General features: G+C 41.5%; 1 protein-coding gene across 2 annotated transcripts; it reads left to right on the forward strand.

Annotated features, from left to right (window-relative positions):
• The first annotated feature begins 7,856 nt into the window (after positions 1-7,856).
• Positions 7,857-59,484, forward strand: ZNF462 (zinc finger protein 462). Of its 2 annotated transcripts, none has more exons than XM_074166365.1 (12): positions 7,857-8,108; positions 8,695-14,189; positions 15,118-15,282; positions 17,042-17,145; positions 20,351-20,469; positions 24,623-24,814; positions 42,276-42,540; positions 44,715-44,851; positions 49,829-50,052; positions 52,426-52,558; positions 57,341-57,455; positions 58,556-59,484. In XM_074166365.1, exons 1-12 carry the CDS (start codon positions 7,889-7,891, stop codon positions 58,755-58,757), a joined length of 7,371 nt encoding a protein of 2,456 aa, XP_074022466.1. In that variant the 5' UTR covers positions 7,857-7,888; the 3' UTR covers positions 58,758-59,484. The 2 variants fall into 2 exon arrangements, with proteins under 2 accessions (XP_074022466.1, XP_074022467.1); XM_074166366.1 differs by having other exon boundaries at positions 8,695-11,612; positions 58,556-59,362.
• Positions 59,485-71,859: the final 12,375 nt, after the last annotated feature.

Consider the following 71,859-nt stretch of genomic DNA (forward strand, 5'->3'; position numbering starts at 1 on the left):
GTGCTCTTCCATATTCCTCTTAAACCCTGGAAGGATTTAAACAGATTTTCTTTATAGGTTTTAACCGGGAAAATGTGTGGGTTTTGGTGTGTTTTCATTTTCTTCCTCTTCTTCCCCTTCTGATAGGAAACTAAGTTTATTCTGTAAAAAAAAAAAAAAAGGAGCCTATCTAATAAAAATTCTCCCTTTCATAGTAAAATTGGTGTTGCATCTTCTTGTAACACATGGCCAAAGCACTATTCTGTTTATCGACTCCGGTGAAACACAGGAAAACTTGACAAAACTGTCTGTGTGTCTGTATTAGTATCTCCACAACTACTTTTGTGCAGTAAATGAAGTACCTGCATTACTTCATGAGGGAAAAAGTCCTACTCTGACCATTTAGTTGTTCAGATTCTCACACATATTTAGTGTCTTTTTTGATTTCTGTAGGGATTAATGTGCCATGAAAGTAACTCAGAAGATCAGAAAAACCCATCCTAGTCTTGCTTGAAGCAAAAGCATTTAATATTTGCCTTCTCATAGGCAAAGTTTTTCATCCTACGACTCAGTTGCCCATGTTCTGTACCATGCAGTGCCTCACAGCTAGCCTTCAGGAAGGGAAGACAAAAAAATGTCATAATCATACTTTGTATGACTCTCAATTTGTCTTTAAATTAAGCTGAGGCATTTTATTTGCAATCTGCTTTTATTTTAAAAGTTTGAAGGTTTAAAGTATCCTTCAAGCATTTATATGGCCTCTTCGTGTATTTTTTTAAAAAGAACATATATATATGTACACTCCAGGAGCCCAAAGAAAGAAGAAGAGACATAATTTGTTAGAAATGGAAAAGGAGTGGCCAGCTTGAATCAGTAAAGCCCCAGCCTGAAGTTCTTTGTAGTTCAGTTACTTGTATCTGAATTGTTTTTGTTGATTTGATTTCCTTGCAAATAACGTGTGAGTGTAAGATCAAGTATTCCATCTTGAACTTTTGTCTTCCTTGCTAGGGAAGTTTGTGTCTTCTGCAGTGAGATATCTATCAGTTTGCTGACTCTGCTTGAGGCTGAGGCCTGCAGTCTTTTCCTCAAGATACCTTGCAGAAGCTGACAGCATGCTCCTATCTGTGATTCTCCTTTCTTATACCTCCTTGTAAAATCTATGGTGTGCCTTTATTCTGCTAGGATCTTACAGTGAGATGGTTATTATGCATTAATGTTCAGTAGCTAAGCATCATGTTTTCTCTGGTTTGTTTTCTTGTGTGTGTTTGGTTTTTGGTTTTTTCCCCCCCATTTTTTGAAAAGTCATAATCTTGGAGAACAGGTTGAGCTGATAGCAATATATCCATCATTTGGACCTGTTTCATGTCACGTATGCGTTTATGTACTAAGTTCACCAGAAGAAAAATAACCAGAGGTTCTGTGAATCCTTGTTCTTTTCTTGAACTGAAAAACCCATCTACGCTTCTGGCAGCTTCTAGCACTTCAGCTACTAGCCTCTCTTCCACAAGTTTTAAGAAAAATGTGGTTTATATTTCTTTTGAAATGTAGAAGATTTTGCAAGCTATGCAGTAGCTTTATAGTAATCCATAATATGGTACCAGGTATGTTAAATGAATGCGTGTATTCAGGAACATAAGTAAATAGTAACTGTATAGGGATCAACAAAGTTGGTCATCCTGTTTTCTGTGACTGGGAGATTTCTGAATAATTTGAAATATAATGTACAAAGAATGTGTAGTAGGAAGACGTCTTTTGTGGAACCTTACCTGGAGCCCACTTGAGGTTCAAGTCGTCTTCCAGGTGGCTGGATAAGTACATTTTCAGGAAAAAAAAAAAAGAGTGTATCTGTTTAATTTAGGTCATTGTTTTTACTGTTGATTTGTAATGCATCTCTAATTGCAGTTATTTCCTGAAAATATCTTCTGTTGTAATATCTATTTTGGTATAGGTCAGCATAATTATTTACTGGAAGAAATGGGTGACAGGATCACATGTATCAGCTAATGTAATTCTCTCATGGGTATAGTTGTTGAGTTTCAAAATGTAAGAATTGGCCCCAAACTGGATATCAGTATGGAGATCTTGACAATAGAAGGTGTAATGGGTAATAAAACTTTACCATGTCCTTTACAGGAAAATACAAACAACAAAGCATATATATTGGAGTGGACAGTTGCAACTCAGCCCATGGAGTTCCATGAAAATCCAACTCTATCAAATTAAAAAATAAAGAGAAAAAAGAAATGGTATTTCAATTTAGTTTACTTTGATACCAGCTTGGAGGAGTAATTCCAAAGACAACTCTCAGAGGACTGAGGATCCCAGTAGCTTGACTGGAATTTGATCATTGAAAGAGACCCATGAGTTGAGTAGGTTTGCCTGACTGTAGCTGAGAGTTGAATTTATTCTTTGAATTCCTCAATAATTAATTTTTTTTTTCCATAAATGAACAATGAGGCTGGCTTCCTCCAGTTAAGTGTGTAAATTTTTGCACTGCTCCTATGATTTTACTTGTTTAGTCCCCGTTTACCTTGTTGTGACCTTGTGCTATAAAAACTGTGGTTTTTTCTTTTAAAAAAAAGGGCAAACCAGCCCAAAACCCAAGGACATCAGAGCAGCAGCTCCATTGTACATGAGCTGAACCTGGCCAGGAGCCCAGGTGGCATGGCTGGAAGGTCCTCAGGACCACAGGTGTAGGCACTAGTGCCTCGTAAAACCCAGGCTTCTCTGTCAGGGAAAAAATGCCTGCAGTGTTACTCATGGGAATTCTGAAAACTTGTCATGTCAGTAATTAGTTACTTGTGAATCGCATCGCTGTAGTGTTTGGTAGTTTATTTCTGGTAGGCTGATCTCCAACAGCAAGAAAAAGGCGGTGGGGAGATTAGACCACACTGAAGCTTCCTGCGTGTTTTGAAGGAAAAAGGTGACTCCAGTGTGTGACACCAGCCCCTGCTGAGACGTTTTGTTCATGCTGATCTGCTTTGACCCAGTGCAACAGGTGGGAGCTGCAGGGGCTCCCCATGAAGAGGTAGGTCAGGGTCTGGCAGCCAAGGCCCATCCCACCGCCACAGCCAGGAGCAGGGCAGGCCCAGGGGCAGCCTCAGCCCCTGCCATTGGGAACCTCCCTGGGGCCGGACACAGCTGTGGGCATGCAGGTGGGCCTGGCTTGGTGGGTCCCGTGGCAGGGCTGTGGAGAGCCGGAGACCTGGCCCTGCTGTGGCATTGCTGGGGCGGGGGCTGATAGATCCAGGGGGTGAAATGGTGTCCTGGGCTGTGGAGGAGCCCCAGGAGGGCTCGTCAGGAAGAGCGAGGCCTTGTGGGTGCCCTGAGGGCCCAAACACACACTGCATCTCCAGGGGGACTTTGTCCAGATGAAAGGGGTTTGGCAGTGTTTCCGCTGGCATGACGGGGTATGTAACATCATAAAATCATAGAATCATTTAGGTTGGAAAAGACCTGTAAGATCGTGGAGTCCATTAAACTAGCACTGCCAGGGCCACCACTAAACCAGGTCCATAAGCACCACATCTACATCTTTTAAATACCTCCAGGGATGGTGACTCAACCACTTCCCTAGGCAGCCTGTTCCAGTGCTTGATAACACGTCCAGTGAAAAAATTTCTTTCAGCTCTGCCTTGGCACAGAGTAAAATGTGTTGTGTGCGCAACCTGTGTGTATGAGGTAGGGATGAAGATGCCTCTGATCATCTGACTGGAGGAAGGCTTGGAGAACTGGAGATTTCTTTGTTTTACATGTGAAGTTATAATACAGAGTTGAAAGTTCACATAATGTGTGTGGTCTGACTGACCTTTTCAGTTGTGGTTGTGCATGTGCGTATTCTTAACTTCTAGAAGCTCTGCTGACTCCATCTCAAAATATAACGGATGGGTAGTCAAACCACAGAAGCTCAATTTTGAGGTCAGTGCCTTGGGCTTCACAATTAATTTTGTATTTTGAAGCTTTAAAACCAAACTTAAACATAATGATTTGTACTTCTTTGGTTGCTGCCAAATTCTGTTAATGACTGTTGTTCAACAAGCACAATTATCTTTTGTTTTCGATTTTTAAAAACCTAGAAATCTATTGCAAGAGTGTCTCTGGTGTTCTCACACATCAGTGTAGAAAACAATGTCGAAGACAATTTGAGACTTCACCTTTGGTCTTTAAAACTGTGGCTTTGAGAATCTCTTTTGCCCAATGTTTTGGAAGCTTCCCACTCATAAGGAAAATGAGAATACCTCTTCTCCATATTAAGCATTAAAGCCATATATTTTAAGAAGAGGTTATAAATGCAAATTAGTCAGACAATGGCATTTTAATAACCTGTTTGGTGAGGTTACCATCGCATTAGTAAGGTTATTTTAGAAGTCACATTATCTGTGGGCAATGTGGTCTCAAGAGATTGGCTGTGAATATGTTCAAGGGCTTGTGGGATTTATGGATTCACTTCATGGTGGTTGTGTTTGGTTGTTTTGGGTTTTTTTCCCCCCAGACTTCCTGTTCTGAGTTAGTCCTCTCTCATTCCACCTCCATTCCCCTCTAAATTTTCTTATTGTGGTGTTTCAAAGTTTAAAGCATTATGGAATGTGCTGCCTTAGCTGGTCATGATGGAAATGTGCACATCTTGCTTTGCGCCACGCATGTGGGGTGTGTGTCTTACCAATGTATTAACATCTGGACTTGAAAATGCTCTTTACTGGTGGGTAGGTGGGTCTCTCTCTGTTCCATATCCCATGCAGACAAAATGAAGAGAGAAAGACACACATTGTGTTTCAGTTTCTTTTGATATATGAGATCAAACTAGCAGTTTGTGTTTTTCTTCACCTTTGTGCAACACTTGAATTTTCAAGAAAAACGGAAACGTTAGAGTAGAATTCCTTACAAAATGCTCCATCCTGCTTTCAGTGTGATGCCTGGTGAAAACATCAAATTCAAGTCCATTCAGCTGTACCTGATGTTTGTCCCTCACAGCTGCAGTAACATTAATCTCTTCTCTAACTTTGCATGGCTTTGTGATACAAACCCTGCTTTGATTCAAGCTGGAACCCATTAAAAAGTCTCCATCAGTTTTTATAATCAGCAGCTATTAACCATCTCTCAACTCTTCCTTCTGATTTGTAGCAGAAAGGTACTATTGGTTTAAGAGTGTCTAGACAGCAACTAGCATCCTTGAGGATACCTTCTCCAAGCATTGGTGTGACTGCTAGAGACGGTGGTGGTTTTTACCTCTTGAAGCTGCCAGGATTACCTTTTTTCAGAACCTCAGGTTTGCTCTCCTTTCTGCTTTGCTATTTTGTAAGCTGGCCTGAAGTCTCCAAAAAAGACAAAGCGTTTTGTGGTGGTGTTTCTAAAGTGTCTGAAGTTTTCCGGGGGGGTGGGAGGGAAGGGGGCGTGAGGGGGGAAGAGCGAGGTTTGTGTGTGTGTGTGTGTGTTGTTTTTCCTCTGCTCCACACAATGGAGCTTTCAGAGAACCTCTCTTAAAAGGCATAGCTACAGCCTTTGTGTGAAGGGTGTGTCTGCTGGCAGGGTTTGCTGATGCAGACAGGCTGGCTGGTGATTAACAAAGGTCATTAGACTTTGGAATCTGGCAGGGGAGTGGGGTTGTGTGTCTTCTGCGCCAAGCAGGAGGGCTCCCGAGGGACAGGGCAGGCTGGAGGCCCCCCGCCTGCCCGCTCCCCCTCGCACCCCCGCCCGGCCCTGCTCCTGGGAGGCTCAGCTGTGTGTTGCCTTTGCCTGTAGGACAGCTTTGGACCAGTGTCTTGATGCTGTAATGCTCTGTTTCTGTAACGGACCGTCACATTTGTCATCCATGGGACAGGGGAACCAACCCTAGGAGATGCTTGCAAGCGACATGCTCAGGGAGGGAAGGTGCTGCTTGGGCAGTGCAGGGGGACAGAAGCGACAAGATTCGGGGGGCAAGTCATGCAGGAGAAGGTGAGAGATGTTCTGGGGATGCTGATTTTTCAAACGTCACCCAAGGAGGAGGAGGAAAAAAAGGGGGGAAAAAAAAAGAAAAAGAAAAAGCCTGGTGTGCTTGAGATGAAGCTGAGATAAGTGAGGCCATGTTGTGCACAGACGAGAAGCTCTGAGGCTCTGAGTGCAGGAGTTGTCTGAGCTAAAATGGCTGCTCCCAAAGCTCAGAGGACTAGGGCAGCTTAGTGAGTCTTAGAGCTTCAGTGACGCAGGGGCTCATATCTCTTGAAAGTGTGATAAACACATTCAGCAGAGCTGTGGCTTGTTTGGCTGAGATGAAAGGACTAAGCTTGGGGGATGGGTAGTGAAAACTGGATGATCTGCTTTTCTGTGAAGTGCTCTAAATGCAGGAGTCGTCTGCTCCATGGAAAAATTTGTTTTCAGGTCTAATGGACTGTGCTAAAGGAGACGTGGGGTGGGGCTTCACTCACTGCTGTAATTTGATCCAGAGCAGATAGCAACCTCTTCCACACAATTTGGTCTGGTGCTTGCACATAAAAGCTTGAGTATCTCGATTATTGTAACTTTGTTAGCTGAAAAGAAGCTGGTGCAGCATTCATTTTCTTTATTGGTGGTGGGAGGGAGTAGGGGGAGAGAAAGGACACGGTGCAGCCTGCAAAGTAATGTAGGTAAATATGTGGAGAGCCTTTGTGCTCAGACTGTCCAGGATTTGACTTGCTAGAGGTTTATTTTAGCAGGCTATCAGAAGCAGCATTCTTTCATATAAAATCCTGATGCAGTACCTTCTCTTGTTTCTATGCTATGTTTCTCTGTTTTGGAGCTTTCTCCTCAATGTGGAAGTAGCTTCATACTCTACATGCAATAAACATGGAATTTTTGGTGGTCTTGTGTCTTGGAGCTCTGAAACATCCAGTTTATCATCCTTTCCCAGCGCAGCACATGGAAGCTTAAAGAAGTAATTCCTGTAGTAACATAGGAAGGCTGCTCTTGCGCCTAAGTACTGCACAGGGTAGGAGGGTCTAAGGCTTTTGTCTTACTTGCGCTTTGTGTCTCCTCTCTTTCATGGTGGTGCAGAAACATACAACTCTCCGTTGCAGCATTAATTGGTCACAAGCTGAACCACCATACTTCATGTTACCATATCTTAATGTTGTTGTGTTCTTCAAGGTATACACGGCTTTTGGATAAATCAAAGAAATCATGATGTCTTCGAGTCTTTGTAAATCCTGTTTCCATTGTACTTTTGCAATATTCCTATTCCCAGTTGCTGTCTCTCTCTTCTTTCAGCCTTCTCCATCCCCTAAAATGAAACTGCAAACATTTTAACAAAGAATGGAGATGCCCTTACAAAGATTGGTGGAGTTGAGGCAGAGTGAAGCATTCTACCTTTGGTTCCTGTAACTGCATCTCATCTTGCAGTTATGTTTAGGTTTTCCATGAACGTCAAGAGTGATGGGATGTTGAGAAGAAAGGCTGGGTTCTTCTTGTGAGGGCTGTTGATCTATGGTAGTGAAACAGGCAGGACTTGGCAACTTCCAGGAAGGTTGGAGTGGGTCTTACAAAGGCAGAAGCCGCTGTCTTCTGATTGTGAATTTCAGTGCATGACTGGGAGTAACGAACAAGACAAACTTCTGAACAACAACTCTGTCCTGTGTAATGGAAAAGCCAAGAGGACAAAGTCCATTGAATCAATAGTCACTTGTCAGAAATTTGACTGTTTGTAGTGTTGAGTTAGCAACTTGTGAGCTACCTAGACTTAGTGTGAATCTGAATTGATGCCTCTGAATGTAGTAAGCAAAGGTTGAGTTTCACGCCATAGTAATTGCAGAATCCTTGGAAACAATAGAGTCATCATAAGCTTGGTATTACTTATTTTTAGGATTCATTACAGTGGCATTGCTGTAAAACGTATCTCTTTCTTCTCTCCTTTGTTTTTCTTGCAGAATTTTCTAATGTAAAAGATCATCCTTGAACCATGGAGGTGCTGCAGTGTGATGGTTGTGATTTTCGAGCTCCATCTTATGAAGACCTAAAAGCTCACATTCAGGATGTTCACACTGCTTTTCTGCAGCCGACGGATGTCTCTGAGGAAAGTCCTAGTCAGCCAAGGTCTGGTTCCATGAATGCTAGCAACCAGACTGAGGTTGAATTTTCTTCTGTAAAGGACGAATTTGCAATTGCAGACGAAATAGCAGGTAAATCTCAACTCTTAGGTTGGTCTCAACTCTAACCCCCTATTTTACATGTGGCTTATTTCAGTGTGGTTTAGTTTCTGCTTTTAAAAGTGATTTTAAAAACTCACATTATCTTTACTGCTATGTCAGCAAAGCAGATGTCTGGCTTCAGCCCTATTAGTTCTGCCCATGGCTTTTTCTGTCAATGCAAATATGGAGGTTGATTTTATTTCGCAGCTGCTTTTCATGTATTTCTTCATATTGCTTTTTGGTTTTCAGATTTTCACGGTTGTTCTTTGCTACTATGAACCACCTCAAAATTTTCAGCTTTGTTAGTGTGCTAGCTTTCTTTTTTCCACAAGAAGATTATTTTGTAAATTATCTATCCCAAACTGTACACCTCAGTCATATATAGATAGACACTATGCATAATGGTCATTTTTCTGACCATTGCCAGATATGTAGATCTCACCATAAGGAAGTTAGGGAATCCTGGTGTGATTCTTATCTATTCAGGATGTGATTGCATTCTTCTGCATACAGGGTGGGTGGAGAAAAAACCTCTTAATTTGATTTATTTACATATACACCTTAATTCTCATTTTAGGGCAAAATGCAACAAGTCAGATGGGGACTGGAAGTTACTATAGCCAGAGCCAGACTTTCTATGGTCAGCACATGGCTCCAAATCCTAAACCAACCAACAAGTTTTTCCAGTGCAAATTCTGTGTGCGTTACTTCCGTTCCAAAAACCTCCTCATAGAGCACACACGCAAGGTTCATGGAGCACAGGCTGGGGGGAGCTCAGTGGGGCCACCAACTGCTAGTTCCCTAAATTACAGCATCATGATGCATGAAGGGTTTGGCAAAGTTTTCAGTTGCCAATTCTGCACCTACAAGTCGCCCAGGCGTGCAAGGATTGTTAAGCACCAAAAAATGTATCACAAAAGCAACCTGAAAGAGAGCTCAACTCCTCCTACTGCTGCCACTGCTATGCCTGAATCAACATCTGCTTCTGTGCCAGTGCAGGAAACATGCAAGGAGCTGCCTGCAGAGGTGGTGGAGCGGAGCATTTTGGAATCCATGGTCAAGCCCCTGACGAAATCTAGGGGCAACTTTTGCTGTGAATGGTGCAGCTACCAGACACCTCGAAGGGAGCGCTGGTGTGACCACATGATGAAGAAGCACCGCAGCATGGTGAAAATCCTGTCAAGCCTGAGGCAGCAACAAGATGGAACTGGTGCACCTGATGTACAGAGTAAAAGTGCCCAGAATGCCTCTCCAAACTCTAATTATATCTCCATGAGTACAACAGGACGTGAAATGTCAAATGCTAATGTCTCGAACTTCAGGAGCTCTATAGGCAATTCCCTTATCAGGCCCAACTCTTCTACATCTTCCAAGTTTTCTTCTGTGTCTTACCCTCAAATGAAGCCTAAGTCACCTCACAACTCGGGCATGGTTAATTTGTCTGACAGATCCCGCTATGGAATTGCTGATATGACAAATTCTTCTGCTGACCTGGAAACAAGCAGTATGCTAAATGACTCCAGCTCAGATGAAGAGCTAAATGAAATGGACAGCGAGAATGGCTTGAACTCCATGGATCACCAAACCTCAGGAATGTCTGCAGAGCAGCTGATGGGATCTGATGGCAACAAACTATTGGAAACAAAGGGGATTCCCTTTAGAAGGTATATGAACAGGTTCCAGTGTCCTTTTTGCCCTTTCCTGACGATGCACCGCCGAAGCATTTCCCGTCACATTGAGAACATCCACCTGTCTGGGAAGACAGCAGTGTACAAGTGTGATGAATGCCCTTTCACCTGCAAGAGTTCGTTAAAGCTTGGTGCTCACAAGCAGTGTCACACAGGAACAACATCAGACTGGGACGCTATGAACTCTCAGGCAGAAAGCCTTGCCTCTTCTTTGAACGACAGCGCAGTGTCTTATGAGAGTGGAAATATAAATGGCAGGAAGTCAGCTGGGATGATGGAACCAGTGCAGCCGCAGCAGCAACAGCAGCAACAACAGCAGTCACCCCAGCCCCATTCACAGCATCCATACAAGTGCACAATGTGCAACTATTCTACCACAACTTTGAAAGGCCTCAGAGTTCATCAGCAGCACAAGCATTCATTCTGTGACAACTTGCCAAAATATGATGGCCCGCCATCAAACACACCACAAGAGAGTGAGGCAGATGCTCACCCCTCTGCTGGCACAGTGAAGAAGAGCCAGACCTCCATCCTTGGGCTCTCATCTAAAAATAACTTTGTTGCGAAGGCCCCTCGGAAGGTCTCAAATGACTTCCCTTTAGATCTCTCTCCAGTGAAAAAGAGAACTAGAATTGATGAAATAGCGAGCAACCTGCAGAGCAAAATCAACCAAAACAAACAGCAAGAAGATGCTGTGATTAACGTAGAGGATGATGAAGAGGAGGAGGAGGACAACGAGGTGGAGATAGAAGTGGAGTTAGACAGAGAAGAAGAGCCAACAGAACCAATGATAGAGGTTTCCAGTTCTTATGCACCCCAGCAAATGTGGGGCAGAGAGGCTAATGATTCCCAGAAGGAGGCAAACTTTAGAAGCATGCAGCATGACTACAGTTCCACCAATGGAGCAGAGATTGAGCTCACTTTATCTGAAGATGAGGAAGACTATTATTCTTCTGTCAGCATGAAGGACCATCAGAGCCCTAATGCCTCTGTTCTGGGGAGCCAGTCAAACATGTATGGTACCGATCAGAACAACGAGAATTCAGAGTTTAATGACTCTGGCAGGCTTTACTATTGTAAACACTGTGATTTCAGCAACAAATCCGCCAGGAGTGTTAGCACCCACTACCAGCGAATGCATCCCTATATTAAATTCAGCTTTAGGTATATCCTGGATCCCAATGATCACAGTGCAGTATACCGATGTCTTGAGTGCTACATCGACTACACAAACTTCGAAGACCTGCAGCAGCACTATGGAGAGCATCACCCTGAAGCTATGAATGTACTGAACTTTGATCATTCTGATCTGATCTACCGCTGCCGCTTCTGCTCTTATACAAGCCCGAATGTTAGAAGCCTGATGCCACATTACCAAAGAATGCATCCCACAGTGAAAATTAACAATGCAATGATATTTTCAAGCTACGTTGTTGAGCAGCAAGAGGGGCTGAACACAGAGTCTCAGACACTGAGAGAGATCTTGAATTCGGCTCCAAAAACTATGGCAACCTCCACCCCCGTGGCTCGCGGGGCTGGTGTGCCAGCTGGTTTTAACAAAAGTGCCACCAAGAGTTTTAGTCCTGAATGTGAAAATCAGAAGGAACCTTCAGTCAATAGTGTGGTTGTTTATGACTGTGACGTGTGTTCATTTGCAAGCCCTAACATGCATTCAGTTCTGGTGCATTACCAGAAAAAGCATCCTGAGGAAAAAGCATCGTATTTCAGAATTCAGAAGACTATGCGTGTAGTCTCTGTTGAAAGGGGCTCTGCCCTGGCTCAGATGTCTTTTGAGTTGGGGACACCCGTCTCCCCAAAATTGTCCAACTTGGCTTCTCAGCCTCCACCTCCTCCACCACCACCCCCAGACCTCACTACTGAACTCTACTATTGCAAACACTGTTCATACAGCAACCGCTCAGTTGTGGGAGTGCTTGTCCACTACCAGAAAAGGCATCCAGAGATAAAGGTCACTGCCAAATATATCAGACAGGCACCCCCCACTGCAGCTATGATGAGGGCTGGTGAGTTGCCACCTGGTATTCAGAGGCCACCAGTGTCAATGCAGCAGTTGAGCCGGGGTGGATCTGAGACTTCTGTGAATCCTCCCGAGAATGAAATGTTCTTCTGCCAACACTGTGATTATGGAAATCGGACCGTGAAAGGCGTGCTCATTCATTATCAAAAGAAGCATCGTGACTTCAAAGCTAACGCAGATGTGATTAGGCAGCATACAGCCACCATTAGAAGCCTTTGCGATCGCAGCCAGAAGAAATCGACTGGCAGTGTGCCTGCTCACACCTCCAGCACCGAACGGGACAAGTCAAAGCTGAGAGCCCTCAAATGCAGGCAGTGTACCTACACATCACCTTACTTCTATGCATTGAGGAAGCATATTAAGAAAGACCACCCGAATCTGAAGGCCACGGTCACATCCATTCTGAGATGGGCATTTTTGGATGGCTTGATAGAAGCTGGTTATCACTGTGAATGGTGCATTTATTCACACACAGAGCCAAGTGGTTTGCTTGTGCATTACCAAAGGAGACATCCCGAGCATTATGTTGACTATACATATATGGCAACCAAACTCTGGGCAGGTCCCGATCCTTCCCCTCCTGCCCTAGTCATGCCAACAGAGATAAAGACCTATAAATGCAGAGACTGCATTTTTGAAGCATCTTCCATTTGGGATATTACTAATCACTACCAAGCATTTCACCCTTGGGCCATGAATGGAGATGAATCTGTGTTGTTAGATATCATTAAGGAGAAAGATGCTGCTGAGAAATCCATCCCACAGCCTGATGAAGCTGGGGCCAGGATGGATTCTGAAGACCAGATAACAACGTCGCAGGTGGATCAGGATGCAGAGTGTGCAGAGGATCCTAGCCTTTCCCAGGAAAAAACTGTCCAGCTGGCTTCTGCAAACCCTGCCATCTCCTCCACTCCATATCAGTGCACAGTTTGCCAATCTGAGTACAACAACTTGCATGGCCTCCTTACACATTATGGCAAAAAGCATCCTGGCATGAAAGTGAAAGCTGCAGACTTTGCTCAGGATATAGACATTAACCCAGGGGCTGTATATAAGTGCAGACATTGCCCATACATTAATACACGTATTCATGGCGTTCTCACACACTACCAGAAACGGCACCCATCAGTAAAGGTCACTGCTGAAGACTTTGTGCATGATGTGGAGCAGTCAAATGATATTGCTCAGAATGATGTGGAAGAGACAAGTAGAATTTTCAAGCAAGGTTATGGTGCTTATCGGTGCAAACTCTGCCCTTATACCCATGGAACACTTGAGAAGCTGAAAATTCACTATGAGAAATACCACAATCAACCTGAATTTGATGTTTTTGCCCAGTCACCACCAAAGATATCTGCCTCAGTGGAGCCAGACATGGTGGCTGAAATCAAGACCTCCCCAGAAATTACTGCTGAGGATATTGGAGAACTCTCTGTGCCAGCATCTCATTTCTCCAGTTCTCATTTAGTGTCTCACACAGTTTTCCGGTGTCAGCTCTGCAAATATTTCTGTTCTACCCGGAAGGGGATAGCCAGGCACTACCGCATCAAACATAACAATGTGCGGGCACAGCCAGAGGGCAAGAACAACCTCTTCAAATGTGCGTTGTGTTCATACACCAACCCTATCCGCAAAGGGCTTGCGGCACACTACCAGAAAAGACATGACATTGATGCTTACTACACTCACTGCTTAGCAGCCTCCAGGACGGTAAGCGACAAACCCAATAAAGTGATCATTCCATCTCCTCCCAAGGATGACACTCCTCAGTTAAGTGAGGAGCTGAGGAGGGCTGTAGAGAAGAAGAAATGCTCGCTTTGTTCCTTCCAGTCCTTCAGCAAAAAGGGTATTGTGTCCCACTACATGAAGCGTCACCCTGGTGTTTTCCCTAAGAAGCAGCATGCGAGCAAGCTGGGGGGTTACTTCACTGCCGTGTATGCCGATGAGCATGAAAAGCCAACTCCAGCTGAGGAGAGGAATGACTTTGAAAAGCCTGAGGTGGAGACTGAGGCCCAGGAAATTGAGTGGCTTCCCTTCAGGTGCATAAAATGTTTTAAGCTGTCCTTCAGCACAGCAGAGCTGCTGTGTATGCATTACACCGACCACCACAGCAAGGATTTGAAGAGGGACTTTGCCATACTGGGAAGTGGCACCCGCTCTCAGAACCCTGTCTACCAGTGCAAGCACTGTGATATGAAATTGCATAGCACGGCAGAGCTGACCGCACACTTGAATGGTCACAACGAGGAATTCCAGAAGCGTGCCAAACGTCAGGAGAGGAGGAAGCAGCTTTTGAGCAAGCAGAAATATGCAGATGGTGCTTTTGCAGATTTCAAACAAGAGAGGGTAAGGATTTGTGTGTCTGGTCTGTTTCCCTGCTCCCTGCCAGGGGAGGGAATCAAAAACACTACCCTTCTTTTTGCACCCCAAGAGGCTGCCTATTACTAATGCCCACTTGCATGTTCTCTTTGACAGCCAAATGACCACAGGCTTAATGAATGACTCAGTGTGCCAGTGAGCTCCATAAGTCAATTACACATTCTGCTTTAATTTTCTCATCCATCCTCCACCCCTCCTTAGGTTCTGTAGGAAGCCCTGCTCCTTCCTACTGCTTCCTTCAGTATTTTCTGTATCTTTTTTCATTCCTCCTACCCTTCTGGAAGGCCATCTGTATCTGACAGTTACTTGTTCTTTTGTGGCAAGGCTACCATGTACTTTGTTGCAGATTCTTTACAAAATGTCCCATCCCCCTCTTCAGTCTACTTCTGAATAACGAATCAGTTTCCTTCTCAACCTTCTCTCTCTCTCAGTACTTTCTCTGATAAGCACTCAATATTATTAACATGATGTGAATCTGTTTGGTGACTGAAGCTTTGGGCAAGTGCCTCATAAGGAGAAAACCAAATTGTGCTCTTTTTCTTGCTCGCTTACCCCCTTCCTTCTATTTAATTTTGAAATATACTTGCTGTGGAAAAGCTCCCCACAGCTGTTGGGGAAGTTGTGGTGTCATGAAAGAGCACAGTTTCAGGCCAAACTGAATGGTCTTCTAGAGGACCACTGTTCTGCAGAAACTGAAGGTTCCCCCTGCACAGATGTCTTGTCCACTTATTCTGGAGGCATTAATAGATTTCAACAAAAATTGACCTTGCAGTTCTGCAAAACAGGACGTGTACATCAAGAATAATTTCCCTTCAGGTGTTAAACCTGGTCTGTGTTCCTAAAAATGAGATAAGAAAGCATACTTCAGTGATTTATGCTTGTGTACTCAAAACAGGCTTTTGGACACTTGGAAGACGTTTCAAAACTTAAGGAGAGGAAGGTGGTTGGCTACAAATGCAAATTTTGCGTGGAAGTTCATCCAACACTTCGAGCCATCTGTAATCACCTCCGCAAGCATGTCCAGTATGGGAATGTCTCTTCCGTGTCAGCTACAGTAAAGGTAAGAATTTTATAATGGTGACTGAAGGTGACTGCTACTTCCCTTGTTTAAAATGAAGGACTTGTTGAAAACCTTTGGAGGGCTTTTGTGAAGTTGAATGGGTTTTGAACTGGGTATTCCGGTTCAGCATGATGTTTTAGTCTAACACTATGTTTCTGAAGTGCGTTTAGTTTATTTTAAGATGTTTTAACTTTTTTCCGCTCTTGATCCAGGGACACGAAGACTATTTAATTCTCATTTCTTCTCAGCCACAAAGGAGTCGATGTCGTTGATGACGGAAAGACTTGGTTTATGAGCGGAAGGCTTTCTCTCAGCTATTCTGGGCTACTTTTCTGCTTAGTGAAACACTGAAAGAGCTGCTCGTTCACTTTTTTTTCTTTCATTTTTTTCTTTTCTTTTATTCTACTTTTTAAGAAGAGGAAGTATGGATGTGCAAATGTGTGAAGTTGCTTGTGGTACACCTTTCCACATGAAATGTGCAAACAAAACGTACAATGGCCAGCTGAGCCAGTGGTCTCATTCAGGTGATTAGGTGTAAATGTGTTGTTCCTTTCTCCTGGTGAAAGGGGATGCCTTGTAGGACATCTCCAAGGATAGGCTATGCTCCACTGCCCGATTTCCTGCATATTGACAGGGGCAGTGAAAGTGCAACAAGGCTGTAGGAACTAGCTGTGTATTCCTCCTGCTGCAGGTCTCAGTGCCTAAGAGTGCTTCTTTCATGACATCGTCTGCTTGTGAGGAAGCCGAGTCCTTCACAACCGAACTCATGCTACCTGAGAGAGCTTTCATTGCCCTACCAGTGACCTTCTTTTATCTTACCTGGTACTTCTGACAGATTCAGGTGCTTCCTTCCTAAGAAACGATTTCCTCTTCTCCCTGCTTCTCAAACGAAGTTTCTGTAGGGTCAATGCTTTCTTTTGAGTAAATAGAAATTTTGCAGCAGGGAGCAAAAGCTGAAATCCATGGCTGAAAGAATGGGATGGAAATAGGTTATTAAAGTTGCTGCAAAAATGCATGCTCTGGTTAGAAAAAGGAAAGGAAAGTTAGAAAAGAGAATAAAAAAGGATAGTTTTTTGGTTTGGTTTTTATTTTTAAACAGGATTCTGCAGTCTTAAAGTACTGGCTTCTTTCTTGTGAATTTGACACTTATGGAGAAGTCTACCGTAGACTAGACTAGTTATTTAGCCTGCAGAGTAGGTACAATGTAACCTAGAGCAAAATAAACTAAAATTAGCATGCTCTATACTTTACTAGTGTTTATCTGATCAGGTTTAGAAGATTCGTATCAAGACTATTGGAAGATAGTTGTTTTGGGTTCTTGTCTTTTTGTGTTATCTGACACAAATTTGATCAAGGAGTGAGATTCTATTTTTACACATGTATGTATGTATATACTAGATATAATTATGTTTTTCCCTCCCAAGAGTAGACCCTTTTTTCAGAAAGCCATTGATGTGGAGTTTGTGCAGGGATATATTTAGAAAAGTAATGCAGTAGGAAAGCTAGGCATTATAATGAACACATGGGAAAGACTGAGGGGCAGAAGGGAGAGAGAATTGATGGCTTTGGCGGGGTATGTGTTTTTTAGCAGGAAGCTGAAGATTCTTCAAACACAACTTTGATGGAGGGTTGTGAGGGAGCCAAAGACCCTGGCATTGTGGAATTTACAGAAGCTGAATCTGGAGCATCCTTGGAAGATGAAACCAGGCCTGGGGGCTACCACTGCAGCCAGTGTGACCGGGTTTTGATGTCTATGCAGGGTCTGCGATCTCACGAGAGGAGTCACTTGGCTCTGGCCATGTTTACCCGGGAAGACAAGTACAGCTGCCAGTATTGCTCCTTTGTCTCTGCTTTCAGGCACAAGTAAGTTGTGGCTTTTATTTTTGTTTTTAAAAGAAGCACAAACTAGCACTGTTGTTTTGTAGGTTGACATTGAAGAAGAGTGCTCTCAACTTCATCTTGAGCAACACTTCTCAGCATTTAGGTATTTTCCACGCTGTAAAAAAAAACCCCAAACATTATGAGTGGCTATTTATAAAAGGTTGCATCTTTATATCTCCTTGAATTTATTTAAGCCCTTTTTTTTTACATGTAGGGGAAAAGCAGTAGGCAAACTGAAAGCCCACAGCTTATGCAACCTTGTCAAATACATGAGACTTAATAAGCCACGAAGGGGAGAAACTACCTTGTTCATAATTCTTTGATCATTGACTTTGCATTTCTAATGTTAAATAACTGTCATAAACTTACCTTAAAATTAATTTTTTTCTTAATTATGGCATGCAATTTCAATCTACAAATATTTCAAGCTCATACCAGTGTGATATACTAGTGACTCCCTCGCCCTGTTTCCGTGTCTAATGCAGCCTCTGAAAAAGAGGTAGTCATCATTAATAGTCATGTTTCTTATGTTTTGTATCCCTAAGGTTGACTTTGCCTTAAGATGGGTAGATTTAAAAAATACTTTAATCATAATCATATATACATAGCATGCCCTCCAAAAATGGGGTTTGTGGGATATCTTCCACTGGCATCTTGAACTGACTCATGTTTCCTCTAATTCCTGGGGAGAGCGCCGCTTATTTACCATTTTAACAAAGTAAGAGAGATCCAGATGCTCATTTGATGTAGGCATTCATAGCACTGTCAGTAGCACTCTTAAATTTGGTGATTTACAGAATGGTAGGGGTTGGAAGGGACCTTGGGAGATCATCTAGTCCAACCCCCCCTGCCAAACCTGGTCCACCTAGAGCAGGTTGCAGAGGAGCACATCCAGGTGGGTTTTGACTATCTCCAGAGAAGGAGACTCCAAAACCTCTCGGGGCAGCCTGTTCCAGTGCTCTGTCACCCTTGAAGATGTCACCATTTTGCAGTCAAACAGACATGGGAGAGAAAGCATGATAAAAAGCATTTTTAAACTCCTCATGTTAGAGAGTTCTGTGAGCGTCACAGTGTTGCAAATTGATGCCATGGTTTGGTCGATTTGTTAAAAAGGTCTATGGGATTGAGCAGCCAACGGAAGGAAGGGAGTGGGGGAAGGATGGGTACTAATGGGCGTATCCCACCCTGCTTTGGCAAGGCTGACACTGGGGGACACCCCTATCCCAGGTAGCTTATACAACCTGCTGTTTGCCTAGTAAACTGGTTTGCTTACGAAATCAGACTTCTGTTGTGTTTGTTCTCTAGTCACTCTGTTTCCTACCTAGAAAGTGAATAAAGTTGTGTCCCATAAGTAGAAGGTCAGGTAAGTGAGAAAGTGGTGGATGGCAGGGCAGAATTCTGCAGGTATCACCTAACTTGGTAATAGGTGTAACTGTTGCTGAAGTTGTCTGCTTCATATATATATATTTTTTTTTTTTCTGATGCAGTTACTCTCTTGGGAGATAAACTCTGTGCAAGAAACCAAACCACTGCTCTCCCAAATCTGACCAAAACTTAAAAACCTGCCTTCAGAATTATTTTGCTGGCAAAGTATGTGGTTGTGGATAGAGTTTTAATTATTACTGTGTAGTATACTTTAAGGTATATCTTTGTAATAGCTTCATACGTATTATGCACATCTTTGGCAGTTTGCTTTAATTGTTAAGTAAGGTCATTCCCTGTCAGCTATTTAAAACAAGTTTTTTCTATGAAGGATTCACTGCAAATGTTTAATGTCTTACTCATTTAGGAGACTTTTTTCCCATTTCTCTGAAAAAGCTGTACATTTTATATTGCCACAAACTCCATCCTGATTTCTATTAAATTGTACTTGTATGAAGTGGCCCTGAAAGGAGACATAAGTTCTTTTTATTTTTTTCTGTCATCAGATCTTTGAATACACAGACTTCAGTGTTAGCTCTTGTAAACAGGGATTTTCTGGCTCAAACTCTTGACAGTGTGGGACTAAAGATCCTGTGACAGTCTTGTGTAGTGTGAGAGGGCTGGAACAACTGCCATTTGATCTTTGTGTTGATATTCAGTAAAAAAAGAACAGGAAGATTTAGGAAAAATAAAAGGAAATAAGCCTGAAATACATGTAGAATTAACATGGCAGGTGGGGAGTAGTTTTGGCAAATTACCACTCCTCCAGTGTGCTGTATCTGCCCTGTTGTTCCATCACCATGCATAAGATGACTCAAACTTAAACTAGATCACAAAGCATGAATGTGTCTAAAGAAGAGGCTGTACTGGAAATGTTTACAACCCGAGCTGAAACTACCTGCCTGCCACCTGGACACTGTGAATTCATGGCTGTCAGCCACAGAGTAGGAACTGCAGAGCTCTTCAGGACTCACTCAGATAGAATGAATTTGATCTTCTGTTAGAAAACGTGGAAAACATCCTTTTTTCCCTTCCAAACTTTGCTGAGCTGTTACAAGAAACTGTGGAAAGAGAACAGGTTCTGATCACCCCCATCAGGCTGTCTGTAGCTTCCAGTTTCCTTGAAGAAAGTAGAGGCTGGTCGCTACCACCCCTTCTTCTCTTGTGGAGCTTCATGCAGAATCTCCCACACTGTTACTTCTGAAACTCTGCTGCCTTTATTCCTGGAACTCATCAACTGCAGCCTGCTGGCACCCTCCCCAGAGCTGGATCTCTAATCTGCTTTTGCTGCTGTAACCAAAAGAAGGCTTCCTCAGTAAAGCTGGTCAAAAATAGTGTGTTTCTCCCCCCACCTCCATCAACAGGACAAAAGGGGGCATATTTTCACAAAAGAATGTTTGCCAGGAGAAAAATTCTGTAATGATAATTTTACCATTCTTGTCTGTTTCTTGTTGCTTCAGCTGGTCCTTTAAGTCTGGATCAGGTATAATTTCATTTATACTAATACTGCCCTATAAGTTTATTTAAGTAGCTTGCTTTCTGCATAACAGAATTGGAGTCAGCTCTGCTCCTTTTCCTCAGAATAGATTCTACTTTATTCTGTAAGCAGACCTGTTGAATTTTAAGAGAGAGTATTAGAAAGGATACTTCGGCCTGGTCTACTTTTTACTTAATTTATTATCGCTGTTTTTTGCTTTGCATCTGAAGTAATAGTTGAAATGGTTTACTCTTTTGTGTTTCCCTTTTCTGTCTTTCTCTTTTCAAGTCTGGATCGACATATGCAGACCCATCATGGACACCACAAGCCATTCCGTTGCAAACTGTGCCCATTCAAGTCCTCTTATAATAGCCGCCTGAAAACCCATATACTCAAGGCTCATGCTGGTAAGTTTTCCCTCTCGGTTTTGCAGTGCAGCAGCTGAAATGGCCTGAATATTCTTGTTGCTGACCAGAGATGCTGGTTTGAATCACGTGTTTTGTCACCAAATTTGGGTAAGATTTTCAAAGTCAAGTCAGGATTGGCCAGCCTATGCACCTGTTGGAATCAGTGGTAGTTTGGGTAATGTAATGTTTTTGGAAGGACAAGAATTTAAAACAGTGATGAATACTTCAAGAACTTCTTCCTTGTCTTCTATTTTGTTTTATATGAATGATTTTTTTTCTTATTATTTCTGCTTGTTTCCAAGAGAACTTAATCAGTCCGCTTATACCATTGGTGTCTTAATGGATTGGTGGTGAGCTTTGCTCTGCTATGTTTGCATTTACGTTTGTGCGTTAGGTGACTCTGGGAAAAGGACTGTGGATTGCACCTTGGTTTTGGTAGAGTCTTATGCTGGTTTTCATGTTAAAACCAAACACTGCAAACTTTGGGAGTCAGGTCTGTGTGTAGCAGACTGAGAATGGCACGATTCCATTATTATACATGGAAATTTGTCTTGCAAGTCTCTGTATTGCAATGAGGAATCCATACAAGCAAGCAGACATGCTTCTGTTGAACAGGAATTGGGAAGGTAATGTGTCATACAGGATACGTCACTCCAGTGTTGCACCTTTGATTACTAAAAAGTGTGAGATTCTTAATTTCCTTATTTTTATTCCTTGGCCCTAGACTCTTGGCACCGTCACACATAATGCATTGAAAGGTTATCAGAAGATTAGAGTCAAAAATCACTGGCTCCATTGGCTAGAGTTGCATTTTTGTCATTAAAAGGAGAAAAAATAAACCCTCAAAACACAGTCCAAACATGCACTCTGATGCAAATAACAGAATATTGACCAACCTAAAAAACTGCGAACTAGCCCAGCAAGTAGAAAATCCTGGAACAGATGACAAAAGGGCTAGACGTATGTTCTTTTCGTTATTATTTGTTTACACTATGTCATATACTCAGGTTGGGGTGGAGGAGGAAGATGGGAAAATGGGGAGAAAAGGCAGAAGGAATTGATAGCTGTGTGCTGATTTTTTTTAAAAAAAAGGTAATTGTCACCATTGATCCAAAGGCACTTTTCATCTACAAAAATGTAGGAGGGATTGATGGTCGTTTGTACTTCATTTCCTGTATTGATTTCAGATTTCACAGAGCTTGTGCCAGGACCCTTTTCTGTACTTGGACGGGTATTGTGGATTAGCTTAACTTTTGCCAACCTCCTGTTGTATGGGACCATGGCATTCTGTCCTTTCTAGGAAATCCAACTGTATGCAGCAGTTCCAGTTTACAGAGTCCCATATCCTGTACGGAGGTGACATGGTTCTTTATCTTCACCGACCATAAAATGCTTTCTTTATGTTATTGTACAGTTGTATTTGTGTTACCTTGTTTGAACCTGCAAGATTTTTAGAATCAAAGTTAGCATGCAACTAAAATTTACATCACACTTCAAGTCATTGATTTATTTATTATGAATTCATGCTCTTGAACTTGATTAGTGGACAATCCTTGAAGGACCATGTTTTGCATCATACAAGTACACAATTTCATGGTTGCCTAAATAGTGCTTGCACAATGACTTGTGTAATAGGGTTTCGAAAGGCTTATGGTATTTTTCTGCCTCAGTCCATTTCTACCAAACAAATATTTACATCACAGAAAAATTGCTTGTATGTTTTTCAGTCAGAGCTTTGCTTTGTTGTGTTTCGAATCAATCCTTGAGAAATTATACTACTGAATAAATGTGTTGTGAAGACTTTTCCTCAGACTCCCCAGTTTTTCAGTACAAAGTGGTTCTCTGAACTCCTACTACTATTTTTTGTTCTCTTGTCAATCATCTTATTGGCAGTTTATTTAGAAGTGGAATCTTCAGTCCCCCTGATTTTTTTCTGAAGTGTGCTGGATATCTTTAAAATTCGGTAAACTCACAAATCCTGAAGTCTTTAACTCGGTCTGCCTCTCTCCCTCACTTTCTGGGGACTGGTCAAAATTCAGTGGACTATAAAATGTGTTCTTGCCCAACAGCTGTTACCAGTCAGTGTTTCTGGCATTTGTTTTTCATCCAGTATGTGCCATCTCCTTTGGCATGGAGCAGAACGGTTTACAGTATTTCTAAATGGGCTGTCTGTTGTTGTCATCTGAACTTTTTCACCTGATCTTTTTTTTTTTTTCTTGTATTTTCACAAGGCCTTAATTAGCATTTTCTAGTGTACTTATTTCACTAGTCATGATGCTGGATGTGCTGCATGCGCAAGTGGATGATTGTAAGACAGAGTATGGGCCCTGCTCAGTGTCTGTGTAATCTGGAACATAATGCTTTGAGTACATATTGGGTGCTGAGACCCACCACATACATTTTTAGATTTATTTGTATGTGTATTAATATAATAATTTTATGACATGCAAAACTATCAGTCAAAAGTGCAGAAGGCTTCTCTTAAGCCAAACTGCGGCCTTTCCTCTGCAGTCAAACACATCCTTTCATGCTGATGTCCACCTGAACCATTATGGCTGAATAGTGGGTATACTTATTACTTGTGTCTAGACTGCTTAATATGTAATCGTCCTCTTTTTGCTTTAATGTCTTGTGGTGCTTTTAAGTTAACAGTTGGTGTCTACTGTCATCCAGGAATCTCTTATACTGACAAATCATGAAGGTCTATATCTGTATCTCACTGGTATATTATACCTTTTTTGTCCTTGTATTATCCTGTTCCACTGAGCAACTTGGACGGTCTATACAAAAAAATGTTTTCTTTCTATTTGTAAAAAGGTAATATGTAACTGATATACAGGTGAGGAATGCCATTTGAGAAAACATGTGGGACCATTTCAGATTCTAAGTGATCTGTTCTTTTTCAGAGGTACCAAAAGAGGCTTTTTAAGAGTTTGTGTTTTGTCCCCATGATTATCATAGTTTTTCTGGAAGAGAGGGGTGGGAGTTATTTTTATTGAGGATGGTTGCTAAATCTTTTCAGGTGTGCTTACTCTGACGCTGTAATATGTGTGTTTTCACATTCTCTTTCGGTTCACTTCTTTCCGGTGTTGGAAACAATGCTGTTTGAGAATGTTGTTTCCTAAATTTGTTGAGAGATGGAAAACATGTTCTGCTTCGTCCATTACCAGAACTCCTTTTCTTCTGTTACTATTCATGAATATTTCACTCCTGTATTAGTTTTGGCACTTTATGTACAACTCATATGTGGCCAGTGTTACTCTTGTACATGGAAGTGGCACTTCCAAACAATAACTTGGCACCTGTATAATATCACATTGTTTGTGTTGGGACAGTTTCACTTTGTGTTCCAGTTGCCTCCATGCTTAATTCAAAACAAATCTTGTCTCAGGATTTGTTTCCCCTTGTTTGCTGTCTCTATGGCTTGGAATGTATTCAAAATTAAATGCTACTGTGCATTACTTCTGTTCTTTCACTTCTTTTAGTGCTTTTTCATAACACACTTTCACATAGCCTTACAGATACGCACTGTTCTTGGTATTGCCGTGTTCACTTCTTGTAGTAAACCAACCTGGACTTTGTTAGCAGTTTTATGAAGATTACTGCTGCCTAATGGCAGGTTTTTCATTAGGAAAATGCAACCTTCCCCAATTGTAAATGGTTCCCCCACCTTTTTTTTTATTATTTTGGAGGGACCATTGTTAGCATTTTGTAGTGCCCTTCTTTCTTCATTAAATTGACGCTGGATGTGCTGCATGCAGAAACAGATTATGTCACGCTCTCTAGTTGTGATGCTCCCAAAGAAATTCAGAAATGCTATTGTTAAGTGACTTCATTTTCATCCCAGAGTCTGTTTTCTTCTCGTACCGTGCAATGCAGGCATGCTAAGAGTTTTGTCTCTGTTTTTTGGCATCAGTCATTTTACAAGGATCCGCAGTTGTCAGAAAGTGATACTTTGGTCCAAAGCAGGTGTCTGTACCTGCGGAATCCAGACTGCTCCAATAAGGAGACGCGCATAACTTGTTCTCTTTGGGATCAGTTATTCGCTGAAGAGTCCATGGGAATTCTGCTGCCGAGTTCAGTAAGAGAAGTATGAGGGCCCCATTTTGTTTCTTTTGTGAGCTGATGACTTGCCTGTATTTCGCTCACCCAGGTGAACATGCCTACAAATGTTCCTCCTGCTCATTTTCCACCATGACAATCAGCCAGCTGAAAGAGCACTCCTTGAAAGTGCATGGGAAAGCACTGACACTACCAAGACCCCGCATTGTCAACCTTGCAGCCTCACACGCCCACCACACCTCCAAGAACCACACTCCTGCTGAAGAAGTGGAGGACTCTAATGGTAAGAGGTGCCTCAGAGCAAGAATTTAATTGTCTAAGGTGCCACTTAATATTTTTTTTACAAAAAAAATTACAGCAGGCAGCTTGCTCAAAAGCAGCTTCATTTGATCATTAAGAGAAAAACGGAAGCTGCATCAAAACCGAGAGTAAATGTGGTGTTGTAGGAAGTGACCTGCTTTAGATCCTCACCAATTTGTGCTACATTACTTTGTCCTATCACCAGTTGACTTTGGAATATGTCAATGCTGGCTTTACTTCTCAGCAGAGATTTAAATTCTAGAAAACTTTCAATGGCAGAGCTTCTATTGATAGCAAGTGGGAAAGGGATCATCTAATTCCATCCATGCTCCTGGAACACCCCTTTATCTTGTTAGTAGAGCACTTCTGTGAAACCACATGATTAAGCTTAAAATATGAACATGTAATGATAGTAAAAGTAATTACTCTTCTTGTCCTTGCTACAGAGGACACCAAAAGTACGTTCAGGTATTAAGCTGCATCTGCAGGAAGGAGAGTCTGAGAACTGTTTTCTCTTCTATGCTTTCTTTGAGAGCTGTTTATCCTCTTGTGCTGTAGGCGTATGCAGAAGACATTTGGAGAGCAGCAGAGGAAGGGACACTGTTAACAGAGAAAATGCAGACTTGTGGTATAGGTGTGTGGTATCACAGCAAGTGTTAAGGCTTGTTAGGCATGTTTTGGGTGTCGCTTCCTGCCAATTAATTAAAAAGCTGGTCTATGGGGAAAAAAAACTTCGTTCCTGGATGAGTTGCATTGACATGGGAGGAGAATGTACGTGATTATAAATAAAAGCTTCAGACCTGCAGGTGTTCTAGGAACTGGGATGAATGGAGGGGATAGTGGAAGAGGGGACCCCCCCCCCCCCCCCTTTTTCCAGAAGTTTGAGAGGTGTTTTTCGGTTGTTGCTGTTTTGCTTGGGTTACTGGTAAACTAAGGATGGGAGCTAAAGATTTTCAGAAGTCATCTTGCAGCATTTTTGGTTTCCTGCCTTCCCTTCTTTCATTTCTCACCAGAAAAAAAGTGTGGAATGAATAAAGATAAGAAATAAGTTCAGAAAACGGCAGAAAGAAATTTAAAGAAAAAAGTAATCAGCATAGAAATACTTTATTGAAGAAAAAGAGGGACGTGAATAATATTTTTGTGGTTCAGCAAGTCACTTACAGAGTCAGTATCTAATCAAAAGGTTTTGACCAGCTGCTCTCAGACTACCTTTTGTCAAAGGGTTGTCTGGAACAGTGCAATGAAGACTTACTAACTGAGCTTTTATTTTTGCTAATGCTGGCTTAAACTAATTCAACAAGCAGAGTGCATCTTGTGATGTATTCTGCTGGGGCTTTATTGCTTTCAGAAAAAATGTTCCATTACTGACTAAGAAGTGGGAGTAATTTTCAGTGGCTCTCCTAGTCTTTCCTGTGCGTTAGCAATCGTTTGGTAGCAACAGTGTGTTGAGAGATACAGAAGGACAATGTTTGAATTTGGGAAGGATGGTTCATTTACTCCTTTTTTTTGCTTATACCAGGAGCTCAAAGTCATGATCAGTGAAGTTAAAATTCAAGTGCAGATCTCTGTAGAAGATAATCTTACAGCCTTTAGGAACTCTTCCTAAAAATACATAAAATGCCGACTTGTTAACAAAACATTTCATGAGGTTGGCTTTGTTACCTAAATCTATCTTGGAGCCTGAAACCAAGACAGAATTTGTCCCAATTAGCTTGATCATCTTTAAACGGGGTTAATGGTTAAGTCACTTTGACAATAATAGAAGCCACCCTCTGGGGAGCTAGTCAGACGAGTACAGGTGTTAAAATAATCATGTTAACATCTTCAGCATTGCTTGAGGAAGGAATAACCTGTTTTAAGTAATTTTACATTAACTTAATCTGCAGCCAACTTCCTAATGATGGCTACTCTTATGACATCATCTATTTTTGGTTTTTAGAAGGGAATAAATCAGTGTCTCTGTGGCCTAGGCCTGCAAGTTGCAGGTGATAAGTAGGACTAGATAAAAGACTGGTCCCAATAATAGGAAATGCAGGTCTGTGTGACAGGCACTATTATATCCAGCTGGAGCCAATCTTAAGTGGGCCTCATGTCTTGTAGTGTAGTTGGATTTTGCCTGTGTTAGTGTGTATAAAAATCTGCAGTGTGGGCTGTGGTTAAGTTAATTCACTGGGGATGCAAAATTGATTAGGGCTGGGGTGAAAGGCAGACAAAAGGTTGCCTCATATTGTTATGAACTTGTTTCATAGGTTGGTAGGTATGCTCCAAGCTAGTGTAATTGAAATGGTTGCAGAAAGGGTCTGTTCTTGTCCGTGGATGAATATTGTGGTTGGAATAGGAAATAGAGCAGGATGACTTGGGGAGATCTGAGAAGCTAGCAGAACTCATCTTGCCAATTGTTGAGCCCTGTAAAAATGGAGAAAAGAGAGAAGAGTACTGAATTGTAATAGCAGAGTGCATGTCTGAATAGAACTGTTCTGTGACAACAACCCAGTGGAACTTCTGTTCGTGCCTTTTTTTTGTTTTCCTGCAGAATTTGTTCCCTGAGGAGCCTTTCTTAGAACATTTCTTTTGTTTTTTTAGATTGATCCATTCATTAAAAGATGTGAATATCTTTAAATTTCTGTGACTCATCTCTTTTAGTTCAGTGTTGGTAGCAGCAAGTGTATCTGAAGTATTCAACTGTATATCCTGGAGTTGTTTTGCATGCTTGATATACATTTCATGGAAGTGAAGTTAAAGCAGAATAGATGCTGAATGTTTTAGGTAGGCCCATCCCTGGCACATACATTGTCACTAGAAAGTGTAACAACCACTTCAGTGCTTGTATGCCTCTCTCAGGGCAGTAGTGTAAGGTGATTGTGTCAGTATGTCAGTATCAGTGGGTCAGAGGAGAAAGCTTTTTTAGAGAGATGGCATTGAAAGGTGCTGCTTTTTGTATCCTACGTGTATCTCTGTTGGGTGATATTTTGATTTGTAAGGAACTTGTTTTCATTGTTTCCTTATCTAGAAGTAAAGCACTCAGGTGTTTTTTTGGCGGGTGGGGTGATGATGTTTTCGCTTTGGTGTTTTTCTTACAAATAGCTACAAAAACCAGCAAATGTTGATCACCCGTGCAGTTTTTCTCTGTTTTGCATAGTATAAGGGCACTGAATGCTTTTTGGTATCCAAGTCTTGTTGAAATTACAAGATTGCCATTGTGGTAAAATGTTCTTTTGCTCTCCCAATAGTTTACAGCTATTTTTCCTCTTGCAAGAAAGAAATGGTGTTGTTTGACTGTTTGTTTGCATTTATGTGGTTGGCTTTTTTGTTTATTTAGATTTACTTACTTATTTACCCTTTACACTGAAATGTAGCTTAACACTTTTAAGAATTTATACTGTAAAAATTCAGTCTAAATTGAAATATTACAAACTGCTGGGAGGATTGGGTGAATCCCCTAACAAGATCTGCTTCCATGTTCTTTTACAGTCTTTGTGAGAATCAGAACTTACATTCGTGTTAGTCTGTGCCCAGAAGGGTTGTATGGATTTATTGATATTACCGTCATCCTGTGGGGCAGTACGTGTCACAGATAAAGGTTTCCAGTGTTGCACTGTGCAGGGTTGGCTCTGTTCCTGTTGACTTGAGTGCAACACAATGGAACCCCACAATCCGCATTGTCAAGGTATAACATTAGAAGACTACCACCCATTTCAATAAAGAAGAGTTGCAAGCAAGGTAGAGACACAAGAATTGTGTGACTGAACACTAGAGAACAGGAATAGGAACAACAGCAACAAGTGTCACCTGCAAAGTGATCATCAGCTAAGGAGAAAGCACAGGGCAACAGACACTGCTTGTGTAAGCACTGTTGTTATGCATGTTTGCTTGTATTCAAGGGCTGTGGAGGTGGTGGACTGCCTTCCTCTTATAAACTGGAGAAATCCATGATTGCAGCCTGTTGTCATAAAGCCCATAAAGCAGAATGACTCAATAGACTGATAAATGGTTTCGTGTTATGACTTCACCTTCAGCAAAAGCTTCTTGGGAGCATGTAAAATACTTGCCCTAAATTGCCCTGGCTAGTACTGCTGCTTTTTTTGAGTAGCTCTTTATTTTGTGAAAATAACCCCTTTGGCCTAACTGCTTTGTAGAGCAAAGTACTGCTCTTTATTCATACGGCTGGCAGATTTGGAGCCTTATAAATTTGTTTGTATCATGACTGTGTGCAGTAATTCAAGATAATGTTTTTTTAATTCTACTGATTAAGAATATTAAATTGTCAAAATAAAACAGTAAAGTGCAAGTGGTAAACTAGACAGATCTGAATATAGCTTCTAAATGTGGCTTCTAATGTCTTCTCAGTCATGCTGCTGTTGTACAAGATCATTACTTTTTTTTGGTAACCTTTTTATTGGTTCTTGAAATGTAGATATGTCCTGGTTTGAGGTAAAACAGAGCCAATTTTCTGTTCAGTAATAGAAATTTTTAGCTAAGCCTCTTCTAGCTAACGAAAGCCTGAAATTAACAGCATATTGTGCAGAAACTGTTTGCTCTCAGAATGATAAGACCTATGTTTATAGTTAATGCCAAGGAATGATGTGCAGAGAGGCTCTTGCTTATACTTATTACTATAACAACCAAGGTCCAATAACTTTGTTATTTGCCCCATTGAGGGGTTGGAAGTGGAAGAGCGTAGAGGGGGTCACACCTGTATGGAGGAGCGGACATAGCAGGTGACCCAAATCTGACAAACAGGGTATTCCATCCCGTCTGCCCCATGCTCAGTATAAAAGCTGAGGGATCAAAGCACCAACTCTCTCTCTTCAATGGCCAGTGCCCGAGGAGAACTCTGTCTGTTTGTCTGCCTTTGATCCTGATCCCAGCATTCCTGACTCCATATATGGAATCCAGTTCCCATCCATTGCCGAGTCCAGTCTGGGACTTTCCGTTTGCCTGCTGGTGATGTGATCATCATCCTGGGAGCTTGATATTCCTTTGTACAGTTTATGCTTCATTATTTATTAATTACTTCATTATTTTTTAATTATTTCATTAATTTATTATTATTTTCATTAGTTTAGTTTTTTTCAAAATTCATAAATCTCTTTATCTCTATGGAGAAAGAACCCCCATTTTCAAAAAGGGAAAAAGGAAGACATGGGGAACTACAGGCCAGTCAGTCTCACCTCCGTGCCTGGCAAGATCATGGAGCAGATCCTCCTGGAATCTCTGCTAAGGCATGTGGAAAATAAGGAGGTGATTGGTGACAGCTGACATGGCTTCACCAAGGGCAAGTCATGCCTGACAAATTTGGTGGCCTTTTAGGATATTGCCACAGCATTGGTATACAAGGGCAGAGCAACAGACATCATCTACCTGGACTTATGCAAAGCGTTCGACACTGTCCCACACGACATCCTGGTCTCAAAATTGGAAAGTCATGGATTTGATGGATGGATCACTCAGTGGATAAGGAACAGGCTGGATGGCTGCACTCAAAGGGTTGCGGTCAATGGCTCAATGTCTAGGTGGATGCCAGTGACGAATGGTGTTCCTCAGGGGTTGGTACTGGGACCAGTGCTGTTTAACGTCTTTGTCGGTGACATGGACAGTGGGATTGAGTGCACCCTCAGCAAGTTTGCTGAGGACACCAAGCTATGTGGTGCAGTTGACATGCTGGAGGGAAGGGATGCCATCCAGAGGGACCTGGACAGCCTTGAGAGGTGGGCCCGTGCAAGTCTCATGAAGTTCAACCAAGCCAAGTGCAGGGTCCTGCACCTGGGACATGGCAATCCCAGGCACAAATACAGGTTGGGCAGAGAATGACTGGAGAGCAGCCCTGAGGAGAAGGGCTTGGGAGTGCTTGTGGATGAGAAGCTCAACATGAGCCGTCAATGTGTACTGGCAGCCCAGAAAGCCAATTGCATCCTGGGCTGCATCAAAAGAAGCAGGGCCAGCAGGTCGAGGAGGGTGATTCTGCCCCTCTACTCTGCTCTGGTGAGACCTCACCCGGAGTACTGTGTCCAGCTTTAGAGTCATCAACACAGGAAGTACACATGGACCTGTTGGAATGGGTCCAGCAGAGAGCCACGGAGATGATCAGAGGGCTGGAGCACCCTATGAAGACAGGCTGAGAGTGGGGTTGTTCAGCCTGGAGAAAAGAAGGCTCTGGGGAGACCTTATAATGGCCTTCCACTACCTAAAGGAGGCCTACAGGAGAGATTTGGAGGGTCTCTTCACGAGGGAATGTAGTGATAGGACGAGGGGTAATGGTTTGAAACTGAAAGAGGGGAGATTTAGATTAGATGCTAGAAAGAAATTCTTTAGTGTGAGGGTGGTGAGACACTGGGACAGGTTGCCCAGACAAGTTGTGGATGCCTCATCCCTGGAAGCGTTCAAGACCAGGCTGGATGGGGCTTTGAGCAACCTGTTCTAGTGGGAGGTGTCCCTTCCCATGGCAAGGGGGTTGGAACTCGATGATCTTTAAGGTCCCTTCCAACTCTAACCATTCTATCATTCTATGATTCTAGGTGGTAGGGGGAGAGCATCTGTCATTTTTATTGGCCAATCTGGCCCAAACTATGACAAGAAAGCAGCACCCTTTTTGCGTGCCCTTGAAGCTCAATAGTCATACTTTTCACTGCTGTGCAAACCAAACAGGATCTATCATTAATACCAGCACACATCACAAAACACATGCAGGGTCAGAAATGGAGGATTTTTTTTAGTTCCCTAGTACATGGTATGTCAACATTTTTGTTAAATTTAATTACTTGCAGCAGGAAATGCGTTGAAAACTGCTAAGTGAAACACCCAGTGCCCTGTTGCAGCTTTTTGTGAACTTTAGCTTTTGCCAGTGGAAAAGAACTTTGTCTCATCTAGAAACTGAAATACAAATACATCTGCTTGCTTTGCCAGAGCTATGCTGGGTACAAAACTGCTTGACTGAGTCCTGTTTCTGGGACTGTTGTTTAAGAACTGTAAATCTCTTCCCATTTCTGTACACTTTCTCAAAGTGGATAATGCATAATCAGCATGTGTGTCCTCTATGCCACTTGACAGATGAAATCTTGAGGGGTGCAGAGAGTCTTTAGCAGATTTGCTAAAGCAGTTTCATGTGCTTAACAGAACAAGAGCAGACCGGTGGGAAGCAAGGAGCCTTTTCAACAGCTGACGCCAATGAGGCAGGATTGTTACAGTGATCCACTCAGCCCTACAGCCATACATATCCCTCTTTCTTTACCCCCTTTCCGAAGAGAGGCAAGTTTTCCATATGCTCAGACATACTACCCCTGACTTTACTGTTTATTTTAATCCATACCGTGGTTTGTGGCTGACTTTTTGCTCTTGATAGGGGATATTTTTCTAACCTTCCAATCAGGGCAGAAAGTTCCCGAGGCTGTTACTCTTCTCCTTTGGTGCTGTTTCTCTCTCATTGTTGCTACTGTGTCTCAGTGTTTTATGGCTGTTGTTCTTTGTGGAAGACCACAACAGTCAGAGTCCTCCCAGCCCAGAAACCTTGTATCAGAACAGAATAGCCTTTTCTTTGTATTTTGTTTGGGGTTTGGGTTTTTTTCTTTGGTTGGTTGGTTGGTTGGTTGGTTGGTTTTTTTGTTTTGAAGTTTGAGACCTTTTTATTTGACTGTATTTGACTGCTTGACTGGGGAGGCAGGGCGATAGAAGTCACTACAGGGCAAATTCAGGCAAAGCTTCAATACCTACTTGCTTTAATTGCAAGGTGAGTTGGAAGGATAGCATACATGTTCAGGATGCAAGATGGTGATCTGCGTAGCGCAGAGCAGAACATGCATCTGCTTTTGTAATTATAGTCAGGCTGCAAAGAGCTGTCTACTTGTTCTGCCTGCTTTTGTGCCCTGCAAGAGTGATGCTACATGCATCTCCTCACTCTGAAGTATCACATTAACCCATCTCCCTTGGAGGCTGTTTTCCCACTGCCCGCCCTGAGCTGTGTTCTTTCTTTCTCTAACCTAGAGCAAGTTTCTGCTTTCCCCTCAGACTTTGCCTGTCTTTCCTTCCCAGAGGTGCTGCCAGTGGCCACACTGCCTGCCAGTGCTTGTTAAAACTCACCGGTACTTGTTGGTGTGTCTTACTTCTTGTGATCAGCGTTAAAGTAATTATCAGATGTTGGATCAGATGGGAACTTTCCTCTTGCATCAGATTGGCAGGGACTGGTGGAACAAGTGGAGGGCTTGTTCACCTCCAAGTTTACTGAACAAACTCCTCACTGTTTCAAGGACCTAGGGCACTGGGGATGACCTTGTTCTCTGCAGCTCTCTTCCACTGCTGTATAGTTGTTTGGCTTTTGGCCTTTTCCTACAGTGTGTTGAGAACAGTTTTGTGGCTAGTGGAACAGAGAGAGATGTTTATTCTGTCATTGGCTGTGCTCAGGGGGGTGTCAACTTGCTGTTCATTGTGCTCTTTTCTGGTCCTGAGCTTTTTGTGCTTGAACTGAATGGGTAAAGGCAAAATTGAGATTCAACAGGATGGAGACAGGAACTTACGCAGCTGGGAGGAGGTTGCTGCCAGTCTTTGTATGGATTTGGCCAGCCTGCTGCAATGGGATTGATGTGATACTGAAAGACTTGCCTGGGGTAGAGAGAAGACAGCGTAAGTTGTTTGGGCAGATCAAGTAATAAATGAAGGAAGAAACATCTTCTGGATTCCTTCCGGGCAGACAGAAATGACCTGATTGCAACCACGGTGGAAAGAAGCATATCTAGACTCCTGTTGTGGTTTTTGTGGGTTTTTTTTCTTTTTTCCCTGAGGCTTTTGCTTTTGGCTCTGATTTTTATGTTCAGGACAGGGGACAAAAGTGGCAGGTGATGCTCTCTCAGCCATCACGTACTTCTGCTGTCCCTGGAATTTGCGATCACTCTATACAAAGTAAAAAGGATGCTATTGCTGTGAAGGGGTATGTGATATGACTTGACCAATGCTGTGCAAGAGAGCATTTCTGCAGGCTATCGTTCCCACATGTTAGTATAGTAGCATTCTTGTGTAAGCTAACTGATATTCTCCCTACACCCCAAGACTCCAGTTACTTTCTATTGATCTAAAACTTGCTGGAGGGATTTGGTACTTGACATAGAGGTAAAACTCTTTGCTCATGTTGGTTCTGTTGAAATGGACATATATTATCATTGTAGTTGACAGACCAAAGTTTGATGTTTAAGTAGCTGGTTTTATTTCTTCTTTAAGGGACATTGTTACTGCATATTGGTACTGATGTTTGAAAATACTGCCCAAAGTGGTCTGTGATCACTCAGAGCTGGTGACAGAGATGAGTCCTTTCTGTTGGCAGTAATAACAATAATGATGTCAAGGTGTATGCTGGAGGTTTCCAGAACAAATTACAAGTTCCTGAGTTCTATGATTAGAATGGATCCTCAGTGCCCATATATTGTCACTGTAATTTTAGAGCCAGTTTTAAAGCAGAATGCAAAAACGTAGCACTTGATAAAGCTGGATTTCTTTCCCCTGTTCAATTGAAGCTTAGAGGCAAGTGAGCATTTAGGTGACAGCAGCATGTGTGTTTGTGCCTAAGTATTAGTAATTTGTATTAATACAAATACTTCAAAGGCCAGAGCAATAGAAAAAGAAATATGGAGTACTCCTGAAGAATACCTGATGAACTGTCCTTAAAAATGTGAATTAAGTCATGGAATATAATAGCATGAGGATGGTTTGGCTACCAGTGCAAAAAAAAAAAATAAAAATAAAATTGGTCAATAGATTGTCTGAGTGAAGAATCGGTTAAGTAGGAAATCTTTGTAAATTCAGAAAAGAACCTGTTACCAGGTTCTTTTAGCAGACTGGTTAGATCAACGTCTTGCTAATGCTAGATCTGTTTGTGTTGCTCTCTTCTGTAAGTGCACTCCCATTTATGAAGTTTGAGTTTAGCTCAACAGAACAGCTACAGAACTTTTTATTTTATGCATTTTATGGAAATAGGTAAGCATCTGGAGATCCCAGAGTTTGACATGTAGCAGTAGTCTTGGTTTTGAGTGCCACCCTGTATTTAGACAATGGAACTTTATTCCTTGAATAAAAAAATTATAAGAACATAGGGTTGAAACATGACCAACAGTTTGAAATGTTCACCCAGTATAAGCAGATTCTCAGCCTGAAATGTTCTTTAAAGAAAAGGCAGTGGATAAACCGAGGTGAAATAACACAAATGCCAGAGGAAGAGAAACAAGATGCACTCCTAACACATCATCTCTGTGCTGTAAGGAAAAATGGCAATGGGCAAAGCAACTGGTGGGGTTAGAAAGCTGTAGTGGCTTGGCACTGATGTTGCAAAGGTTGCAGATGGTAAGAGCAGCTACTTAAAGAGTGTAGTTTATAATGAGAGGGTTGTGTGCAGCCTAAATGTGACTAGTAAGTGGCCAAGTCACCTAAAGAACTGAAGGAAAGTTAAATTGAGTTGAAGCCAGGAGAGAAATTTTGTTGTGGGTAGGATGGATGAAAAGAAGGGATAACTAGAAATTAAATGGCTACATGAAGTGTTTCCTGACCCCTAAAACTGATCCTTCTGAATCACAGCATTAGCAGAGCAGGGTAATGATTCAGGCAGTGTTCACGATCGTGTTGTGCCTGTCTTGAAAGCTGATGCTAACAGGATATCCTGGAAGTGTTGGATACTCAAAAACAGGAGAGTGTGGGAAGCTCTTGGGCTGATCCTTCTTTTCTGATGGAAATAATATGGTATAACTTATTTCATCAATTACGTTACTCCTACCTAGGTTTTATAAAATTCCTACTGGTCTCCTTTGCATCATCTTAATGAATATTATAGAATATTATAGCCACTCTCTCCTTGATCTCAACTATGAAACTCCCAAGATTCCTCAATGGGCAGCAGTATGAGACTTGCTTTATGTAAAGGAAGTCAGATGACAAAATTATTATTTCCTTCTTGGATGAAATTTCTGTCCCTTTGAAACGATTTTGATATAGCACAAGAAGCTGCATAGCACATATACTGTCTCAGTTCCATTCAGAGATAGGTGTACACATAACTCAAAAAGAAATTCAAAATTATAAAGAAGCATGGATATAGTCTCTTACCTCTTTTGAATAAGCAAGATTGCATAGTCCATGTGTCTTTCTGGTTGCCCTCTTATGAGCCTTAGATGTATAGGTATCTTTCTCACAAAAGCTGGTCCAAAAACAATCCAAAAAGTGGCCTTTACAGATAATGCTGAAATAAACTCCTCCAATAAGATTTTTGAGGTTTGGTATTTAAATGGCGGTTTTATTTCAGGGCTGTATTTTCTTTCCTCTGTGATTGCTCTTTTCTTTTTGTCTTCTGGAATGTGCGAACAGGACACAACATCTGATTCTGTTACATCTCGTTCAACAACATCCTAGCAATGTAAAGGTTCTTTAGTAAAAACCAGAATTTAGGTAGAAAAGTAGGTTCATATTCTGTTTTTAAACATGCAGTGAATAAAAATTCCTCGTACTGTATGCTTCCCTATGCTTCTTCATGAATGTTTTGTTGCATCCCTCTGAATCTCAGTCTCTTCTATCTTCCCCTCCCCTCAGCTTAATTTATTGCCAGAACATTTCACCCTCCCACGTATTCTTCCTTCCAGGTCAGTGTTGCATGGCATAAAGTGAACAAATGTGTGTAGTCTTGACAATCTTTGTATGACACCCTGCTTTGCCACCTTCCCACTTTTCAAGCTGTTGCCATTTATGATTATATGCTATCCTACTACTCAGTGAGCTGGCAATTTTAAGTTCCATTGAATTTCAGAAGGGATTATATTCCTAAATCTCATAGTTTCCACTCTTAGCCTTATCTTATGCCTCTTAAAATAATTATTAATGTTAGTTCAATCATCCATGCTTTTGGCCATACTTTTGTGTTTGTTGGTATTTTTTGGTATAGTATTACATCTTGACTTGGTTTCACAAATATGTTTCTATCCAGAGGAAACAATTTGTCTGCTACTTTTCTTAATTCCTTGAAATTTCTCCGTTATTCTTCAGAGAAATCTCTTTATGTGAATTATTTCAGAGAAAATTAAATAGCATTCCAAATATTTTCCTTTTAGTCTCTTTAGGACTTTGTCTTAGGGATCTGTAATGTCCTAGGCCTGCATTGTTACTATGTTGCCTTCCGCCCCCCCCCCCCCCCCCCCAAGTGTTTTTTAAGCACTTTTTGTTATTTATACATTCTCTTTGTTTTTTTCTTATCTCAGGAGCCAAACATCCTCTTCCCAAATTTCATTTGTCGTACAAATGCTAATCTCTTTTGACTTTGGTTGATGTTTCTGCTGGATTTACCAGGAAAGTGTAGTGTCTTCATTTTTATCTCCTACCGTCTCCTGCTGGTCATTGAGCTATTCAATTATTATTAGCTCTCTTTCCAATGTACTAAAAACAGTTGCTTTTCCTAACAGTGTTTCTCCTTCCATCCTTATCCCTCGTTGTGCAGGCATGGAGATATTTGTATCAGATGTGTCTACTTCTGTTCACCCTAAAAGGATGAAACAATTGTTTTATTTCTTTCCTTTTATAGGTACTTTTTCCTCTGGTTTCTCAAATGCTGCTCAGTGTCTCTTATTTAGACATGTCAAGGTGTTTTTCTGGTCTGTTGTTGCTTGGTGTGTCTTGCTGTTGTGTGTGTGTTCATCGATAGCTCTGAAAATACCTACAAATAATGAGAACATCGTTTAATTTCTGAGTAAATTTATGTAGCTGGATCAGAATCTTTAAATTTTTTTTTTCTTCTGAGAAGATCCCAAGTTTTTGTTCTTTTAGGTTTCTGAAACGTGTTATACATTGCAGAGGATCCATGAAAACTTGGATTTTCATTTTGCTTCTGTGGTGGATTTTCATTGTATATTTTCCCCTGGGGTATGATCCCAAGGTATGTAGGTGTGTACCAAACATGATTTTCACAATTGCCTTATATTGCATTCTAGTGGAACCTGTGAATGCTCTTTAGGATGAGGTAGGATCTTTCAGTATTGTTGATAGAATCATTGTGCCAGTCTTTGGGTTTGTACTCTGAATAAAGTTTTCAGGGTGACAGCGTCACTTACCCTACATTTAAGTGGTTTAGGCACTCTGGAAATGCCGTCTCTCTATTCTGTGCAAGAACACTGTGAGGCTTACTTATATATTATTAACAGCACTCACGAGTAGTTTAGATATGGCTGTGTAGATGGGGCACCATGTGGACAGTCATTTCTGCTCCTTTCCTTTCAACTACTCATTTCTGCATTTGGATATGAGGATGTTGTTGTATACTGAGGGTAGATTCTGTGATCTTTCAGATCGACACATACTGGCAGGGATTACACTTACTTGTTATCTTCGTTATTCTTCCTGTGCAGGTAGTCTGTAGGTAGTTGTGATATGTGAAATCTCAAAATGAAGATTTGCACCCTCTCTGCTGTTCTTCCATTTTTTACTACATCAATTCCTTTTAATTTTTTGCCTTTTGGCATGACTGTAGGTGTCCTTCCTTTTATGTCAGATCATCTCATGCTCTTAACCTTGCGTTTAGAGTTGCATGGTGAAGTCCTTCCACTCATTTTGGAGAAAATTACTTTTAAAAGTGGATCTCAGTCGTTTTGGTGTGGGTTTTTTTTTTGTTTGATTGATTGTTTTAAATCCTCAGGGCTAAGTATTTTGTTTTCTTTCCTTGCATTGCATATATGAACATCCTTTATTTTCTTGTGCTGCCTTGAGGCTATTCAAAGAAAAAAGTGCCAGTTTTTTCCTTAACATGTAATCAGTACTTCCTGGTGCTTAATTTTTCTTCATTTTCTTCCCCTTCATGTTTTCTCTTTGCCTTTGTGTTTTACGTTACGTAATACAAATTCTGTAGCTCTTCCCTTTGCTTATTTTAATGTCTTTCGTCTGCTTTCTAACTTTGATGTAGGCTTCTAAGGCCATTTTACTTTTTTCAGACATGGATGGCTAGATCCTCTTCCTGCTCCAGGCCAAAGTTGTTTAACACTTTCCTGGAGTGCTCCCAACCCTTTGTATGTGGGGTGCAGGAAGAAGACTGAGGTGGAACTTGCGTTGTGTACAGCCATGGCTCAATTGTTGGTCAGTTCTGAGGGAAAAGCTCTGCTGTCTTCCTCCTTCATGCTTCACTCTTACATTCAGGCATCCTGTTGGTGCAGCAGCACCGCTGAAAGGTGTCCAGCCGTTTGGTGCACAGCAACTCGAGGCTTGTGTAAATGCTAAGGGTCTTATAATAGGTGATCAACATCTTAAGTCAGCCCAGCACTGAAGTACATGCAGAGCTGTTCAGAACATCAGGCCACTCTTCCAGCAGAAACAGAGGAGGTGCCCAGGCAGAAGCGCTCTGACAGTTCAAGGCAGTGCTGCTGTTTTTTGGCTGTGGATTTGCCTCCATAGTCCTTCTTTCAGGTACTGCTGTTAAAAAATAAATTAAAAAATCCAAAACCTCAACTCCATAATCTGTTTCTTATTTGCTGCCAGTTCATTCTGTGCTGTGTGCTAAAATGTGTGTTTGGAAGCAAATGCAAGTCAGTTGCTATCTTTCCATTGCCTTCACTGGTCTTGGAGTGGGCATGAAAAAGTGTGGTTTACTGAAGTCGGTGGAAAACCTCCCATGCCTTTAGTCAGCTTTGGACTCTGTCCGAAGTGTTCCTGGTGGAGCTGGGTTGCACCTGCATGCTAGGATAGCTGTCTGGCAAGCTGATTCTCAGAAACCAACAGAAGCCCTATACACATGTGTTAATCCTGGGTGTTTTTCTTCAGGAAGTGCTAAATCTTGCACTCCAGAAGGACTGCAAAATAATGAAAGCATTTGGCAAGGGAAAAGGGGATGAATACACAGGCAGAACTAGGGACCATTGCTATCATTGTTAAAATGTAAGACTCTGTATAAGCTCTTCAGAAGGCTTTTGTTTTGTTTTGTTTTCTGTAAATATCATAGCTATCTTAATTGCAATGGAGCAATATACTAAAAATTGTAAGGTGACCAGAATGAATCCTGGTTGAAAGAAAGTAAGAATTCAAATATTAAAGGTAGAATTTGCTTTTGGCTATTGCTGATGACAAGGAAAGCTACTTTGTGTACTTTTTTTCCTGTGGTAATAGACATCTACTTTTGCAGTTTTCACATTCCGGATTCCAGTTTTCCATACCAGATTCCAATATCCGATTGAAAGTTCGAAAACTGGAATAATAGACACCAGATGACAGGGGAAGTGAAAACTTCTGAAGTACAGTAGATCATCCAAACAACAGCAAAACTTCCTTGTTCTGAAAATAATCTTTTTAAAAACCTGTAACTTTCTTAGCAGTGGATATCACTGAGGCTTTGGCTAGGAACCTTGATGATGTGATGGAAATTTTTGATCCCTTCTCCTGAGGAGGGAACAGTAAGCTACAAACTAGACTTTAATCAGTACTCTACAAGTAATTTGACCAGTACACAGACGAAAAGAACTGTTTCCAGTACTATGAACTTTTTTTAGGCTGTCATATCCTTGTCAGGAAATCTGTCTGTTTTGAGCTTTTAGAAGCATTGAACCCAGTAGCCCAGACACCAGGTTGCAGATACACAAGTCAGCAAATCCACTCTGAACCATGCATTCTTTTGGACCTCAAGGCCCTGTTCCAAAAGAGGGCAAGCGCATAGTTGCTGCCTTGGAGAGAGAAGAGACTTTTGCAGAGATTTGCAGCTACTCAAGCCTGTCTTGTGCCAAAGAAAATGAAATGAGGGAGCCTATTTCAAACACAAGGAAAAGAAAGCCTTGAGATTTGAATGGGTGGAGCTCACTGTGGGCCTTCATGGTGAGCAAAGCTGCTGTAGATGTGGTCAAAACAAGATATGATAAATGCTGCATTGTAATGCAGCCTCAGTTCATGAGTCTTGGATAGGAAAAACATAAAGGTTTCATTCATTCTGCCAGAATCTTTCATGTCTCTGCCTTTCTCTTTGCTGTACACCTGGTGATGAAGCCAGGGAGCCTGGAAACATTTATCTCCTGCTTGTGATTTTTTTGCATGTTTGGTTTTTTTGGTTGTTGTTAGTTTGCTTTTCATTTCTTGGGCACATATAACCCCTTTCTGTGGTAGTAAGAAAAGAAAGCAAGCATTTTACTCTTTTGAAGACAGGTGGAGAAGTTCCCCACACTGCTGTATTGGCCTGTTTGCCTTTTGTTTCTCCCTACTAATTAGTTTGACTGGATGGTGTTAAGTTCCCACAAGTATGTCTGCTAGAGAGTTCCTACGTATCCAGCTTCAGGGAATTAAGCTTTGGAAAATGAAGTACCCACCAAAGCAGGAGGTGGCTGGTACAGTTTGTATTCTGACTTCCCTCCTTCTCCTCCCCCTTACCTTTTCCCCACTTCTTCCAGAAAGCTTAAGAGCCTTTTGTCTTCTTTCCTGAAAAGTTACACTGAAATTCATGTGTGCTTTATTCATCTGCTTTCATTTGTGCCATTCATGGGCAGCTGTGGGTTATATAGGACAAAGCAGATGAATTCCTAACCTCCACATTCAAACAGTGTGTTGGGAAACGTTCAACGCCATGCTCACCCCTCCTTTTTTTTTGAGTCCAGATAATATAGCTTTCAGTTTCAGTACTGAGACATCTCTGACCTGTGTTTCTCCACATGCCATTAAAATAGTGTGACGGAGTTCTGGGTTGTAGAAGGGATGCATCTATACAGGTACATCTCTAGAAAGTGGTCTCTTTCTCATATACCAAAACTTGGCAGCTTCTAAGAAAATGTGATTTAGAAGTTTGCTTTACTGGAATTTATGATTAAATATCTTTTTTTTCCAATGATGACTTCATTTCAAACATCATCAGCTAGGACAACATGAATTTACCTTTGTGGAGACTGCTTCAAATGTCACAAAATTGTATCATTTCACTAAAGTTAACTTTTGATGTGGGTTTCTTAAATAATTTCATGAATGAGTAGGGAAGCGTATAAATTTTTTTCCTTTCTTTTTTTTTTTTTTTTTAACTTCTTTTTACATAGGCTATTTATGTGTTTCCTGTGCCAGATCTTCATCTGGTGTAATCTGGCATAAGATATTTGAGAGGATCTGGTCTGATATATGCACCAAACACATAAACACTTGGCAGTGTGATTAATTTGCTTACCTTCACAAATTAAAAGTCTTAAAACCAGATTTCTTTTCAGACTACTTTTGATTTAAAACTGTCACTTCTCCCCTCCCCAAATCAGATCTAAAAAGCATAATTTAGGCTGATCACCTTTTAAATTGTAGTATACACATTACATTAGATTAAGAAGTGCTACACCTCTTTTTCTTAATCCCTTCAAAAAGCTGTCAGCAGATTTCATAACTAACATGTTGATTGACCTCCTCTAAAAGCCAATAGGTGCTGGAGCAGGCCTCAAAACTTTTTAGATTTGTTGATCCACCTGGAATAACAACTTCCCTCTGTTTCTGTACAGACTCTTCATACTCTGAGCCGCCTGATGTTCAGCAGCAGTTGAACCACTACCAGTCTGCAGCTTTGGCCAGGAACAACAACAACATCAGCCCAATCCCCCTTTCTGGGAGTGCTGCAGGAGTGGAAAAAATGGAAGCCATCCTTAACTGTGAATTTTGTGAATTCTCCTCGGGTTACATACAGAGCATTCGCCGTCATTACCGTGACAAGCACGGAGGGAAAAAACTCTTCAAGTGCAAAGATTGTTCCTTTTATACAGGCTTTAAGTAAGTACTGTGCAAAACAGATAAACTGAACTCATAAGGGGTTCTTTAGCACTTGAAAAGACTTCTGAGGTCTTTGAGAGCTGGCTGTAGCTAACAGAAACATGGCCACTGCTGACCAGGGAGAAGAACATAGGAAATGCCATGCCAGATCACAGCAGCATCCATGTAATCCATTTTCCTCTCTCCTACAACAGCCGGTACCATCTGCTGCAGACGAAAGCACAATAAGTCCTTGCAGTAGGTTTTACTTGCTGGAGGAAATGGTACAGGTAGTACTTTTTCCTCAGCCTAGGGAATTAGAGGGCTCATGTGTGAAAATTTTCTGCACAAAAATAAGGTCATTTTATGCTGCAACCAGCATAAAGCATGGGACAATCAAGTGTCCTAGGGAGACAGGAGAATTTATATCACCATTCTGAAGAAACCTCTCTTATGTAATTTTATTTCCTCCACCATCTTTCTAGCTGAAATGCAAAGCATTCTCTAGCATTTCTGATAGCTTACAGAGACATTTCAGAAAATCCAATTAGATGTCCGAAATTTAAAAACTTGGTGCTGTGTGTGTTTCTCTGAGTGCATGTTTTTAGCTGCTGTTCCGTAAGGAAAAAAAAAACCTATGCACCTGTGATGCTCATTATTTCCTCCTGATATGCTGGACCTCTGAGCACAATGCCCTTAGCTGACATTTGAGGTCTCAGACTTGTTAAGTTCTTAGGAGACTGGAGACAGTAAGCAGTATGACTGGATAAAGGGGAGGAGTTCTGTTGAAGAAAATGTTGAGCACAAACCTGAGAGAATCCACCCAAGAACAACCTCTAGTTTCATGTCTAGCTTCTGTTGCTTGAGCTCCTTGCTGCCTCTATGGTATAATTTGCTGCTTGTGCTTTATATCCTGATTGCTATCTGTCTTAAAGATTACCAGCAATTGCCAGGTCCATTTAGTCTGTTCGTATCTTGCGAGTGCCATTTTCTTCTACCTGGTTGAAATGAAATCATCTTAAATCAAGCAGCATTTAAACACCTTCATAATTGAGTAAGGGAGTAGTGTTCTTTCATGTGGTATCTCAAATATTCAGGGATTAAATCTCGCTTCTTTTAGAAGCACAGCGTGTTTTCCCTCTTTAAAAAAAGGTGATGTGGGAGGGGAACCCCATACAAATCCCCTCTTCAACTCACCATAGAAACTGAAATGATGAAAGTACTCCCTGAAGTTGGCAGAAATATACCTGTAGGATTCAGTGATTGCTGGATCAGGCCCAAAGCCAGTTGTGTTAGTAAGTTGCTCTGTGTTCAAGTTAACAGTCTTGAAAAACACCAAACAGACTTCTAATTTCAGTTCAGTGTGGCAAGCTCCTTAGCTTTTGCAAGCTTTAACACTGCTTTAGTAAAAAACGACCAAGTGCTCCAAGTTTACAGGCACCTCTCATTTCAGTAGTTGAGCTTGTGGTAAGATAGGTGTAGAGTTTATTTCCTCTGATGTTTCTTGCAACTTTTAAGTATGCAGCCAGTATAATGGCAGCATGAAATTTTTTGTTCAAAAGTACTGTGGAGAATTCATTCATTCCTTGACGTTAATCAGGAGAGTATTCTTGGCCTTGGGTTTTCAGATCCTTATAGCTGATGCTTTAAAACTTACTTACTCAGTGCCAAACTCACTGTGAACAACAACTCTGTTTTGAATCCCGAATCTAAACATTTTACCTGACTTTGGGCTTGTCCTAGAAACACAGAGGTGGTTAAGGATGTTATCTGCCTCCAGAAATAAGTCTGTCTGTACCTCCAGCACAGTTGATAGATTTTGTTCAACTTGCTAAAAATTTAATCTTTACCAGAGAAAGTACACTGAATCTTTCAGCCTGAAGACAAATAATGAGCATGAAAGATGGGAATTCTTTTGCTATCTTAACTATAGCAATGTGCCTATAGAGCAACCTATGCAAAAGAGTATCTTGTCAGAACCAGTGTTTGTTACTTGAGGATACAAGCCTGCAAATAACTCTGCTCATGTGTTACTCATGTGAGTAGCCCTGCTGAAATGCCATGTGGCACTATGAAGACAAGGCTGAGTGGTATCTGTACCATTTTACATGACACGTCCCTTATAGAGCTGTGACACTTCATCGTTCCCTGCACACCTCTTCTGACTGCTTCCATCTCTCCCTCCCGTTTCACAGATCTGCTTTTACTATGCACGTGGAAGCTGGGCATTCAGCAGTTCCTGAGGAAGGACCCAAAGACCTTCGCTGTCCTCTTTGCCTATATCACACCAAATATAAACGCAACATGATTGACCATATAGTTCTGCACAGAGGTAACAATATCCCTGTATGTGTCTGTATCTGATGAGGGGAATGCTGAACAATGCCCTTGTCTTTCAGACTGGTTTCATGAAATTTTTCCATCTCTGTACATCATTAATTTTTCCCGTCTCTGTACATGAGGACAAGTATGTTGAATAAGTCACCAGCCTTTGAGTATCTCTTCTTTCATTTCTAAATGATTCATCTTATTTATTTCCCGTAAAAATCAAAGTTAGCCAGTGCTGAAACAGGGCACGTTTAAAATTGTTTTTAAGCTTTTCCTCTAGAGAGGTTAACAGCCATCAAACACCTGTTCAGCAAGAGTTGCCCTAATTTACAACTCTGATCTAGGACAGAGTTGTTTCCTGCTTATGTCCTTGTTATCATAAAGTCCTTGCTATCATAAACTCTGTGACAGGGTGGATCAACTAACCATAGAGGCCCCAAAATAACCCTTGATTACTTGCTTGAATTTTTTTCTGGTCAGCGTTCTTAGAATCAAAACAAGAATTATAATTATTTTTTTTAATTTATGACTCCTTTTCTATCTCCACCTCTCCCTTCATTTTTAAGCCAGTTAAAAGTGGGATTAGGGATTTCTATATTCTATTAACTGCAGGCTTGCTAGCTCAGAAGAGACAGCTGTTTGGGCTCTCTGGGCTGGGATTCCTGCCCATAGCTATCACACTTGATGCTTGTAGATGGTCTGTTGGCTGCCGAAATCCAAACCCATGTGTTGGGATGGCACTCTGCCTGCTTGCAGGTTGGGCAGAGTTTCACAGTAGGGTATTGGTGGTGAGCAAACACAAGTTTTGCATGCCATCTTTTTCCTGGAGGAGATCCTGGTGTGACAAGCACTGTCGTAATTCCTTGTAACGTACCACTTTTCAGTGTTGGTAGCTTAAAGTCCTGCTTGTACCAAAGCAGTGAGGTTGGCAGAGTTCATACAAATTTCTATCTGCTAGCAGGGCTATTCTGAGGGAACATCTGGGAAAAATGACCTGTCAGTGATTCAGAAAGCATTTTACAAAGCTGCCTTATTTGGTTATAAGAATTTGGCAGGTGCTTTAGCTTTTACTTACTGTCTTTGAAGGTGTTGCTGTGTCAGGATTTTGATCAGCTTCAGTGCATACCCAAGAATTAGCTTGCTTTAGAGGAGAGGAGGGCTTAGTTAAACCCTTTGCAGGGTACTGTGCAGTTCTAAGTGCTGCCAACATGTTCTGTGCTTTGTGGCTGTGCCAGGGCTCCAGTGGACACTGACAGACCTTTAAAACACAGATAGGCAGTCTGAGGGAGAACTTGGTGGGCTTAGTTAGGATATTTTCCATCATGCATAGACTTGACACTGGGAATCTCCAGCTGTGGAAGTGGAAGAATACTTCATGAGCTCAAGCAGTTATACTGCCTGTACAGAGCTGTTTCTGACCAGTTGCAAGTGGTTACCTCCTGGGTAAGTGACGCACTGGATCTTTTGTAGAGCTGTTGCTTCAGTTGCACAGACCAACCCCAAGCCTTTGTGCTGCTGAAACAAAGCTGATAGCAAAGGACATCATGATACGATACACCCACTACAGCACTGGGAGAGGTAAAACAGAGTAAGAGAAGTTTTAATGCAAATAGCATATTAGCTGATAAAAAAATCTCAGAGGCCACTGAGGGAAGGACAAGGGTTTTCTATGGCATCAAGCATCCATGTAATATAAGAAGTAACGTCCTTCCTTAAAGTTCTTTCTGGTGCATATATCCAGCTGAAAAATATTCTACCATTTTGTTTAATTGTGTGGCAGCAGACAATTTTGACAAGATTTAACATGCACTAAAAGAGAGACTGAGCAATGGTGAATGTAGTCTGCAGTAGTCTTCCTTTTTTATAGCCATTGCATTGGTAAAACAAGGGCATAACCTTGAGCTGTGGTCCAAGAAAATTAGTTTTGAGGTAGATGGAGTGGTGCAGTGTGTACGATCAAGAGTGAAGGATTTGATCCATTTCATAGTTAATGTTCCCCCTGTGTAAAAAGACATGCTTACGGATGCATGACTCTTGCATTACTTCCAAGTTGCTGCATCTCTAACCCTTGATGAAACGGCATGTGCTTGAAATGGAGAGTATATTTGCCTCTTAATGAGTGGCTACAGAAACTGAGTTTTACAGGGCTAGAGCATTACCAGATAGAAGGCTGAATGCCTAGTGAGAAAAAATTAGGCAAGGAATTTGCTTCCCATTAAAAATGATGGCAAACAGGAAGCCTCCAAGAGCTTTCTTCCATGTATCACCTATTCCTCATCAGCATAAAAGCTATTCACCATCCCTTCTGTGGGCACAGATGGAGCACAGACTCATTGCAGGTGGCCTGTATCAAGGGACTGACAAAGCTGGAGGCTGCCATGCCGGTAGGTGAAGAGAAGAAGTTCGGCTCTCAAACTCTTCCTGGCCTTTGTGACAGGCAAGCCTGGGGAGAGGAGACACAGAGGAGTCAGTGAACTCTTGCTCCATGGCCAGCAGAGGTGTGGGCCTTTAATTTAGTTTGGACAGTGCAATTAGTTTTCATTATCCCTTCCAGTAGCATTCTCATCACACACTTTGAAACACATTGGTGTTTTTATAGGGCTAAATGCAACTTGCAGAGATCACTGTTGGGTCTACTTTAAAATCCTTGGAGCATTATTTTTTCTTCTTTTAGGGATCATTTTATTCTCTTTCTGGTTTGTTCTTCTATTTAATAGAAATCACACCCGTTTCTCTTGAATAGTAACTTTAAGATAAAAAAGTCAAATTTTCAAATTCATCTACGTCCCCAAAGGCTTCATTGCTACATATCCTGGTTCCTTGCACGTGGTTGTTCCTGGCATTATTTGTTGTACACACAGCTTCACTGATACATGCAGAACCCTTGTGCTGTGCTTGCTTTTGGCTACTGGAATGCAAATGCAACATGTTCTGTGACTATAGCTTTGATTTGCAGGCAAAATTGCATATTTTCAAATGTCCAACATGACCAATAATTGCTCCACGTCTAGATAGTAGGGCTGTTTTGTTTGTAGTTGGTTTACCTTTACGGGAAGGAAATAACTTATATCTGCTGTGGAGTGTTGCTGAGTAAAGATTTTTTCCTTTTAACCAAGGACTGATAGAGTCATGGGCTCTTTTATGCCTTGAGCAAAAAAATGTATGTCTGCTTTGAGCTACTGTAGTGCAAATACCTAGTGCATTAATGGCCTTTCAATTTAATCTCTCATCTGCATTACAGTTAGACTGAATATTTCAGTCTAATGGAATGATTGGATTTCTTAAACCAAGATGATGCTTTTTAGATGTTTATTTTGTTGTTGTTTTTTAATTACATCTCTTGCTAAATTGTCTCACAATTCAGGACATCTTTTTGTGATGCATATACAGTAGCCTTTGTTTAGAGGCTGCTGATCTTTGAAGTCTACACATGGATAAAGAAGCTACCTCTTTGAATTTGTGTATGGGGCTTTATGGTTTGCTGTAATTTTGTGAGTTGCCCAGATATGATAAGTGCATTCTAAATGAGTAATAAAATAAATAGAGCTTTGTCAGGGCAAGCTGGAAATGAGAGCATCACCTTACAAAATGTGAGGTTCTGGGTGCAAATAACCCTGCAAGTTCCAAAATTATCGCTTGGAGGAAGTTCACTGACACGAATACATCATGTAAAGTTTTATATCATCCCCTGAAAGTGAAATCCTTCAGGCTAGAATTGATGTTGTGTTTATTTTGCTTTTCTCATGTTATTGTGCTGCCTTTGATTTGGGGAGTGTGCGTGTGATTGTGAGATAATAGGTTTTGCTAATGTGAATTAGGGAGTGCTGCATTACTCCAGACTGGTAGATAAAAAGTTTTATACCATCCCATGTTTTAGGTTTTTTTAATCTGTGCCAGGTGACAGACAAAAAGGGAATTTTCAAATATTTTAATTAGTATTTATCTTTTTGAAAACTTCACATGACTTTACTATCTGAGATTCAGGCCTGGGGTTTTTGTTTGCTTATTTTAATCTGTTGTTAAAGAAGACCCTTCATGAGGATGATCAAACTCCTCCTTTAATCTGCAGTTCACAAGGAATAACAATACTAAATTTCAGTGTGGTAGTTCAAAAGGCCAGTTGAGTAACAAAAGCCCATGATGAGGATCTTCTGGCGACCCTCAGCTGAAAGGTCAAATTTGGGGTTTCCCTTGTGCACATGGCTCTGGGAACTAGAGGATATATGTTATGCACGTCGGATTCTGGCTTTGTCAAATGACTGAAATTAATTGCTGTTCTGTTAAATGTCATGCTTTCTTTGAGAAGTGGAGAGTTTAAAAACTCAGCAAGAGCATTTCAGTACATACCTGTTTCCATGATCTGAACTGCAGGAAGTATGACTGATGTGTGCAGATTTTGAGTCTGAGCTTTCTGAAAGCTGTGGATGTGTTGGGAAGTTTCTGCCCCTGGCTGAACTGCACAGCCTTTTCCAGGGAAACATCCTGCCTTGCTTACCCTCTCAGATCCCAAAGAGTAGCTTTAGATGTGATGGTGAGGATACCAGCTCCTATAAAGCCAGCAGAGTGATGCATTTGGCAACACCTTGCTGCTTGCCTGTTATTACATTTCTAGCAGCCGTTCCTGGCTGCTGTCAAGTACTGAACCAAAATGGACTTTTGGTCTTTCTAATTTTATGGCTGGTATTTTATTCCTCTTTTATTACTCTGCCTCACAGGTGGAGTCTCATTTGCCCCAAAACCTCCATTCCCATCCTCTTCATCCAATAAGAAGTTACATTTGTGAGGACACCTGCATTTGTAGCCTTGGAGGATTAACCCTCTCATTGCAGAAGAATTTTTGTTTTGTGCCTTTTGTGTCAGTCCGTCTTAGCTCCCATATAGCCAAGCCTATTAGTTGTGTGGGTGATAGTGCCCAAGCTGTTAACAGGTGGTCCTGGTATTTCATAAAATTTGTTAAGTGAATGTTGTCCTGTCCCTACAGAAGAGCGGGTCGTTCCCATTGAAGTCTGCCGTTCCAAACTGTCAAAATACTTGCAAGGAGTTGTTTTCCGCTGTGATAAGTGTACCTTTACCTGCTCCAGTGATGAGAGCTTGCAGCAACACATAGAGAAGCACAATGAACTGAAACCTTACAAATGCCAACTCTGCTACTATGAGACCAAACACACAGAGGAGCTGGATGCTCACCTTCGAGATGAGCATAAGGTAACACCCAGATAGTTTTAATTTGTATCAATCTACTCTTTGCAAATGCTTTATTAGTTTACTTGCACGTCATCTCTGAGTAGCCAGCTTGCCATTGGTTGGGGTTTTTTTCTCTCTATCCCCACATATGGAAACTAACCCCTCCCATGTTGGGCTTCACTTCCTCTGTTCTCTAGTACTTCTTTTTTTCTTTACAAACTCAAAATTGAGGTTTTCTAAAGCTGTTCAGATTGACCAGAATTGATAGACTGTTGTATCCACAGTACGGTTACCTGGAAAAGGTATGTATGCTAAGTTTATTTAAAGAGATTAAAAAAAAAAGAGGGTTGTGAAAGAATATTAAGGCTGTTGTCATTCAGCCTCTCTAAAAGGCAGGAGATTCCAAACATAAGATTGCTCTGGCGGCTTCAGCAGTCTGACATGCCATGCATATTTTAATAACAAAGAGAGCAATACATCTCCATTTACGTTTTACGAGGGAAAGATAAACAGCAAGTATAACCAGGTCCTAAGTTAAGACTGCTTTGGAGTTTGTGGAGTCCCTGAGTGCAGACCTGATCCAGTCTTTGAGAAGTCATTAGAGGCTTTCCACAGACAGTTAGCTTTGAATTTCTGTAACTCTGAACTGTGTAGCTGAGAAACACTTAAATTCTAGAATTGAGATGTGTTTTGGAGTGTTTGTTAAGAGTGCCTTCTTATCATATTTCCAGGGGAGGCAGCTATATGCCTCCACCAGTTGGAGCTGAGCTGCCCAGGTCCTCATTAAAAATTCACTGCTGCTTCATTGACTGAATAACCCTTTCCTTACAGTCAAATACATTTATATTGACAGTATTAGCAGCAGAAGTCTGTCTTATAAAAACAAACTCTGTAAACTTATGTTGGCCTTCTATGCTTATCTCTTCTTTATTACTTCTGGAGAGTCTTCTGCAATTCACACAGTACATGAGATACTCCATGCGTCCTAGTCATCACAGCAAGGTGCCTGGCATATCCAAGAAGCACTGTTCCTCATCTTTTGACACAGTGCATCAAGCTGGGAAGACTATTCCCTTGCTTAGCTCTCCCTTCCAATCTGGACCTGCAGTGATGATGCCAGTATTTTAGGGCGTCTTTTCCCCATATTTCTTTGGTAATCTATATCTTGCCAATTTGTGTCAAAGTTCTGAGCTCAGATACCCAAGTGATATATTGCACCTTGAAGAGTTTTTGTGCATGAGTTTAGTTGAATTAAGTCCTTTGCATGTGGTCTTATTTGTTTAAATCTCAGTGGGTACTGTGTTAAGTCAGAGAACCTCATTACGGCTGTCTGTATGGAATAGTGCTAGGAATCTGCACAGCACTGCATGTAGGATAATTTGCTACTTGGAGATATACTACAGTCTAATTTACATGCTCCTTAAGTTCATTCACATTCTCTTTCCCGCAGAGGGATAAAAAATAGTTAGTGGGCGTTGATATTTCATTCAACATCTTGCAGGAGGTGTTGCACTGCTTTCAGTCTTCCTTCTCAATCCTTTCTGGCTGTGTGGCTCAGTGCCTGTGCTGCTGGAGGCTGTCTCTTTGCATGAAAGATGAATCCAAAATCCTTCCCAGCAGTGATCAATGAGCTCAGAGGGCGCTTGTCATCCAACAAGTATTAGCCCTAGTGTCCTGGTCATGCTCCACACTCTCTGCCTCTACCGTAAATCTATTCCTCTGCTGTTTCTGTTGGATGTGGTGGAGTTCCTGACTTCTGTGCCCTAAGCTGCTCCTTTCATACTGCTGCTGTGAGCTGTTAAGTAGCTGGTGCATTTCACCCTAGGGTTAGCTGAATTTGACTGCTGGGTGAAGTGTTCCCATTATAGTCTGTATATCAGTTTGCAAAGCGCTTTGCAGCCTTTCATAATGAAAATTAATCTGTTATTAATGAGTGAAAGTGTATGTGGCACACAGCAGCCATGTGCTTAGTAAAGAACCCAGCCTTTCATGCATGAAGCTGAATGAACCAGTCACAAAGAATTTTCCTCCAGTGTGGATGTGCAATAGCAGCATTTGATCACAGCGGTTGAATGGTCCCGTAAAAAGAGTATACAACTTACAGTGTTTTGCATTTCTGGGATTTTTTTGTTTGTTTTAATACATCAAAACCAGGAAGAAATCAAGGAGGGTTACTGAATGTCATTAATTTTTGAAAACAAAAAATGAGAAATGCAGAATAAACAGCAAATGAAAAATCACTATCATTGAAAAGAAATGAGTGTTAATTTGATTAGGTGGCTCCATGTCACCTAAAGCTGAGTAGGTTTCGGAGTGTAGTCAATTTTGTTTTGTGTATGTGATGATTTTTCTGATTAGCTTGTGCTGATTGCTGACAAAAGTGTTCTTTCAAAGGTGAGTCGGAATTTTGAGCTGGTTGGACGGGTTAACTTGGACCAGTTGGAACAAATGAAGGGGAAAACAGAGACCTCCAGCAGTGATGAAGAAGAAAAAGAAGATGAGTTAAGCCCCAAGACTGAAGAGAGAGGTCAGTGCAGCCTTGGTTTTGGGTTTGGTTTTTTTTTTTTGTTTTTTTGGCCCTGCAACATGCCCCACCAGTCTCACCAAGCAAGGTCAGCTGTTGACTCTACAGCACATTCCTGTAGAGCCATGCAGGCATGCCAGCAGAAGCAGAATGGGGCTTTTGTGAAGACACTGCTCCTGGGGGAATCTCATGTTTCTAATCCTTATTACAAGTTTTCTGTCTGTTGAAATATGTACTATGAGAATACACAGATAGCGTCTGTGACTTATCTGCCCATGCAGATAACATCTATAGGGGCTTGGAAAACTATGTGAGTATTTTAGTGGTCTGTCAGATTTTCTGTTTTGGCAACCAATTTTCAGCTTTTCACTTGGCATTGTTCAAGCTAGGGATGAAGGTGTCATGGCCAAACTTTTTTATGGGCTGTTATTAATTCTGTGTCCAGCGTTCCTTGTGAACAGTCCTGTTGCTGTTGCTGCAGTTGGCAGCTCTGGAGTCAGGGTAGGTCCATGCCTCACCTGTACTATTGTGTATTTAAATGTGTGCCTAAATTCCTAAGACTAATCCCACTGACTTCAGCAAGGCTAGGCCCTGTGCTTGCTAATGCTTTTGGTTTGGTCAAAGTTAGATCAGCAGGGAAAAAGTAAATTCTCTGTAAACTGAGCTAAGGATTTCTTGTCCTTTCCTTCTAGCAACCTTCCCTCATGAAAGACAGGTTATTGCAGTATCTGGTGTAAACTGTGTATTGCTAGTCTGCTCTGGTGCACAGCTCATCAGTCAAATGCAGGATGTTCACAACTCTCTAACATCTTTAGTCCTGTGAGGTCTGAATGTCAGGTTCCTGGGGTCTGTCACTCTCCTGATGCTGACAGCTGCAGTTAGCGAAGTTCTGTGTACTGTAAATAAAGGTACACCACCACATTTACCTTGTTCCTCCTGAATCTTCGCCTTTCACACTCACTCAGGAGTTGTTCACAAAAAACCTGTCTTCCTACATCTTTTCAGACCTTGAAAAATTGGACTTTCTGGATTCACAGGTTGTTTACAGAAACAAGAGGGACTCAGATTATTCTTTTTACCTTTTAATAGCAAGATACCAGCATCTTGGCTTTTGTTTAGTGTCCCTGCAGCATAAATCCAGTCTGTGCTTATCTCTAGCACTCATTTCAAGTTTGGTTAGTGATAGCTTTTATTTAAATGAGAAAGGAAACGAGTTGGATAGAAAACCATTTACGTTTCAATGAAAAGTATCCTTCACAAGATCTCAGGTAGAGCAGTGGAAAAATCAGAGGAGGAACTAAAGTGATGTTTGTTCCATATGCACTTCAAAGTTCATCATTAGTAACTCGTGGAAATATGCTTGGGTGTCTATTTGGGGACAGCTTTGGCCCTCAGATCTTAATGGCTGGAAGAATAATTTGTGTAATGATTTGACTAAAGGACCAGCTCACCTTAGCTGCAGATGTAGCAGACTGATTAATGTTTTGTATAGACCCACAGCTAGCAGGGGATGAAGAGTCATGGTGTCCTTGTGAGGATTACCTTAGCATTACATACAGGCACAGGTGCTGAAGTGACCTTGGAAGCCATGGTATCTAGACCAAGAAGAAGGTGCTAACTGCCAAGTCTCACAAATCCCTGTAAATGCACCACGGGGAGGGAAACAGCCCAAGGTGAAGTTCATTGTTAAAATTGGCTTTAGGTTACATGAGGAAAATGTGAAAATATCACCTTCTATGCTGGAGATTAAAATTTGCAGGGATAATAGAAAAGTGTTATCCCCATGTTTCATGTGGTCAATAGTTAAGCAAGGGATAGTGTCTTAGTAATTCTAATTTTTATCTTGTACTTCTTTCACCTGTGTCTGTGGGTGTTTTTGCCTGTGACTGGCTAAAATGGTTTCTGCATGGTTGTACAGATGACCACTTTAAAAAAAAAAAAGGTGTATTTCCAAGTTTGGTTTGCCGCTGCTCTTCCCTGACTGGCCAGTAGGGTCAACGTTTCACTATTGTTATTTTTATTCTTTTTTAATCTGTTACCATTTGTAATATATTATATCAAAATAGGTAAAAAATGCAGAAAACCCTTATGCCTACTGCAGCAAGGGTATTTAGAAAAGATCCAGTTGTCCTAACTGTATTTTTTTAGACAAGTTGTGGATTACCACTGTAAGGTGCAAGATGCAAGGTACACTTTTGAAAAATGTTCTAGTGAGAAGGAACTGAAGGTGTGGTTGGATGCTGAGTTGCATGCTGACATCTCCCTATGGTTTTTCAGAAGATAGTTCTAACACAGAAATGGTTTGCCCTGTTAGCAGAGGACCAGACCTATGGTTTTAAATATAGCCTGTCACAGCAGCTAATGCTGTCACAGCTTTCAAACCACATCAGACTGTGTAATCCTGTACGCCACTCGGGTGCTAGTGACAATTCTAGCCTTTGTGGTGTTAGCAGGAAGTGTGATTTGCTGAGAGTGCCTCTGTGTGCTCCGAGTATCTGGAAGCAAATGCTGTCTGAACCTTCTGAAGTCTGTGACTTTGGCAGAATCAGGATTTCTTCCTGTGAGTCAAACATCTGTCTGAATTCTCCGCTCTGACTTCAGGCTGCTATGTGCAGTACTAAAGGTGCAGAGTAGAGTGTGTTGGTTCTCCAAATGCGGCTGTTGGACAGTGAATGAAAGAAGGGCTGTTGCCCATGTGAACAGGAAGAGCCGAACCGGTATCTTTAATGGGAAAGGAAGGGAGCGCTTGGATGCTGGTGAAGGATAGTAGAAAATATATTGACCTGGACGGAAAAAGATGAGGGGGAAAAAGAGAGTGTCTGGCATACACCATGGAAAGAACACGTGCTCCTGGTAGGGACTGCGTCCCGTAAGAGCTGTCTGCCTCTACTGACCTTTATGTCTTAGTCTTAGCAGAAACTGGAATCGAGAAGTATTCGTCCACAGTAGACAAAAATAAATGTCCATGAGCTCTTGTATCTGTGATGCAGGAAAACCACAGAGAGGTGTCTGTGCAGTCTGTTACCTCTGTTCTGCAGGCCCCAGAGAAGAGCAGCTTCTGATGCTCCTCCAAGCCAAGGGAAGCCATCCAAATTCAGTCTTACATGCAAAACTGACCAGGAAGTAGGGTGAACAAGATAATGTTTTCTGAAGACGTGATGGACTTACTAGAGTAGCACTTACTTGCTAATCTTAATGGGAGTTGCAAGTATGAATTATAGACTGGGGGTTGGAAGGGACTTTTAAAGACCATATAGTTCAGTGCTCCTGCCATGGGCAGAAACATCTTTCACTAGGTCAGGTTGCTCAAAGCCCCATCCAACCTGATCTAGAAGACTTCCAGGGATGGAGCATCCATACCTTCTCTGGGCAACCTGTTCCAGTGTCTCACCACCCTCATATTAAAAAATGTCTCCCTTATGTCCAATCGAAACCTTCAATTTAAAACCATTACCCCTTGTCCTGTCACTAAAGGCCCTGGTAAAAAGTCTCCAAAACTTTAACCCTCTATTAATATTTTTCCCTCTACCATGACTAGTCTGTGTGTTATGGTGTGTTTATAAATTTGTACCACACATAAGGTATTAAAACCCAGACGTAAACTGAACTAGTGGCATTCACTTACTTTCTGGGGTCCTTCTTGACACAGTGCCCTGCTTTGTGATATTTAACCACAGACTAAATCACTGACAGTAAGAAATACGAAGTGAGGTTTTTTCTTTCAGGGGCAAGAGGCAAAAAATGACGGTAACAACCATACCTTATAGAACTTCAGTAAAGGCTAACTAGTGAGAAATGTGTCACAAAAATACATTTACAGGACTTAAATATGGATAATAGGGAATGTGTAGGCAATTTTAAGTTCACAGGCTGATCTTGAACACAATAAATCTGAGAGTGAAGAAACCAAGTGAGCAGAGATCAGAACCAAAACGAATAAAATCCCTTTTCTTTTATTATGTAGTTTGGGAGGAGTCAGAAAGACATTCTGTTGATTTCTTGCTTAAGATAATCCCTGCTAAGGAATTAATGTTCTGAGCAGATGGTGCTGTCTCATTTCCAGCAAAAGAACCAAGTGAGATAGTCCATGCAATTATTTTTAATGGCTTGTGTGGTGATCTTCTTAATTTGTGAGAAAATGTTTCATCTTTTGTTAAAGCTGGCTGTGTTCACATGGAGCTTGGCTTTCAGAAATACCGCTCCCTGAGCTGCCAGTGACTTCACTCGTTATTACTAGATGCTTGACACTTCTGCAAATGAGGCCCCAAGCACTTTGTATAAAAGATTAGGATGGGATGAAACACCTATGCAGTTAAGATGCAGGACTTAACCCAAGAGACTTCATGATGAATGGATATCTGTTTATTATGAAGATCACCTGTTAAATATACAAAGTCTCTATTTCCTAAAATTTGTACTACCAGTGCAAAAATTATAGGTGGACTTCAGTGGGTTTTTTTGATTTAGCTTTCAAGCCTTTTCAGCCCTAAACTTCTTGGTTTTGGTTTTGAATTAAAACTCCACAGTCTCTTCATTTGAAATAGTAGGAAGTAGTATCTTGTTACCCTTATTTGCAGAGATGCTTTCAGGCTTAGGATGGGATTTGTTACTTGCAGTGTCACTTTGCTTTGGGTGAGTTGCATTTTCACAAACAGTTATTCGATAGATAAGTCCTTTTGCTTCTTAAGGATGAGAAGGTGCAGCAGAGGGGATCAGAGTAGGATCACAGTGGTTCTTTCTTGCTCTAGTAGTTCTGAATTCACGGGCTATGCTGTCTTTTTCCAGATCCCATGATGTTTCCTGACAGTGGTGCTCCAGAGAAACGCTTCCCCTGTGAGTTCTGTGGCCGATCATTCACAGAAGGCTCTGAGTGGGAGCGACACGTGCTGAGACATGGCATGTAAGTTGGCTTGCACTCCTTTGCCAAACAGCCAAAGGTAATAGTAGATCTCTGTGCATTCTCACGCCCCATTCCCCACCTCCCCATGTGATGAAGGCAAACACAATTCTATGAAGAACGATTCTGTCTATCGCTATCTAGGATACAGTCATCAGGTGTCCCAGCACGGGAAGCTCCTGTTCATCCTTTTTAACTCTGCTGCCCAGGGTGGCTGTAGGTTGTAGGGTTTAACTGTGATTCTAAAACTTAAGGTTGTCCCAAGCTGAAAACCACTTGGCCCATGATTGACTTTAGCTGAGTATACTGTTGATTTTGCCTGCCAACAGTGCAGTATAAAAATGGCAGAAAATTATATGGAATGTTCTAGGAAGGAACTGGGTTTTTCTTCCCATTTATTGTTGTATCTCTTTCGCGTTCTTGCAGCTAAACTTGTGTAGCAGTGCGGAGAATTATGTGCAGAGAATTGCTAAGACCTTCAAGGGAAGTAAAATCAACCTGAATAAACTCCTCCTAAAATGTGCATAGTGAAGTTCACTAGTTCATCTTCATAGTGAAGATCTTTGCCTTTCTCTAGCAGTTTGCACACTGTGGGATGATATGCATCACAGATAAGAATACACATCTTTGGAACAACAATTTCCTGTCTTTTGATGAAGATCTCATCCGTAGCAGAGATATCTTTGCTGACCAGAGTTTCTTCAAAGAGTAGATTTCATTCAAGGTTGCTGACGTGGAAAACATTTGAATACAATATTGCAGGTTAACTGTGATGCGATGAGAAATATTACCTCTCTTACTCTGTCTTGTCTGCATAAATACAAGTAGTTGAAATGTTGCAACCTATAAAAAGTTTTATTGGATCATTAACTCTTTGGGGAAAGCACTCTTTCACTGTGCCTTTGGTTTGGTACCTTCGAAGTCTTGTTTACAAGGGACTGGGATGCCTCTCCTCTTGAGCACGAGGTGACAGTGGTGTGGCTGATTGCATCTACTTTTTTAGAAAGTGTTGGGGTTTTCTCTGTCATGTGGTATGCGCAGATTGGCTTTACTGTTCTCTGTCGACTATAAGTGTTTCTGTTTTCTGCTGCTCGGCTTTCCAGGGCACTGAACGAAAGCAAGCACAGGACCAGTGAGGACAGCCAGCCAAAGGAGGATGTAGAAGAAACTATTAGCACACTGCCAGAAGAAAAAGAAGGCATTGAAAACATGGTGGTGGACTATTCCCACAGCAGTGAAACAGCAGTCAGCATGGTAGCTGCTGACAAACCTCTCCAAGACAACTCGGAGGCCAAAAACGAATAAGCATTTGGTGTGATTCTAATCAGCGTACTTGAACGTGATGAATGGGGTGGGGTGGGTGGGTGGGGTGGGCAGAAGGAAGAAATAAAGCTGCTTTTAGGACTGAATGATCTATTTTCAAAGCACTGGTACCTGTGTGAGTGTGTGTATATTAAAGTTATTTAAGTGATGGAATAAGTGGCTCCATTACATCACTGCATCTTTTCTTCTGGATCTTGACAATGGGAAGTTACATTCATCTTGGACTAATGAAGCAACTCCCCGTATTCCTACATTACACATCGTGCTTTGCAGTGGAGACTTGGATTGATTGTGAATGGAAGCATCGTGAGCGTGGAAGAAGTTGGGGGGGACAACTTTTCAACGCACAAATTTGGGTGCGTTTTTCTAGTTTTAATACATAATGCTTTTCCAGACTGAATGCAACTGCTTTAGAAAAGAAAAAAAAAAAAAAAAAGGAAAAAAACAAAAAAAGGAAAACAAAAAGAAAACAGAAACTGCTTCGCTTAAAACAGTCACCTGTTTCCTAGTACCTCAGAATTAACCAAGGGAGATCTCTGCATTTGTCAGTACTACCTGTTGTCGTTGTGGTTAAATGTAGAGAGACTGCTGGGCAAGGTGGTGAATGGAGGAAGAAAAAAAGTTTTAAAGAAAGGAAAACAAATTGTGCTTAAAATCCCAGTGTGGGTTTTATTTCTTAAAATACTGTGATTTTTTTAATTATTTTAGTAAAAAAAAAATACAAAAAAAAAAGAGAGAGACTTTAATTCCTAGATAACTGTTTGTGAATTGTCATCCTTTATTCCAGGTAAGCTGTTTGTTAGTATTCAGTTATAATTTTAGGATTTGATAGATTTCATGTGACTGATTGTGCGTTTTTGTTTGCCACATGTTTATTTTCTATCAGCCTGAGGTGTTACAAATACAGCACAATTAAGTTTCTCATGTAAAATGAGTATTTCTTTTCGAGGGGGGGGACAGGGAAAGGAGACTAGATCTTGTGAATAGAACATTTCGTTGTTGTTTGTTGTTGTTGTTGTTGTTAATTTTAAACATGGAGATAACAAAGAAGTTTTAACTTTTTTTTAAAAAAAAAACAAAACTAAAGAACCAAACTTACGGCACAGCTATGCAGCTCGCGGGCCAAACACAGAGGTCCTCATAACCTTTCTGTTGCTTGTCATATTAACATCTATCAGTCTCACACCAGTAACTTTTTGTTAAGATTGGCTGCCTTTTTTTCTTCCGTCTGCGGTGTGTGCGTGTTTTCTTTTTGTTTTTGTGTGGTGGGAGGGAGGGGTGTCTGTTAACACATCTTTTTGCAAGCGGAGGTGAAATAGTTACATCCGACATTGAGCCTGGAGAACTACTTTTACTCGATTCAAGGTGGAGTTGCTAAGTTTTTCCCCTCCTCCTTAGCTTTTAGCGTGAGGGGGGCAGCGTAGAATGAATAGGAACTTGCATACCGAAGTGGCTGATCCTGCACTATTTCTTGGGTGGAAAGCCTACCAAACTCCGCAGGAATTTTGCCTGAGCAATGAATACAGGATCTGGTGCCCATGGTATGTTCTGATGGTGAACAAAATTTAAAAAAAAAAAAAAAAAAAAAGGAAAAAAAAAAAAGAAAAAAAAAAAAAGAGAGAAAAAAGAGTTTCTTTCCAAAAAGTAGAAAGTACTTGACTGAAACCTAGTTTTAGAAATGCATGTGTCTTTGTTTGTTTTTTTTGTTTTGGGGGGGATCTGTGGGAGGGGGAGGGGGGGAAATAGGAAGCTGCTGAGGAAACGGGGTCCTAGAGAGCTTCACATAAAATTGATGGCAAAAATGTTGCATTTGTGGAATAAGTGCTACTTGAGAAGCATGGTGTTTTGCTTTTGGGGATTCATCAGTTGTGTGTTAGGGGGATTCTTTTGAATTTTTTGTTGGGGTTTTTTTTGTTTTATTTTGTTTTTTGAAGTAGGGAGGGAACGTCATGAAAAAACACATTGGAGGGACAAGTATAAATACACATTTTGTGTCTGTATTTGTTTTTTAATTGGCCTCATTTCAAATGTATTTAAACAGTTCCATACCTGGATTGGGTGTTTGTAATGGTTACCAAAAATGAAAAAGAAAAAAAAAAAAAAGAAATAATGATTGTGACATGCTTTTATCACTACTTTATTTTTCAAATAACATGTAAATATTGTAATCCATTGGATTTTGTTTTGCTAACCTGTTAATAAAAAATACGGGACCATTATCCTTTTAACAAGTCTAGAATGTCATATTTTTTTTCCTTTTTTTCTTTTCCCAAAAATGTATACCTGATATATTGTGGACACACATTTTAGATGCATTGTTATGATTCTGTTGACTGTAATGACATAGAATTGAAAATAACATTTTTTTCATTGTTTAATTTATACAGAGGACTTTTTCAGAGTTTGACAGAAGGAAAATAATAGCAAAATGCTAACCCATTGGCTTCAGCACTCGGTATTTCCTGATTTTAAAATTACTGCTTACTGATGGGGGATAGGAAGGGGATACTGAACTGTTGCACTGACGGGTTTGTTTTTTTTAAAAAAAACAAAACAATGAAAATTAATAAAAACTTTTTAAGAGTCTGTGCTTGTGTGTGTGTGTAGTTTTGTACTGGTTGTTCTGCTGATAGGTCCGTGCAAATGACTGGGACTGCAGCTGACAGCTCTGGGAGAGAGCAAAGCCCCCTTTTCCCCCCTCTGCACCCTTTCCTCCTTTCACAGGGAATTTTGGATTTACAGGGTTGGGGGGAGGTGTAGGGTGTGCCATGGGGTGTGACTTCCCCTGGCTCTAGGGTCTACCACATCCCCAAAGAATGCATTGAATATCCACCAGCCCAACGTCCATTAGAGGTCAAGGGCACACTGCCAAGGTCTGCTGACTCCTCCTGAACCCAAACATAGAAATGAAGGAATTTTGCAGGCTGTCTTGAAGGCCATCAAAATAGATGGAGACAGGCTGGCATTTGGATTATCAGCTCAGTCTCTTCATGAATTGGAATGCTCTACACTCCAATATCTGATGGCCTACTGGATCCAGAAATGAGGCTGTGCTAAATTGGAGTTGAATATACACCCAGTAAGACGGAGCAGGAGGCATTATTTTTTCCTCTTTCTCCATTGAAAACTTAAAATGTTGTTTGTGGTGTTGTCATGGAACCTTTCTATGCTAAATACAGATTTTTTAAATGCAGATTCAGAAGATGTCAGAATTTTTTTTCTGGTTATGCTTGAACCAAATCTTGCTTCCAGTTTAAGTAGCTTTTTGGTTGTACTGGAGCTGGATGTGTATGATAGAATCATAGAATCATTTAGGTTGGAAAAGACCTTTATGATCATTGAGTCCAACTGTTAACCTGGCACTGCTAAATCCATCACTTAACCATGTCCCTAAGCACCATGTCTGTTAAACACTATGAAAGTTTTGATCGCCTGATAGCTTTCCACACTTCCACCTTTCCCCCTACAAATCAAACAAGTTGAAATATTTCTCCATTAAAATACCTCTTTATCCTATGTTTACAGATTTTAAAAAAAAAAAAAAAAAAAAAAAAAAAAAAAGAAGGATGTGGTTTGGGCTGTGAGACATTGCCTTTTTCAATGGTCTCTGGAAACCATTTGTTCATAGAACCATAGAATGGTTTGGGATGGAAGGCATCTTTGAAGGTCATCTAGTCCAACCTCCCTGCAATGAGCAGGGTCATCTTCAACTAGATCGGGTTACTTAGAGCCCTGTCCAACTTGACATTGAATGTTTCCAGGGATGGGGCATCTACCACCGCTCTGGGCAACCTGTGCCAGTGTTTCCTACTCTCATCATAAAAAATTTCTTCTTCTATCTACCCTAAATCTTCCCTCTTTAGGTTTAAAACCATTACCCCTTGTCCAATTGCAGTAGGCCCTGATAAAAGTTTGTCCCTGTGAGGGAGATCTACAAATAATTTGCATGTTGTGTGTTCTCGCCCAAAGCGAACCTGCGCTTCCACCAATTTAAAAAGAGAAAGGATTGCTCAGTGGTAACAAGACTAATAAAAATTACATAGCTGATGTAATGAAAGACCTTGAGATGATTTCTAGAGTATTACAGTTGCATTATCTGATCCACCTCAGTGGCAGGATTGTGCGAGTCTGAAACAAAGCCCTCCATCTTCCCAGGTTTATGTTTCTGTCTGAATGCGACTGAATCACCTGCCTTGAGATTCCTGTGCTGAATTGAAATATATTAAGGGGGTGAGAGGGAAGAGGCGAAGGAAATAGTCACCAACATGATCCTTTACTCACAGCACTTCTCTGCCTTTCTGGACAACTCCCTTTCTTGTAACCAGGAGCTGGGGCCTTCACATGGGAGCATTTGTACCGTGGGACAACTGGTGTTCTGCACACACTGTATTCCCAGGCTCATTGTCCTTCCTTTTCTTAAGAAGTCTGGGTAAATGTTTGCCACGTTATTGCTAGCTGACTGCTGGCGTTTTCTTTTGGTCTAAAGATACAGTGCCTGAATGCTCTCCATGCAAAGATCTTGCCTTCGCATTCACAGTGGTGTGAAGGCTTTGCAGGAGTTGCTATGGGAAGGGAGACCGCCGTCTCCCTCCCATGCAAACACACAACCTCCCTGGAGAAGAGTTGAGCAGTTGAGGTTACCCTGTGGCTCAGGGGGGATTGGCAGGGTCATGGTAAGTAGGAATTATAGGTCCGGAACTGTAGGGTTTCCAGCAGAAAGTCCACTCTTTGCGAAGTGATAGTGGCTACGTGAAATGCTGATGCTTGTGTCCCTGTTATCTCGGAAAATGGTGCCAGGCAGAAGATTTCATGTGAACTTAAACAGCAAAAGCCAGTCTCCTGGCTTCAATCAAATACCTAAATACAATTGGAGATGTTTGGTACATTTCACGGAAAATTTCCCCATGTTTCTCCATTCTTCCTCACCCTGATGTCTTTTTTCAATATTTTTCTGATAGCACAGTACTTTTCCACCATGAAAGCCAGCTGTCTGGTACTGAATAGGAAATTATTCTGGTTAAGCAGATTTTGGAAAAGGGAATCTTTTAGTCCAAGATAGGCTTAAGATGTTGGAGAAACCTTTGTTTGCAGAATGGTTAATTTCACACCCTCTCTGCACCAACCACTGCTGGAAATAGGGACTTCAGTTTGAGCAGTCTGGAGCATAAGGTTTAGCCTTGAAGGCTACAGTCCTTCCAGGATGTAGCTTGTAAAACTTTTGTTGTCTTCCCACCTGTCACGTACCCAACTGTCATCAGATAAACATATGGGTGCAAACAACCTGTGAACCAAACATGGGGAATGGGTGGTGTAAGTCAAAGAGCAAGCATCCTGGCCAGTTTTTTGGTAAAGAAGGCTGATGCCTACTTGGATCAACTGAGGTTTGGAGACCCTGGCATTGTCTTTCCTGCTGCATTTGCAGTTACTTACCTGTGTGGAAATACAGTGTGTGTTTTGCAAGAGTAGAAGGAGAGAAGGAAGCCTGATTCATCAGACAGGCATGTGTGGCTATAAAGGGAGAAGACATTCAGGTAAGACAACAGGATAGCTTTTCTACTGGGACAGTGGTGCAGCACTGGGGCAGGTCAACACATGAGCATGTGTTGTCTTCACTGGTGGTGGTTTTTGGACTCATACAGACAAAGCTATGACTGACTTGGTCTAGTGTCGTCAATAATTCTGCTTTTGGCAAGAGGTTGGACCAGAGACCTCCAGAACTCCCTTCCAGGCCCATTTCCTATTTCAATTTCCTATTTTCCTATTTTTTCAACATTCTCTTTACCTCCAGCTTGTCTCTCTGACTTTTTGCAAGCCCATGTTTTTGGTGAAGCATGAACTACTTTAAAGGCATGCTCACCGACTCATAGACTCTTCTCTCACCAGCCTTTCTGTCCGTCCTATGTCCAATCATTTTTGACCAAAAGGCATGCCTTCCATCTCAGTGTAGGCTCCGTGACAGATCAGATACCTAAGGCAATGATCTCTCAGCAGAATCAAAGCAATTTTTGTCAGACTTTCTCTATGCATTTATATGCATCTTTAGCAGTGGACAGCACCAAATAGCTTTTAGATGTAGAAAATGGCTATCATGAAGGAGAAGATACCAATCTGTATTTCTGCGTTTCATCTTGGCCCAAACTATTTAATTAGTTCTGACATAAATCCCAGTGTTCCTTTTCTCCAGCACTCCCACAATATGCTACAAATCAAGTGCAATACCCAACAAAATAGTGTCAGTGTAGCGGAGGTTTGTTTTTGCTTTGCTTTTGTGATTGAGCCAGTATTCTTACTTGTTACAACTGGAGGAATCCAATCCAAAGTTCTGTCAGCTTGGAAAAAAATGAGGAAAACGGCATGAAAAACAAGTAAAATAATATAACTTCTCATGCAATGCACTCCATTGTGTAGCAACAGAGGGAGTGTGCAGCTAAGTGTCAGGTAGCACTATTGGCTTTTCTTGCACTGCGTTTGAGATCTATATTGTTCTATAGAATGTGGGAACTGATCAGACAAGGTCTGTTCCCTGCCTAGTTCAGTGTCTTGACTCCCGAAGGAAAAACCAGGAAATCCCATGGTGAGCAGGCTGGGAATAATCTGTCCCTAATGAAAGTCTCATCTTAATCAGTTTTGACAATAGCTTTATGCACAGAAGCAGAATGAGTCCTACCTCTTTCACATTCACTTCATGTTATAGTAATATACATTACACTAGTTTTGCTACTGATTCCATTTGAAATTTTACTGAACTCTTGTTTTCTCTCATGATAATTGACAGGTAAAATATTTTTGAGTTAAAAAAAAAAAAGTTATTTTATTATCCTAAAAGAAACGTTTCCTAAAAGTTAGTTGTGTAATCTCTGTTATTCTCATGTTGTTCATAAAATGCATTTTTCATGTACATAAAATAGTCTGTCAAGAATTCCAATTGATTCATTTCAGCTAGGATGCTTAGGAAAAAATGAAGTCAGCTGCTGGAATGAGAAGAGACACGCTTCTCTTCTTCTCAAATAATTTGCCTCTTTGAATAGTTAGTGTAAAAGCAAATACGCCTCAGCTTGATTCTTGAATTCTCTATTGAGTTTACACTTCTATTAATGAAGAGCTTAGCTCAGTCTAGCCAACTGTACATGCATGACTTCCAAATCTAAGTGAAATGTGTCTCTTTGCAGCTGTTCTGTTGTGCTCTCAGTAGTGTTTAAAGAGAGAAATATATTTACCAGCTATGCCTCAAATTAATTCAGCTTGTGTTGAAAATGTTGGACTGAAATTTTAACTTTTCTCTGCAAGTGAAGGAAATCATATTAAGCTACTGGGCCAAATGATGCTTCAAGTCTTTGTGGAATCATTCAGACTGAAGTCACCAAAGATTTCTAGCAGAGATGCTGCAGTAAAAGGAGCGGTAGTTTTGGTCTGTGTGAACCAGTAGATAATTAGAAGGCAAGCTCTGTAAAGCAATGAGTCTTTGATGTGTTATTGCCAGAGAACATGTTTTCCTCTGCTTAGACTCTTCAGTACCTCAGGTATGTGTTGAAACCACATGATTTAGGTAAAAATAGTCGTTCAGAAGTAGAATGGATTTGGTTTCTCATAGGCAAACAAATATAAAGCACTGAAAGCATGTTGCTTGCAGAGAGAAGTAAGGTCTTTGAGCCATCTTGCTGCAGCTGCAGGGTATTTCTTGCTATACTACAGGAGCCTCATCTTGGAAAACAGGCTAGAAAATGAGGTTTGCTTCCCCTCTACCTGCTTAGCTGCTTCTGTATCACCAAACTCTGGCCATGCTGGAGCTGGTAGGAGTTGGGTTATTGTATTTAGGAGACTGAGAACATTATCGTGGTTGTGGGTACTGGAGGAAGCCCAGGCTCATGTGCATGCGCGACTGAGACTATACAGACACTGTCCCTGCCTGGAAGGAAGGAGCATACAGCCAGGCAAGAAAACAGAGTTGTCTGCTAGGCTTCGGTTGGGACCAGACATAATCCATCTGGTGATCAGAAGAGTATCTTTGTGCTTGCCTTCATCAGTCTTTAGTCTGTTCTGGAGTGGAGGTGTAAACAGGATGTGTGCTTTTTCATCTCAGTTGCAGAAAAAAGCTTTTTGGGGGTGAATGAATTTAAACACGCCTTATCCTTCTCTGAGGAACTGGTTGGTGTTCTGTCCTATCCACCAGATGCAGGAAGGACAGGCAATCAGATGTAGGTATCATAGCCTGTGCGATTAATTCAACTAACAGTGGCAGCAAAAGTATAATTATATTCTTATCATCAGATTAAATGTATGTTGTTATTTAATCCATTTAACATATGTGTTTATCAATTAGGACCTCATTCTGCAGGGATTCATGCTGTAACTTAGATTTTTTTCCATGTAATTTAATTGGAAAGCTGACGAGGAGATGCTCTTTTCCCATGAATTTATATCAAATGGGTATTGTCCCTGAGTGAGTTGGCTGTTCCCAGGACCACTGTGCAGTCTGGGAGAGCCTTAAAATGAGATGGAAAAGTGGAATAAGGGGTAAGGCTCTCCAAACCACTATCCCGGTTACACACACGGTGGCAAAAGTAAGCAAATGCATTAAGTCTCAGGGGGCCTGCTGGCATCCTTTGGCATCTGTGTGGGTTTGAAAACATCTGAAAATCACGCTTTCCATTGAAAAAGGTGTGAGTTCAGGAGTTAGTATTTGAATTCATATTGTAGATGTGCTGGTGACCAATGGGTTCTCCTGGCACTTCTTTCTGATTGCAGACATGGAAGAGTCGCTTTTCATGGGAAGTCTCCATTGACCCGGAGCAGAGAACTTCAGTTATTTGTTGCACATCTTTTGGTCTTTGCTTGGGAAAAAAAAAGTAGACCTCCTCCTCAGTGTCACCCTGGAGAGCAAACTGTGATTTCACACACTGCATTCAAGTAGAAGCATGATCAGGTACTGCCATCAGTCAGCAATGGAAAAGGGCTGTGCTCACAGATGGTTAATCTGTTCAGGGAAGAGGTCGTAATTTTGATTTTCATGCAAAAAGGGAACCTTGAATAAGATGAGCCTCCAAGATTTCTCAATGAAAAAGTTCAGATTCAATTTCAGAGAGCTCCATCCTGATATGAACACTAGCAAAGCCTACAAATGAAATGGCAAGGGTGTAATACAGACGAGCTGTTCTCCAGCCTTCAGGTGAGTTTCTGCTTTATGACAGTTTACTGACTGATTCTGTGTTTTAGTCATACTTTCTGCAAATAACAAGAACTCCATTTCATGGATGGTTCTTATGCATATGTAGGTGATTTGCCTTTTTATCAAGATAACTTCAGTATCTCAAACCTGGACATTAGGCTTATATTTTCCAGGTGTCTAACGTCATCTGAAAGCTACTGATGGAAAAGGGAAAATGCAAACCCAGAGAGTCACGGTACAAGCTCACTTCCTAGTATTTTCTGTCCATGGCGTTATTTATAGCTGCCATCTGTGCTGACACAGTGCTTTTCCTCACAGACCTCAAAACAGAAGATGAAGTAAGGTAAAATGCAAGTACTTCTTTTCAGCACAAAGGTGTCTGGTCTCTTGGAGCTGGAGCTGGGTGTAAGATACCCTCTCAGATCCATATTGCACATAAGCTTTGGAGAAGTCAGGAGCTGAATACTGCCTAGTCCCCATGGTAGGTCAGACTGAAAACTTACTTACAGCATGTCTGAATCCTGATCAAAACTTTGTGGCTCAGATCCATCTCTAATCTGAACATCTAAATTGATGGTTCCTAAATAACTTCTCTGTGCAGCTGTTTCATTGCTGGACTGCTTTGTTCTGCATGATGTTTTCCAGACATTTTTAGCTGTCTGTGAGCAGTGAGGAATCTTGTTTTCTTCTTCAACAGCAGGTTTCCAGCCCAGCTTTAGTTAGTCCTGATTGTGTCCAATTTCAGGCTGGGATTTTTTGCTTTTAAAGGTAGCAATAGACCTCTCTTGACTAACTTTCCTGTGTAGTGAATAACATTCACTGAATCTAAAATATTTAGACTTTGAGTCCTCTCAAAGCAGGAAGAGTTGTACAAACTTGCATTCACAGTTCCTAAATCTTAATTCCTGTTTATATTCCAGTGACAGACAAGGGCTTAAAACGATTTATAAACATCTCCTATTACCATTTCAAGGTCCCCTTTATGGAGGATCCATAACAGTAGGAAGGCTTCTGTTGTTAATGAAATATTTCAATTATTTTAATTTTCATGTTTCTTTTCTCTAATGGTAGTCATAATTTGAGCAAGAGCCTGTTAGTATTGCATTCTAGTATCCTTCATCACCAATACTCTATGAAAGAGAGCAATTTATTGTTAGAGGAACAAGACACTAATCTATTTGTACATGACAATAGCATAAAGAATTTATGTCACACAAGTATTTCTGGAGTGCTTGCTGTAGTATGAACAGAACACAAACCTTCACCAAAAAATCTTACCATCTCAGGGACAAACAAGTTGTGGCTTACTGACAGAGCAAAAGAAGGTTTTAATATCTCCATTTGCTAGATAGAGAACTAGCATATGAAGTAAATGAAATTATGTTGTCTTGGGGAAGTCTATCATAACCAGAAAATAAATTCTGGTGTCCTTGTCCATGGTTTTATCCCAAAGACCTTCCCTTCTCTTTTGCCAGGACAAGAATGTAAAACCAGAAGGGACTGTGCATCATGGAGCTGGATCCTGCCAAACTATGCTAATGATAAAACTGGTTCAGCCCTGAAAAATGCACTGAACATCTTCTCCTGTGCATAGGAGGACATTAAACTCACCTCAGAACCAAGCAACAAATACCAGGCCAAGAATAACACCTCCTGAACAGAGAATACAGAGCTGACATGCAGTGTCATAGAGCAAAAAGTTCCATTTTTCTCCAACAAGTTCAAAGACACGTTCAGGTCCATGAGAGAGGAGAAATATGTTCCTTCCACAAACTACTTCTTTTCTTAGAGCAGCTTCATATTGTCCAAACTCTACACAAATTAGTTACTTTATAGGTTAGATGACATCAGGATTGCTGGTAGTCTTGATGATGCTTATTGAAGACATGAATTAATTTCCAGGGGTTAGGAGTGTATTGGATTTATGTGCTAAGGTTTTGGTAGAAGGGAGGAGAGGGGCTATAGGGGTGGCTTCTGTGAGAAGACACCAGAAGCTGTCCCAGTGTCAGACAGAGCCAGCTCCAGCTGGCTCCAAGGTAGACCCACTGCTGGCCAAAGCTAAGCCCATCAGTGACATTGGTAACGCCTCTGTGATAACATGTTTAGGAAAGGATAAGAAACATTGTGCAACAGCAGCTGTGAGAGAGGAATGAGAAAATGTGAGAGAAGCAGCTCTGCAGACACAAAGGTCAGTGAAGAAGGAGGGGAAAGAGGTGCTCCAAGCACTGGAGCAGAGATTCACCTGCAGCCTGTGGTAAAGACCATGGTGATGCAGATTGTGACCCTGTAGCCCTTGGAGGACCCCATGCTGGAGCAGGTGGATGTGCCCTGAAGGAAGCTGCAGCTCATGGAGAGCACATGATAGAGCTCCTGTCAGGAATGGAGGCCCATGGAGAGGAGGTTTTCTGGAAGGACCTATGACCCACGCTGGAGCAGTTTGTTCCTGAAGGACTGCAGCCCATGGGAAGGACCCACGCTAGAGAAGTTTGTGATGATGTCTCCCATGGCTGGGACCCCACATTGGAGCAGGTGAAGAGCATGAGAAGGAAGGAGCGGCAGAGACAATGTATGCTGAACTGACCACAATCCCCATTCCCTGTCCCACTGTGTTGCTCGGGGGGAGGAGGTAGAGAAGTTGGGGGTGAAGTGGAGCCTGAGAAGAAGGGCACTATGGGGGGAAGGTGTTTTTAGTTTTGTTCTTGTTTCTCATTATCCCACTCTGTTTGATTGGCAATAAATTAAATTAATTTTCTCCATATTTTTTGTATGACATATCTTTAAAGCTGGTGGGGTACCGTAAATTCAGATTTACTACCAAGATGAATAAAAACGCAATCAAATAGAGTAAAAAAAATTTAGGCAGAATTAGTGAGTGGAAACCCTTTTTCTGAGGGGGAACAGATCTGCCCACCTCCTTGGAGTCTGTTAAATGACACTTCTGAGGAAAAAGAGGCTTTTCTACCCACTCAGGTGAGAAGTAACCATGCATCTGTGTGTCTGGGGCCCTCTCTTATTGGACCTTCACTTTGACCAGGCACTTTCACACCTTCTTCACAGAAGTCAGGGGGCTGGTTGGACATCCTTCCTCTACCACCTCCTTCTGCAAGTGGAGAAGCACAACAGCACAGGTCTCCCTCCAGTAACCCATCCAGCTTGCTGTCAACTCTGTCTTCCTCTGTGCTGACCATTAGCAACTCCTCCTTTTCTCTGAAGCTGTGGTACAAGTCCACAGCCCTTCAAAAACCTGCAAGAGCAATGAGTCATGCTGCCTGTGCGCAAACATCTTCTACACCTGTGCCTCTTCTGTGAGTCTGCACGCAATAGGTGAGAGCCTCCATGAGGAAACCAGTCTCTTGACTGCACTTGGCACCCTTAAACTGCGTTGCTGAGGTGAGGATGTTATCTTGCCTGGAAAATTGAATTTATCCTTTCAAAACTCATTGTGATGGGGAGGATGGTAACATTAGCTTGGGTAGCAGATGGCTTTTTCAGGAAGACATTCTGGGAACATGTTCAGGTTTCACCTTTCATGTGGTATGTGTGCATACTGGCAGCTGATTTAAACTAAACAAAGAGTAATTCTATGTTGTGGTTTCCTTCTCTCAACAGTCTGCATAACTGGGTGAAGTTCCCAATGGCATATATTTGTTATCATTTTCTTCCCCTCTGGGATCCCTAGTAAGCATCCGTCGTGACTGCAAGTCAAGTCTAAGGTGCCCCCCTGCTTTTTCTACTTTTTTCAAATTCTTGTTGCAATATTTAATCACTCGGTCTCCTGGTGATGCTGGAGGCCTCCAGCTCTCCGGTTTCGGCCACCCTCTTCTCTGGCCTCTGCCACAAGCTCACCTGCTGGTGTTGTTTACCACTAATCTTCTCTTCCACATGTAGACCTTCACTGCAGATTTACTTTCCTCTCTC

This window comes from Numenius arquata, chromosome Z (genome assembly GCF_964106895.1).
Source record: "Numenius arquata chromosome Z, bNumArq3.hap1.1, whole genome shotgun sequence".
NCBI classification, from domain to species: domain Eukaryota; kingdom Metazoa; phylum Chordata; class Aves; order Charadriiformes; family Scolopacidae; genus Numenius; species Numenius arquata.

Bases quoted from the DNA above. Each gene is read 5' to 3' on its own strand.
- ZNF462 (XM_074166365.1), top strand. From the start codon at position 7,889: ATGGAGGTGCTGCAGTGTGATGGTTGTGATTTTCGAGCTCCATCTTAT. The intron at 44,852-49,828 runs GTAACAATATCC...CTGTCCCTACAG, and splicing joins CCATATAGTTCTGCACAGAG to AAGAGCGGGTCGTTCCCATT. The intron at 57,456-58,555 runs GTAAGTTGGCTT...TCGGCTTTCCAG, and splicing joins CACGTGCTGAGACATGGCAT to GGCACTGAACGAAAGCAAGC.